At 44.5% G+C, this 72,089-nt stretch overlaps 1 protein-coding gene across 1 annotated transcript; it reads left to right on the forward strand.

The window, feature by feature from the left end:
• Positions 1–1,225: 1,225 nt before the first annotated feature.
• LOC127689841 (uncharacterized) lies at positions 1,226–44,899 on the forward strand (the record flags this gene model as incomplete). The annotated part of the gene is given in 4 exon segments (XM_052189409.1): positions 1,226–1,240; positions 17,392–18,366; positions 30,657–31,631; positions 43,925–44,899. Coding segments are annotated over 4 exon segments (2,940 nt in total), but the record flags the coding sequence as incomplete, so codon positions are not given.
• Positions 44,900–72,089: the final 27,190 nt, after the last annotated feature.

The raw sequence follows: 72,089 nt of genomic DNA on the forward strand, positions 1-72,089 counted from the left end.
TTTTTAAAGAATGATCAGTCTTTCTGAGGTCAACACCCAGCTCTTAGACAGGTGGGCTATCCTGTGACTAAAGGGTCCAACCATTTGAATACTTAGGGTTGATACCCCTTTCATAGCCTCAGTCCGGATTAGGAGCTTGGTACTTCCCAGCCCCACCTTGGACTTGTGTGTAGTGGGCTGGTTATTCTCCAAAACTCTGGCACCTAGAGGCGCCAACACTCAGCCACACCTGTCTCTAATCTATGAATCTGTGGTCTGAAGGATGACAGCAATCCTATTGTGAGACAGTCTCCCTTTTCCACGCCTCGAGTGGTAGCCAAGTCAGGTAACCTCTCATGTACATCTTAGATTGTTTAGCCACTATACTGTAACCCAAGTTCTGTCACTTTCTTAGCAGGCTATCAGTACCCTTTTATAATCTAGTGTTAGAGACTAGGAGGCAACCATTTAGATAGAGTAAGAACAGGTCCTGAGAAACCTCTGATGATTTCTGCCCACGTTCCCAGCATCTTTGCTCACTGGCCCAACTGTGCCTTTGGGTTGGGATAGGGCTTATAACTAGGAGATGTTCTGACAGATGGCAAGACACTAAAATTTTCCGGGGTCTATGTAAATACTCATCATCAGAGCAAGTGATATTGGCTTTCAGTTTATGCGAAGTGTCTTCTCCCAATCATTTTTCTGTTGTTAAAAACCTTTTCATAGTAACTGAGACCTACTTATAACTTTACATTTTCCTAAATTTTTTTAACATCTTTTAATCTAATATCTGAAGCCATGTAAGGGACAAGTTATTTTCAGCACCTTCTTTAATTCTTTTAAAAAAGACCTAGTAAAAATTATTTAAAGTCATCTTAGCCAGTGTTGTGCAGAAGGGTAAGCCCATCCTACCCAGGTTTCCTGTATCCCTTGTGTACCCTATCTTGAAGTTTTCCCACTTTTTTTCAGAGAATGTTGAATTTTGAGTTTTCTAGTTATACTCATCATTGGTAGAAAAGGAGAGCTAAATCATGAGAGGGAAAGAAGTGGACTTTTTTCCTTCAGGCTCAGCCCAGGGGCACTTTCACCTCCCCGAGGCTGCTTAGAGCAGGCAATGGGCAGAGGGAATGCTCACAGGGGTGGATGGGTTGGGGGGGCTGTTTTCCTTTCCTGCATGATTTCCACTTAGAAGACAAGGGTTGCTGTGCCTCACATATCTCCACACAGTGACCAAGGGACACCAACTATGAGTGGCAATCAAGTGAGTTCTCCAGGAGTTGGGTAGGACTTTGAACTTAAAATAAAGTTTGAAAATGTGAAATAGTGGTGGACATGTGGCCCAAACCTATAATGCCTGTAATGCCTTGAGGCATGAAGGATATAAAGAACTAGGAATTCAAGGTTCACTTTGCTTTACTGTGAGTTGGGGTCTGGCCTAAGACTCAGGAGACCTATTTCAAATCACACACACATTTGAATGTAGGAGTGGTAGCTCACTGAGCATGGGGTTACACATCTCAAAATCCTTGCAGTCTGGAGGCAAAGACAGATGTCTGAGTTTGAGCCTAGCTTGCTCTTCCTAGGGAGTTGCAGGTCAGTCAAAACTAGGTAGAGCGTCGCCAATCCAACCCTCCCCCCCAAAAGTAAATCACCCAAAGAAAGGAATTCTACACTACACCTCTGACCTGTAAATCATCTTTGTCTAGTCTCAATCAACAATAATGTTGGCTGTGACAGAGTAACAGGAGAGCAATCAATAAATTCAATACATGTTGTCTTTCCCACTCTCTGTACATTTGTTTGTTTATTGTATGCCATTGTGCTTTGAGCCTGCCACTATATGTGCTTGGGTCAGAGAACATCTCCAGAAGTCAAGTCTCTCCTTCCATCATGTGGGTCCTTGAGTTCTGAACCAGGTCCTCAGGCTGCAAAAGTCCCCACTGCCTAAGACATTCTCCCTGCCCACAAATCAAACATTAAACAATTAAAAACATTTTGAACTTCATTTAATTTAATATACAGCTTGAAATAGTTTGTGTGTGTGTGTGTGTGTGTGTGTGTATCTGTGGTGGCTATTCCTGGTTGCCAACTTGACTATATCTGGAATGAACTACAGTCTAGAATTGGAAAGCTCACCTATGATCCTAATTTGGAGGCTCAGAGATATAAGTTTCTGACCTGGATCTTGGTATGGAGATCTTGAAGCATAGTGGCTAAGACAAGGAGATCTCCGAGTTCATGGAGGCACATGCCTTTAATCTGGGCCACACCCTCTGCTGGAGAACTAGAGCCTTTAATCTGGCCCACACCCTCTGCTGGAGACCTACAGCCTTTAATCTGGGTTACACACTCTGCTGGAGATCTATATAAGGACATTGGAAGGAGGAAGATTTACTCACTCTTCCTTGCCTGCTTGCCTCATGGGACTGAACAACTTCTAGATCCTTGGACTTCCATCCACAGCTGCTGTTGATCATTGTTGGGGAGTTGGACTATAGACTGTAAGTCATCGACAAATTCCCTAACTATATAGAGACTGCCCATACGTTCTGTGACTCTAGAGAACCCAAACTAATACAGCATCTTATTCCTGGCAATTTAAGTTTTCTGTTTTGACTTTTTTTTTAAAATAAAGAAAATGAGCCAAATCCTCAAATGATTATTAAGATTATTAAGTGTGCACTAGAGCACATGACCTTAGTGAGTTTAGATTTAAATTATTTTTAATTAGGTATGTCTGAGAGAAGAGATAGTTATTGTTTTAGACTAAAAGTCATATGTATTTTAAGAATGTTCAATGCTTAGGTTTCAAAGACAATTTTTCTTATTGTGAACAGTTTCCTTAAATGATAATGACATGGACCCTGTCAGCAAGGGAGAAAGGACAATTTAGCACCAATGACTGAATTTGTGACACTGGGTTTATTTTGGAGAATATTGAATAAACTCACTTTTGCCTTGACTGGGTTTCCTATAATCCACATAAGCCTCAGTCTCTCCTTGGAACAGAGGCTGACCTTGAACTCCAGCTCCTCTGTGTGCACTTTCCAGGTACTGGGTGTTATAGGTGTATGTCACCATTCAGTCTGGAAACTCTTCCTTTAATCCTGACTCTGTTCTAAATATTTCCTGGGTAGCACCATTCTCTAAATGTACTCTCTTATGAGTGAAGAAACACAATACACCATTCCTGATTTTCATGAGCTGCAGAATCATCCTGGTCATGGCTGTGCATGCCCTGACCCCAGCACTCAGGGCAGAGGCAGGCAGAGCTGAGTTAGAGGTCAGCCTGGTCTACAAAGGGAGTTCCAGGACAGCCAGGGTTACACCATGAAAACCCTGTCTTGAAAAATGACTGAGGGGGCTGGAGGGTGGGGGAGAAAAAATATACAGAGACACAGAGAGACAGAGATCAAGAGAGTGTCCTTTATCCAAGATTGTCCTCCAACTGACTCTGTAGCTAAGAAAGACTTTGAATTTCTGATCACCTTGAATCATTCCAGGATAATTCAATCAAAGGGAATACTGAGATGTGAAATTAAGCTAAATACAATTAAGGTAATGTTGATACCAGAATTCAAAGTCAAATAACCAAATACATGTAAACAAACAAGCAAGCAAAACACTAAGACTTTGTGAGGTGTAGACAGTAAAGGCAGGTTTTAGTATAATTGCATCTCAGTGGGGGAAGAAAGACTTAGAAGGGAGTGGCTGGAAGATTTGGAGTTCAAAGTCATACTGGGCTGACTGATGAGTTCTGGGTCTGCTTTGTTATGTAGGAAATAAAAGTGTTTATTTATTCAAAGTGAAGAACTGAGTGAATTACTACCACAGTAAAGTTAGCAAAACACAAAGGACTTGAATGCAGCACACGGGGCATAACCTTCCCACCGTGAGGGGGAAGCAGCACACGGGGCATAACCTTCCCACCGTGAGAGAGGAACCTCCTTTAAAGGCTCTGGAAAGATGGTTAGAAGGGAAAAGCATAGGTGGAAATCAGGTGAATAATGTCCAGACAGCCATGACTTACTGGTCTACAGTTTCAGGCCCAGTTTGAATCTTAGGGACTACTGGTAATTTCCATTTGAACAAATACCCACAAGATCCAGTAGAGTACCATGTAGGATTACTTCACCTTTTTTGTTTATTCACTGTTTAAGATTTTGAGATGGGATTTTTCTGTGTAACAACCGTGACTGTCCTGGAAGTGACCTAGTAGATCAAGCTGACCTGGAACTCAAAGATACCTCTCTGCCTCTGCCTCCAGAATGCTGGGATTAAAGGTGTGTGCCTGCAAGCCCTGATGATATGCCCATTTTTAGTATTACTTTTCAGTTGGCTTCACTGAGGGCAAATCTGTCCTCAATACTGACTGTATGGAATGTAAACTTTTTGTATCTCAATACTGACACAAGTTTGAAATAATTTTAAATATATAAAGAGGCATTGCCCCCATCCCCTAGCCTTGTCTTATTGAGAAAGTGTTGATCCTTATAATTCTGATTTCCAGGATTTATATCTGTAGACCAGGCTGTTCTCAAATTCATAGATCCTCCTGGCTCTGCGTCCCAAGTGCTGAGATTAAAGGCGGGAAGCTTCTCTCTGTGGCTGGATTGTCTCCTCACAGGTCTCCATTCCACTGGTGTTGGGTAAGTCCTATCTCTATTCACAGCTTTTGGAAATTTGTTCTTGTGAGGAAATGAGTCGTGGTAATAGTTGATAAGATTCAATCATTCTACAAAGCATTAGAAAATGCTGGTCAATCTTTGGCCAGCATGTGTGAGTTTCATTTCAGAGTAATTTAGGTTCCTTTCTGACAAATATGGCATTCAGATGTGGTTACTATTGGGCATCAACCAGAGAAGAGAGCGGGGAATGGGCTTGAACCTGTAGAAAGACTTTATCAGCTTCCAGACATGGACCCTGGGTGTTGGGCATCCAAGGGCAGCTGTACTCAAGAGAACATTTTTGGGGGGTAAATCTCTCTACATTGGACACAGACAGCTCAAATCAAAGGCAGGAGGTTTACCCACTTTTTGTAATAGTTCCTTTCAATGTCTGATTATTTTTACCCAGGTGTAGAACTCTTTTTATTTCTTGGTTTTTGTTTTTTCAAGACAGGGATTCTCTGTGTAGCCATTACTGTCCTGAAATTTACTCTGTTGACCAGGCTGGCCTCAAACTCAGAAATCTTTTTGGCTCTGCCTTCCAAGTGCTGAGATTAAAGGCATGTGCCACCACCGCATGGCAGACTAGAACTCTAAAAGTCCATACTGGTAATGAATATTATTTTTTTTGTATTTCTTTGAAACAGGGTTGTGTGTAGCCCTGGCTGTCCTGGAACTCACTCTGTAGACCAGGCTGGCCTCAAACTCAGAAATTCACCTGCCTCTGCGTTGCAAGTGCTGGAATTAAAGGCGTGCACCCCCACTGCCCGGCTAAACAAAGTAAGATTTTTGTTTGGTTTTGTTTTTTGTTTTTTGTTTAGAGACAGCGTTTCTCTGTGAAGGCCTGGCTGTCCTGGAACTCACTTGGTAGACCAGGATGGCCTCCAAATCAGAAATCAAATGCCTCAGCATCCCAGGTGCTGGGAATAAAGGTTTGTGCCACCACATACCAGCCGAGAGATGGTACCACCCACAAGGAGCCCTCCCCTCTTAAACCCTATAGTGAGAAAATGACACACAGATGGATCTCTTGGAGGCACTTCCCAACTGAAACTCCTTTTTCTGTGATAACTCCAGCCTCTGTAAAGTAGACACATAAAACCTGCCAGTCCAATTGACCCCTTGATAACTTGACACAAAAACACATCACTATTAAGCCTCAATCCTTCCTTATCCCCTAGATCTACAAGTTTAAATGTCCCACAGTCTTTAAATATTAAAATTTCAATCCCTTTAAAATGTCCAATATCATTTAAAATTAAAAGTCTCTTGAAAATACAAAGTTCTCTTAACTGTGGGCTTCACTAAAATACTTTCTTCCATCAAGAGGGAAAAATGTCAGGGTACAGTCACAATCAAAAGCAAAACTCAAAGTCCAAAGGTTCATTGTCTGGGATCCAACTCAGGAACTTTTGGGCTTCTACAAGGGCTTGGGTCACATCTCCAGCTCTGCCTTTTCTAACACACACCTTGTCTTCTAGGCTCCAGCTGTCAGTACTCCACTGCTGCTGCTGTTCTTGGTGGTCATTGCATGGCACAGGCATCTACAAAACAGTGCTGTCTTCTGCTGTAACTAGGCTTCACCAATAGCGTGGCATAGGCTCTTTTTCATGGTGCCAAGCCTCAACTCTTTGCATGACGCCTTCAGTCTTGGGCCTTCAATTGCATCTGAGGTTGCACCTTCACCAATGGCCTTCCACAGCCTCAAACAGTGCAGAGCCTTAACTGTTCTTCATGACCACTTCATGCCTTCAAAACCAGGACCACCTGGGTGAATCTTCCAAAGTACCAAGTCTAGCCACAGCACAAAATACAACCGTGGCTCTCTCAGGAACCCAGCCTCTGTGCTCTCAGAAAACACTTCCCAAAGTTTTCACCTCAGTGATGCTGGTCTCTTCTTAATCACCACTAATTTCTTAGCCCCTGTTAACCAGCATCAATATTCCCAGTAACACAAAGGATTGCTTTAGTGGTTCTGTTATCTTGTTAGTCACAGCTGATTCTTCAGCCCCAGGTAATCAAAACCACAGAATCTTCACAATCAAAACCTGCACCTGATAAGAGACTTTAATCTTCCCTCTGAAATGTCACAAGCCAGGCCACCATATCCTGCACTGTTCTTAACATTATCTTCCAAGCCCCTACAGAACTTTCCACAGAGCTCTTAACATCCTATTGGCTCTTCTAGCTCAAACTTCCAAGCCTTTCCTCAATCCTCCCCAAAACATGGTAAAGTTGTCACAGGAATACCCCACTACACTGGTATCAATTTGTCTTAGGGTTTCTAGTCCTGTACAAACATCATGACCAAGAAGTAAATTGAGGAGGAAAGTGTTTATTGAGCTTACACTTCCACACTGCTGTTCACCACTAAAGGAAGTCAGGACTGGAACTCAAGCAGGTCAGGAAGCAGGAACTGATGCAGAGGCCGTGGAAAAATGTGTCTTACTAGCTTGATCCCCCTGGCTTGCTCAGCCTGCTCTTTTATAGAACCCAAGACTACCAGCCCAGAGATGGTACCACCCACAAGGGGCCCTCACCCTTTCATCACTAATTGAGAAAATGCCCCACAGATGGATCTCAATGAGGCCCTTCCCCCAACAGAAACTCCTTTCTCTGTGATAAGTCCAGTGTGTGTCTAGTTGACACACAAAACCAGCCAGTATACAAGCCAATAAATTTCTTGCAAAAATAATTTATAATGAATATATTATATCTCAAATACTGCAACTAAGGATTGACAAATTAAAGACACTTAATGATTTTTAAAAATATTTGGGAAATATTAATTGGACAAGACCTTATTTAAAAATTACCACAGGACAATTGCTTAATTTGTTTGAAATTCTTAAAGGAGATCCTGATCCTAAGTCTAAAATACAGCTTACAGAAGAAGCATTAAAACAATCAGAATGGATAAAGCAAATGATACAAGATGCTAAAGTAAATCAAACAAACTTTTTAAAAACTTGCTCGCTTATTATTCTTAAAACATCTTACACCCTACTGCATGTTTATGGCAAGAAGTTTTATGGGAATGTATATATCTCACTCAGAGTCAAGTGAAAATGATACCTTCTTATCCTGTTATGTGTAGTCAGTTAATTATTAAAGTGAGGTTAGGATCCAGGTAACTATTTGTCAAAGAAACTCATGAAGTTTGTATTCCATATAATAAGGAACAATTGGGGTATTTACGTCAAACTGCAGATGATTGGGGAAATGCATTAGCTCATTATATGGGACAAATCAAATGTCATGTGCCTCAGCACCCTATATTAAAGCTTGTAGAAGGAAGAGGAATAATCTTTCCTTCTATACTAGCATCAGAACCTACTTCTGAAGCCCTCTTACTATTTACAGATGTGTCATCCATGGAATTTAAGCCATCTATATGAAAGATAGACCTGTGATTATTCAAAAGGCAAAAGAAATGTCTGCACATCAGGAGAAAATTATTGCAGCTATTACTGCCCTTGAACATATACTTGAAGAGGTCAACCTTTATACAAGTTCAAATTATGTAGTTTGATTATTTTCTGATATAGAGACAGCTCTTATATCTGGAAATTCCAAAATTATATCACTCTTGCTTTTGTTGCAAAAGATAATTCAATGAAGAAAAAGGAAATTTTATAGAACATATCAGTACACATACTGGCCTGCCCTGTCCAGTGGCTTAAGGAAATTCTATGGCAGATTTATTAACAAAAGAACCCTTGGTTGCTAGTATGGTTGAACAAGCTTTAGAAAGTCATGCTTTTCATTATCAGATTGCACTGGCTTTGAGAAGGATGTTCAGCAGGGCAGTGGTGGCTCACGAGTTTAATCACAGTACTTGCTAGGCAGAGGTAGGTGGATTTCTGAGTTTGAGGCCAGCCTGATCTGCATAGTGAGTTCCAGGACAACAGGGCTATGTAGAGAAACCCTCTCTTGAAACAACCAGAGAGAGAGAGAGAGAGAGAGAGAGAGAGAGAGAGAGAGCGAGAGAGAGAGAGAAAGACAGAGAGAGAGACAGAGACAAAGACACAGAGAAACACACACACACACACAGAGTGAGAGAGAGACAGACAGAGAGAGAGAGAGAGAGAGAGAGAGAGAGAGAGAGAGAGAGTACAGGATGTTCAATTTGACATGAAAACAGCCTAGGCCAATTGTGAAGGACTGTGAACATTGTCCTGATGTATAGCAACCATTAAAAATGGGAGTTAATCCAAAGGGCATTAAGGCGCAAGTTTCATGACAAATGGACATAACAAGACAAATGGACGTAACTCAATTCCCAGAATATGGAAAGTTGGCCTACGTATGTGTTACTGTAGATACCTACTCTCATGTGGTTATGGCCACTGCAAGAACTGTGGAGGCTGAGAAACATGTCATACAACACCTTATTACATGCTCCTCCTCCTCAGGTATGCCAAAAAGAATTAAAACTGATAATGCTCCAACTTATACTTCTCAAGCTTTGGCAAAGTTTGCAGTCAACTGAGTATACAATATACAATGGGAATTCCATATAACCCCCAAGGACAGGCTATCATAGAAAGGACTCATCAAAATCTTAAGGCTCAACATCAAAGATTAAAATCTAGTAGTCTTTCTATTTGCCTCATCAATTTTTTGTTTGTTTTGTGGTTTTTTGGATTTTTTTTTGAGACAGGTTTTCCCTGTGTAGCCCTGTCTGTCCTGGAACTCACTCTTTCGACCCGGCTGGCTTCGAACTCAGAAATCCTCCTGTGTCTGCCTCCCAGAGTGCTGGGATTACAGGTGTGTGACACCAGTGCCCATCCTTTTTTTGTGTTTTGAGACAGGGTTTCTCTGTGTAGCCTTGGCTGTCCTGGAACTCACTCTGAAAATCAGGCTGGCCTCAAACTCAGAAATCGGCCTGCCTCTGCCTCCCAAGTGCTGGGATTAAAGGCGTGTGCCACTATCACCCTTCTTTACCTCATCAATTATTAAGCTATGCTTTATTTACCATTAATCACCTTAATACAGATGATAAAGGTTTTTCTCTTATACAAAATCATTGGACTCTCAGTACAGCAGACTGTTACAATTTTAATAATGAGGCTAGAGTTTTTCAGAGGCACCTGGATTTCAAGGACCCTCATTCCAGGGGCCCCATTCCTGGCTGGGCTAGTCTCGGCAGGGACCCTCATTTGCCAGTCTCCATGGAGTCCCTGAGAGATCCTGGCTTCTTCTCCCATCACTGGGGATGCTTCCCATTCCCAAGACTTTTGCATTTCTCCAGACTCCCAGCCACCTGAGGGGTTCCTGTGTTTGCCTGCAAAAGCGGTGCGTCTCCTGTCACGGAAGGTGAATCTTATGTGAAGACCCCTCCCAAAAGTATCCCCATTCTCACAGGAAACCACTTTGGGGCAGGTTGTTTCCCTGATCACTGAGTTAGCCATATCTAGTTGTGTAAATACCTGTTGCAGTCCCACCTGTGGCGGTTTGTTTACAGACTTTGTTGGGCTGTGGAAGGGTTGAGGAGCAGCACCTGGATGCCCTAGTTCACATCCCTGATTTCAAGAAGGGCTCTCAATGGACTGCAGTGCCCTGAAACATCCTGACAGTGTTTCTCTGGGAGCAATTAAGGTCACCGTGCCTCTGGAATGATCATCCAGGACAATTATTTGTTTGTTTGCTTGTTTGTTTGTTTTGTTTGAGTTAGACAATATTTTATTTTTTATTTGATATATTTTTTATTTGCATTTCACATGATTTCACCTTCCAGGCTCCCCACTCCCTGAAAGTCCCATAAGCTCTCTTCCCTCCCCCAGTTCCACCATCCACCCCTCCCCACATCCCTGTTATGGTATTGCCCTACACTGCTGCACTGAGCCTTTCCAGAATCAGGGGCCACTCCTCTGTTCTTTTTGGACATCATTTGATATGTGGATTATGTCTTGGGAAATGCAAGTTTCTAGGCTAATATCAGCTTATCAGCGAGTGCATAACGTGATTGATTTTTTTGAGACTGGGTTACCTCACTTAGGATGATGTTCTCCTGCTCCATCCATTTGTATAAGAATTTCATGAATTCATTGTTTCTAATGGTTGAATAGTACACAATTGTGTATATATACCACATATTTTTGTGTCCATTCTTCCGTGGAGGGACATCTGGGTTCTTTCCAGCTTTTGGCTATTATAAATAGGACTGCTATGAATATAGTGGAGCATGTATCCTCATTACATGCTGGGGAATCCTCTGGGTATATGCCCAGGTGTGATATAGTTGGGTCCTCCGGAAGTGACATGCCCAGTTTCCTGAGGAAAAGTGAGACTGATTTCCAGATTGGTTGTACCAACTTGCAACCCCACCAGTAGTGGAGGAGTGTTCCTCTTTCTCAACATCCTTGCCAACACATGCTGTCTCCTGAGATTTTAATTTTAGCCATTCTGACCGGTGTGAGGTGAAATCTCAGGGTTGTTTTGTTTTGCATTTCCCTAATGATTAATGATGTTCAACCCTTTTTAAGATGCTTCTTAGGCATCTGAAGTTCTTCAGGTGAAAATTCTTTGTTTAGATCTGTACCCCATTTCTTAATAGGGTTATTTGTTTCCTTGGGGTCTAACTTCTTGTGTTCTTTGTTTATATCGGATATTAGCCCTCTTTCAGATGTAGGGTTGTTAAAGATCTTTTCCCAATTTGTTGGCTGCTGATTTGCCCTTTTGATGGTGTTCTTTGCCTTACAGAAACTTTGTAATTTTTTGAGGTCCCATCTGTCAATTCTTGATCTTAGAGCATAAGCTATTGGTGTTCTGTTCAGGATGTTTCCTCCGCTGCCCATTTCCTCAAGGGTTTTCCCCAGTTTCTTTTCTAATAGTTTTAGTGTGCCTGGCTTTATGTGGAGGTCCTTGATCCACTTGAGTTGAGCTCTGTACAAGGAGGTAAGAATGGATCAATTCCCATTCTTCTGTATGCTGACCTCCAGTTGAGCCAGCACCATTTGTTGGAAAGGCTATCTTTTTTTCCACTGGATGTTTTCAGCTTCTTTGTCAAAGATCAAGTGGCCATAGGTGTGTGGGTTCATTTCTAGATCTTCAATCCTATTCCATTGATCCACCTGCCTGTCACTGTACAATTCCATGCAGTTTTTAACACCATTGCTCTCTAGTACTGCTTGAGGTCTGGGATGCTGATTCCCCCAGAATTTCTTTGAAATTTGAGAATAGTTTTAGCTACCCTGGGTTTTTTGTTATTCCTGATGAATTTGAAAATTGCTCTTTCTAACTCTATGAAGAACTGAGTTGAGATTTTGATGGGTATTCCATTGAATCTGTATATTGCTTTTGGCAAGATGGCTATTTTAACTATATTATTCGTGCCAATCCATGAGTATGGCAGATTTTTCCATTTTCTGAGGTCTTCTTCCATTTCCTTCTTCAGAGACTTGAAGTTCTTGTCATACAGATCTTTCACTTGTTTGGTCAGAGTCACCCCAAGATACTTTACACTGTTTGTGGCTATTGTGAAGTGTGTCGTTTCCCTAATTTCTTTCTCAGCCTGCTTATCCTTTGAGTGTAGGAAGGCTACTGATTTGCTTGAGATGATGTTATAACCTGCCACTTTGCTGAAGTTGTTTATCAGCTATAGGAGTTCTGTGGTGGAGTTTTTTTTGGATCACTTAAGTATACTATCATATCATCTGCAAATAGTGATAGTTTGACTTCTTCCTTTCCTATTTATGTCCCTTTGACCTCCTTATATTGTCTAATTGCTCTAGGTAGTAGCTCCAGTACAATTTGGAAAAGATAGACTCTCCTATTGTGACATTCAGTGTCCCTGTGTCCACTCCTGTAGACTTCCACACCCACTGGATGCCCCAGTATTCTCCTCTTGTGTCTGTGACTCCTAGCCAGGGCCTGTTGCTATGTTACCCCCCCTATTGGAGGACCCAGGATAATTTACCTCAGCTTTTGGTTGTTCACTCCCATTGTCAATTGGACCAACCTTGGGTGATGTTGATATCCTGGGCTGGCTTCATTGTTAATGTCCATGGGCCTTTGCATCTGTTACCCTGGATTCCCTAAGACTGTGTCACATTCCCAAGGCAACCAAAGATCTAATGTCACTAACCCATCTCACACACCCTGTGTATCCCTGCATGGCAGATTCTGCAAGTTTTCATTGTTTAGTCAACTGTGATCAAGAGAAACCACATAATCTATGATCTTTAATATTCTGTTTCCTTAAATGTATGTGTGAAAGGTCTGAGCCAAAATTTTGGAGCCTCATTTGAAATTAGAAATTTTGGTGTGTGGACTGCCCAATAGGCAAGAGTATTTAGCACGATTACAGAGAACATACATTCAAGTCTCATTAATCCCACAAACCATGATAGATGGCTTGTGATGAACGTGCTCTGAGGGCATGCCCATAAAACACACACAAACACACACACACACACACACACAGATAGAGACAGGGAGAGACAGAGAGAGACAGAGAGAATAAGAGAGAAACCAAGAGAGAGAGAGAGAGAGAGAGAGAGAGAGAGAGAGAGAGAGAGAGAGACAGAGAGGTACAGAGATAGACAGAGGCATACAAAACAAACCAACCAAAAGCATGGTGACATACAGATCTCAGACATCAGGCCAGCCTGGAGCCTGGTCTGTAAAATGAGGTCATGGACCAGGCGGTGTGGTGGCCAACACCTGTAATCCCAGCACTTGTGAGGCAGAGGCAGGCAGATTTCTGAGTTCGAGGCCAGCTTGGTCTACAGAGTGCGCGGACAGCCAGGACTACACAGAGAAACCCTGTCTCGAAAAACCAGAGAGAGAAAGAGAGAATTGATCCTTGTAATCCTGACTTTCCAGGAAGTGGATCTATAGACCAGTCTTTTCTCAAATTCATCGATCCTCCTGGCTCTGCCTCCAGAGTGGGATACAGTGCATGCAGCCCAATGGCCAGCAAAAATCTTTCTCATTCTTGTGTTTTGTGCTACTTTTTGGTTAAAATGTTTAGTTGTTCAGAAGTGGGGCCCCTGCTGTTCTCTTGTCTGTTTCAGGTTTAGAGGTTGTGGGAGAAAGACAAAGCCTGTCCAGCACGAGCACAGACACGTTCTGGATGTCTCAGTTCTCTGACACTCTGCCACATGCTCCCAGTTAGCCTTGGAAATTCTAAAACATTCTTACAGATAGATTCTATGCACAGTTGGTGTTGTAGCATTCTTTCTTCAATGTTTGCCATGTCTCCTAATGAGATTGTTTCCATTCTAGGGAAGCTGGGTGGGCCTAAGTCAGCTGAGAGCCAGTGATTGGTTGAGACCCCAGTGGGTAGGCAAGCTCTCATTGCCTCAAGTCTTCATGGCTATAAAAGAAGAAGCCATTAGGTTCCCTGCTCATAGGAAGAGCAAGTCCTAAGGGGGAAGCTTCTCTCTGTGGCTGGATTGTCTCCTCACAGTTCTCCATTCCAATGGTGTTGGGTAAGTCCTATCTCTATTCACAGCTTTTGGAAATTTGATCTTGTGAGGAAATGAGTCGTGATAATAGTTGATAAGATTCAATCATTCTACAAAGCATTAGAAAATGCTGGTCAATCTTTGGCGTTAATGTGTGAGTTTCATTTCAGATTAATTTCTGTTCCTTTCTGACAAATATGGCATTCAGATGTGGTTACTATTGGGCAGGAACCAGAGAAGAGAGCAGGGAATGGGTTTGAAACTGTAGAAAGACTTTATCAGCTTCCAGACATGACCATGGGTGTTGGGGATCCCAGGGTAGCACTGAGCTGTTCTCAATAGAACTTCTTTTGGGAGTAAATCTCTCTCTACATGGGGCACAGAGGACCCAAAGCAAAGGCAGAATGTCTATCCAGTGTGTAATAGTTTCTTTCAATGTCTGATAATTTATTTTTACCCTGGTGGAAAACCCTGGTTTTTGTTTATGTTTTTTGGTTTTTTTTTGGTTTTTTGTTTTTGTTTTTTGTTTTTGTTTTTTGAGACAGGGATTCTCTGTGTAGCCATACCTGTCCTGGAATTTACTCTGTTGACCAGGCTGGCCTCAAACTCAGAAATCCTCCTCCCTCTCCCTCCCAAGTGCTGGGATTAAAGGCATGTGCCACCACTGCCTGGCAGATTAGAACCCTAAAATTCCATACCAGCAATGTATTTTTTTTGTTGTTGTTGTTTGAGACAGTGTTTCTCTGTGTAGCCCTGGCTATCTTGGAACTCACTCTGTAGACCAGGCTGGCTTCTTACCGAGAAATCTGCCTCTCTCTGCTTCCCAAGTGCTGGGATTAAAGGCATGCGCCACCACTGCCCGGCTAAACACAGTAAGATGTAGAGCAGGCTGGCCTCAAACTCTGAAATCAATTGCCCAAGCATCCCAAGTGCTGGGATTAAAGGTGTGTGCCACCACTGCCTTGCAAATTAAAGGTGTGATGCCACCACTGCCTTGCAAGAAAAATCTCTCTCTCTCTCTCTCTTCTCTCTCTCTCTCTCTCTCTCTCTCTCTCTCTCTCTCTTTTTATTTTTGGATTTGGTTATTTTTTCCCAAGATTTGGTTACTCTGTATAGACTCTGGCTGTCCTGGAAATCACTCTGTAGACCAGGCTGGCTTGGAACTCAGAAATCTGCTTGCCTCTGCCTCCCAAGTGCTGAGATTAAAGGCGTGTTCCACCAATGCCCAGCTAAACAAAGTAAGATGTTTTTTGTTTGTTTTTTTTTTTGTTTTTTTGGGGGGGTGTTTTGTTGTTGTTGTTGTTTGTTTTTTGAGATAGGGTTTCTCTCTGTGTAACCCTGGCTGTCATGGAACTCACTGTGTAGACCTGGCTGGCCTCAACTCAAAAATCAACTGCCTCAGCACCACAAGTGCTGGGAATAAAGGTGTGTGCCACCACTGCCTGGCTTGGATAGACTCTTAAGGTCCATAGCAGTAATGGCATGCCTAAATTTTAGCTATTGATTGAGAGGTTTGTAGCTGTGATAGCCAGGCCATTGTTGTACCACACCCTTATGGGAGGGCAAATCAGCAGACAAGCTCCTGGGGATCTTTTCAGCTACTGAGCATGATCAGTGAGAGTGGAGATGGGGCAGAGGGCTGCCTAGTAGGATTTACTTGAGGACAGACCAACCTGGCTTCTGGCAGAGAAATCATCCCTTAGATCTTCTCTGGCCTAGGTGTGACTAGAAACAGAGAGCAGGTTTTGTATCCCGGATGAATATCCTTGTGAAGGTCAGGTAGTAGATCCTGCCAGTTCTTTTAGAATGATCAATCTTTCAGAGGTCCTCCCCCAGCCTGGATAAAATGGATCAGGTCTTCTCTCTGGGCTGAGAGTCTTGGCCTGGGCCCAAAATGTTCCAGTTACACTAAGGACTGCAGTACCCATGGACCTAATGTCATCTCCCTTCATGTGACATGCATAGATGAGCACGAGCAGATTGTCACCAGGCAAGAGAGTAGCAGGGTCCATGACAGTTGTCTAGGAGGTTGGCCAGGTCCTGGGTCCCACTGGCACTAGACAGTCAGAATTCTGTTGCTCTCAGGAGGAGGCCTCACCTGCATTGTGGGGTGTTGTGATCCAGATCAGCTGCTGTTTGTTTTTAGTTTTTCCATTAGACTAGGGAGAGCCAACCCTAGGAGAGCTAAGAACAAGAGCTAAGAGTAAAACCTCTTTATGTAGCATTGGTCTGGTTGGAGGCTCAGTGCTCCCCAGCCCCACCTCCTGTTTGTATATGGAAGGCATGTTACTCCCACAACACTGCTACACAGAGGCTGCCATACTCTGACACATATGTAAAGACTCACAGCTGTCTTTAGTCTAAGCAGCTGGGATGACAAGGCTGGCAGCAGTCCTCCTCTGAGACAGCCTCCTTATGCCCGCCCTCACCTGGAAGCCAAGACAGGTCACCTCTGCTGGACAAATACCCGCCAGCATAACCTGCCTGTTGGAACCCAAAGTCAGTAATTCCTGAGGAACTTTTAATTTGGTTTCAGAGACTAGGAGGCAATGATTTAAATAGTTTGAGAACAGGTCCTGAGAAACCTCTGATGATTTTTGCCCATGTGGATAAGAATCTTTGTCATATGAACCACCTATGATTGTTCCTTGGGTAAATGACTTTGTACTTAAAAGACAAAGGGCTCTGAGCCTCCCCAATCAACACACAGTGACCAATGGAGTCCAAGGATGAGTGGGAATCAAGGGAGTGCTCCAGGAGTGGGATGGTGCTGTGCTCCCAGTGCTCCTGTAGTGGCACAGGGATTCTGCTCCATAGAAACTCAGTTTTTCAAGGTGAAAAGCGCTGACCAGTAAGAGGATGCCCTGGGAAATCAAAACATCAACCAAGAAAGAAGGCTTCTTCTTTCTTACATTTTCTTGTCTTTTCTGTTGATTGTAGAGCTTAGAAGGGTCTTGCTATATATACAGTGTTCTACTCAGACAAGCCATTCTCCTGAATTCAAATTTATCTTAAAAATGTTATCTTGTCCACCAGGAAACCTAAACCATAGAACGAAGAGAAGAAGGCATAAAAGACTAGTTTAAGGACAGATCAGACAGTGAAGAAAATACAACAGGAAGTCAGGAAAACTCAGAGAGAGAGAGAGAGAGAGAGAGAGGAAGAGAGAGAGACAGAGAGAGAGAGAGAGAGAGAGAGAGACAGAGAGAGAGAGAGAGAGAGAGAAAGAGAAAGAAGTCTCAGAAAACATAAACACCCAGGGAAGCCAGGACCCCAGGCTGAGCTCCTGCATTGCTGTGGCCATGACAAACCCTGAGCAGGATATGTCCCAGAACCCAGGCTGTACCATCATGACCTTCCGCCCAAACATGGCAGAATTCTCAAACTTCAGCAAATACATCACCTACATGGAGTCCCAAGGCGCACACCGAGCTGGACTGGCCAAGGTCATCCCACCCAAGGAGTGGAAAGGCAGTGGAAAGTCCTGTGAGGATGTCATGGATATGTCAATTCCTGCTCCTCTGCAGCAAGTGGTCTCGGGGCAGGCAGGTGTGTTCACCCAATTCCATAAGAAGAGGAAAGGCATGAGTGTGGGTGAGTATCGTGAGCTGGCCAGCAGCAAAAAATACCAGACCCCGCCACACCTGGATTTTGATGATTTGGAGAGAAAATACTGGAAGAATCGTCTGTTTGGGTCACCAATTTATGGTGCTGATGTCAGCGGCTCCCTGTTTGATGAGAACACTCAACACTGGAACGTGGGCCACCTGGGGAGCCTTTTGGATGTGTTGAAGCAGGAGCATGGCATAGTGATTGAGGGCGTCAACACGCCCTACCTGTACTTTGGCATGTGGAAGACCACCTTTGCGTGGCACACGGAGGACGTGGACCTGTACAGTATCAACTACCTGCACTTTGGGCAGCCCAAGACTTGGTATGCTGTGCCCCCTGAGCATGGCAGGCGCCTGGAGCTCCTGGCCAGGCAACTCTTCCCTGGCAGCTCCAAGGGCTGCCAGGCCTTCCTGAGACACAAGGTGGCGCTCATCTCCCCCACCGTGCTCAAGGAGAATGGCATCCCCTTTGGCCGCATCACCCAGCAGGCTGGGGAGTTCATGGTCACCTTTCCCTATGGCTACCACTCGGGCTTCAACCATGGCTTCAACTGCGCAGAGGCCATCAATTTTGCCACCCCGAGGTGGATTGACTATGGCAAGGTGGCACGTCAGTGCAGCTGTGGGGAGGCCAGGGTGAGCTTCTCCATGGATGCCTTTGAGGGGCTCCTGCAGCCTGAGAGCTATGAGCTGTGAAAACAGCAAGGGGATCCTAGAGGAAAGGACCAGCTGGAGCTCACCTCCTGTCCCAGGCAGGAGCTGACACTTGGGATCTACACACTGGATCAGGGGAAGCCCACTTCCATCTGGAGGCATTCCCATTTGGGACCCCTCAGGAGTCGCCTGAGCAGGGGCCACAACAGCTGTCCTTATTACAAGGAGGTGCACCCAGAGTCCCTGCGCCTTTCCCCATCCAAGCTTTTGTATCCTGGATCTACTCCACAAGGGACAACATTCTCCAAACTCTCTTCTGGAGCCTCCGGGATCCCTTTTGATTCTGCTGATGCTATAGGTCCCAGGGAACCACTCACAGGTCTGGAGAATCTTGCAGAGGAGCCCCCAGGTCTCCCAGCCACTCCTGGTGGTGGAGTAGAAGTATCATCATGCAGGATCACCTCCAAGGTCTAAGGCCATCAGACTCTCCTTCGGATGATGCATCTGAGTGTCCTCTTGGATTGGGCAGGGTCTCCTTCAGAATTTATGGTGATCTGCAGGATCTTGTGCCATTATATGAAGAGAAAGCTTCCAGATTCTTTATCTTCTAACAGTATCCTGCTGTTCGCCAAACTGGGACTTCCCTACACTCAGAAGGAAATGCTTGGCCTGAGGATGCTGAGGATACTGATACTTCCTCCTGCACTGCCCCCTGACCCTCCATTGATTTCAGTGTCCCGCAATAGCATGCCAGAGTGAGAAACCAAGCAGGTCTCAGGCTCTCAGCATAGCCCTCGATGCACCTGCAAGTCTGACCAGATTCACCCGGAGATCATTGTCTTCAGAACATCAGTAAGGACCTACAAGACACCCAGATGGGTTCATTGACTTTGACTTCTCCCTCCTAGGAGGAGGGAGGGAGGAGGGACAGAGAGCCTGCAGGCTGCTCCCTTCTGTTCTGTCCTGGCATTTGGTTGTAATGCTGCTCTCATTTCTCATAAACTCACTGGGACTAGAGATTAGACAGGGTGGGAGGTTTACAGTAGGTTGTGGGTGGGGACATTCGACATGTGAGGACATGAGTAACCTGCTGTTCACACTAGGGTAACCGGGTTCTTAAGGACAGGCATTTACTCCACACTTATTTCAATCTCCGGCTCTGTAACTAGGCCCAAGAAATAAATATTTTAGTTTGCTAACTAAAGTGTGGTTAATACTTTACTATGTATTTGGGTTCTACGATGTTGGGTAGAGGGTATGTCTCCTAAGGCATGGGGCTTTTGTTTTGTTTTGTTTTGTTTTGTTTTTTTAGATTTGTTTTTTTGAGATACGGTTTCTCTGTATAGCCCTGTCTGTCTCCAAATGCATGTAGTCTCCAGCATGTCCCTGTATTAGTCTGAATGGGGCAGAGACTCCATGTGTCCCTGTTAGTCAGCTCTCCCCACACTCCATAGCTCTTCTGTAAGGCTTTCTCTTTATAGCCATGGCTCTCCTGGAATTCTATCTGTGGACCATGCTGGCCTCCAAGTCAGAAATCTGCCTGCCTCTGTCTCCCAAATGCTGGGAGTAAAGGCATGCACCACCACCACCCCGCCAGCCTGCTCTTTATAGAACCCAAGAATACCAGTCCAGAGATGGTACCACCCACAAGGAGCCCTCCCCTTTTGATCCCTATAGTGAGAAAATGACCCACAGACGGATCTCCTGGAGGCACTTCCCAACTGAAACTCCTTTCCCTGTGATAACTCCAGTCTCTGTCAAGTAGACACACAAAACCTGCCAGTACCATTGACCCCTTGACAACTTGACACAAAAACACATCACTTTTAAGCCTTCTTGACCACCAAATCCAAGAACACATCAAACAATCATCCACCATGATCAAGTAGGCTTCATCCAAGGGATGCAGGGATGGTTCAATATACGGAAATCCATATATGCTATCCACTACATAAACAAACTCAAAGAAAAAACCACATGATCATGTCATTAGATGCTGAAAAAGCATTTCATAAAATTCAGCATCCTTTCATGCTAAAAGTCTTGGAAAGGACAGGAATTCAAGGCCCATATCTAAACATAGTAAAAGCAATATACAGCAAACCGGTAGCCAACGTCAAACTAAATGGAGAGAAACTTGAAGCAATCCCACTAAAATCAGGGACTAGACAAGGCTGCCCCTCTCTCCATATCTTTTCAATATAGTTCTTGAAGTCCTAGCTAGAGCAATTAGACAACAGAAGGACGTCAAAGGGATACAAATTGGAAAGGGTGAAGTCAAATTATCACTATTTGCAGATGATATGATCGTATACTTAAGTGACCCTAAAACCTCTACTAGAGAACTCCTACAGCTGATAAACAACTTCAGCAAAGGGGCTGGCTACAAAATCAATGCAAGCAAATCAGTAGCCTTTATATATTCAAAGGATAAGCAGACTGAGAAAGAAATTAGGGAAATGACCCCCTTCACAATAGCTACAAACAACATAAAGTATCTTGGGGTGACTCTAACCAAACAAGTGAAAGACCTATATGACAAGAACTTCAGATCTCTGAAGAAGGAAATCGAGGAAGATCTCAGAAAATGGGCAAACCTTCCATGCTCGTGGATTGGCAGGATTAATATAGTTAAAATGGCCATCTTGCCAAAGGCAATCTACAGATTCAATGCTATCTCCATAAAAGTCCCATCCCAGTTCTTCATAGAGCTAGAAAGAGCAATTCTCAAATTCATCTGGAATAACAATCCTTCCTTATTTATCCCCCAGATCTACATATGTTTAAATGTCCCACAGTCTTTACATATTAAAATTTCAATGCCTTTAAAATGTCCAATATCATTTAAAATTAAAAGTCCCTTGAAAATAGAAAGTTCTCTTAACTGTGGGCTTCACTAAAACACTTTCTTCCATCAAGAGGGAAAATTGTCAGGGTACAGTCACAATCAAAAGCAAAACTCAAAGTCCAAAGGTTCATTGTCTGGGATCCAACCCAGGAACTTTTGGGCTTCTACGAGGGCTTGGGTCACTTCTCCAGCTCTGCCTTTTCTAACACACACCTTGTCTTCTAGGCTCCAGCTGTCAGTACTCCACTGCTGCTGCTGTTCTTGGTGGTCATTGCATGGCACAGGCATCTACAAAACACTGCTGTCTTCTGCTGTAACTAGGCTTCACCAATAGCGTGGCATAGGCTCTTTTTCATGGTGCCAAGCCTCAACTCTTTGCCTGACGCCTTCAGTCTTGGGCCTTCAATTGCATCTGAGGTTGCACCTTCACCAATGGCCTTCCACAGCCTCACACAATGCAGAGCCTTAACTGTTCTTCATGACCACTTCATGCCTTCAAAACCAGGACCAACTTGGTGAATCTTCCAAAGTACCAAGTCTAGCCACAGCACAAAATACAACCGTGGCTCTCTCAGGAACCCAGCCTCTGTGCTCTCAGAAAACACTTCCCAGAAGTTTTCACCTCAGTGATGCTGGTCTTTTCTTAATCACCACTAATTTCTTAGCCCTTGTTAACCAGCCTCAATATTCCCAGTAACACAAAGGATTGTTTTGTGGTTCTGTTATGTTGTTAGTCACAGCTGATTCTTCAGCCCCAGGTAATCAAAACCACAGAATCTTCACAATCAAAACCTGCACCTGATAAGAGACTTTAATCTTCCCTCTGAAATGTCACAAGCCAGGCCACCATATTCTGCACTGTTCTTAGCATTATCTTCCAAGCCCCTACAGAACTTTCCACAGAGCTCTTAACATCCTATTGGCTCTTCTAGCTCAAACTTCCAAGCCTTTCCTCAATCCTCCCCAAAACATGGTAAAGTTGTCACAGGAATACCCCACTACACTGGTACCAATTTGTCTTAGGGTCTCTAGTCCTGTACAAACATCATGACCAAGAAGCAAATTGAGGAGGAAAGAGTTTATTGAGCTTACACTTCCACACTGCTGTTCACCACTAAAGGAAGTCTGGACTGGAACTCAAGCAGGTCAGGAAGCAGGAACTGATGCAGAGGCGGTGGAAAAATGTGTCTTACTAGCTTGATCCCCCTGAATTGTTCAGCCTGCTCTCTTATAGAACCCAAGACTACCAGCCCAGAGATGGTACCGCCCACAAGGGGCCCTCATCCTTTCATCACTAATTGAGAAAATGCCCCACAGATGGATCTCAATGAGGCCCTTCCCCCAACAGAATCTCCTTTCTCTGTGATAAGTCCAGTGTGTGTCTAGTTGACACACAAAACCAGCCAGTATACAAGCCAATAAATTTCTTGCAAAAATAATTTATAATGAATATATTAACTCAAATACTGCAACTTAGGATTGACAAATTAAAGACACTTAATGATCTTTAAAAATAATTGGGAAATATTAATTGGACAAGACATTATTTAAAAATTACCACAGGACAATTGCTTAATTTGTTTGAAATTCTTAAAGGAGATCGTGATCCTAAGTCTAAAATACAGCTTACAAAAGAAGCATTAAAACAATCAGAATAGATAAAGCAAATGAAACAAGATGCTAAAGTAAATCAAACAAACTATTTAAAAACTTGCTCGCTTATTATTCTTAAAACACCTTACATCCTAGTGCATGTTTATGGCAAGAAGTTTTATGGGAATGTATATATCTCACTCAGAGTCAAGTGAAAATGATACCTTCTTATCCTGTTATGTATAGTCAGTTAATTATTAAAGTGAGGTTAGGATCCAGGTAACTATTTGTCAAAGAAACTCATGAAGTTTGTATTCCATATAATAAGGAACAATTGGAGTATTTACGTCAAACTGCAGATGATTAGGGAAATGCATTAGCTCATTATATGGGACAAATCAAATGTCATGTGCCTCAGCACCCTATATTAAATCTTGTAGAAGGAAGAGGAATAATCTTTCCTTCTATACTAGCATCGGAACCTACTTCTGAAGCCCTCTTACTATTTACAGATGTGTCATCCATGGAATTTAAGCCATCTATATGAAAGATAGACTTGTGATTATTCAAAAGGCAAAAGAAATGTCTGCACATCAGGAGAAAATTATTGCAGTTATTATTGCCCTTGAACATATACTTGAAGAGGTCAACCTGTATACAAGTTCAAATTATGTAGTTTGATTATTTTCTGATATCGAGACAGCTCTTATACCTGGAAATTCCAAAATTATATCAGTCTTGCTTCTGTTGCAAAAGATAATTCAATGAAGAAAAAGGAAAATTTATAGAACATATCAGAAGACATACTGGCCTGCCATGTCCAGTGGCTTAAGGAAATTCTATGGCAGATTTATTAACAAAAGAACCCTTGATTGCTAGTATGGTTGAACAAGCTTTAGAAAGTCATGCTTTTCATTATCAGATTGCACTGGCTTTGAGAAGGATGTTCAGCAGGGCGGTGGTGGCTCACGAGTTTAATCACAGTACTTGCTAGGCAGAGGTAGGTGGATTTCTGAGTTTGAGGCCAGCCTGGTCTGCATAGTGAGTTCCAGGACAACCAGGGCTATATAGAGAAACCCTCTCTTGAAACAAAAAAAGACAGAGAGAGAGAGAGCAAGACAGAGACAGAGACATAGACACACACACACACACACACACACACACACACACAGAGAGAGAGAGAGAGAGAGAGAGAAAGACAGAGAGAGATGGAGAGAGACAGAGAGATACAGAGAGAAAAAGAGAGAAACCGAGAGAGAGAGAGAGAGAGAGAGAGAGAGAGAGAGAGAGACTGAGAGACAGAGAGGGACAGAGATAGACAGAGGCATACAAAACAAACCAACGAAAAGCATGGTGACATACAGATCTCAGGCATCAGGCCAGCCTGGAGCCTAGTTTGTAAAATGAGTTCAAAGACCAGGTGGTGTGGTGGCAAACACCTATAATCCCAGCACTTGGGAGGCAGAGGCAGGCAGATTTCTGAGTTCGAGGCCAGCTTGGTCTACAGAGTGCCAAGACAGCCACGACTACACAGAGAAACCCTGTCTCGATAAACCAGACAGACAGACAGAGAGAGAGAGAGAGAGAGAGAGAGAGAGAGAGAGAGAGTGAAAGTTGATCCTTGTAATCCTGACTTTCCAGGAAGTGGATCTGTAGACCAGTCTTTTCTCAAATTCATCGATTCTCCTGGTTCTGCCTCCAGAGTGGGATACAGTGCATGCAGCCCAATGCCAAGCAAAAATCTTTCTCATTCTTGTGTTTTGTGCTACTTTTTGGTTAAAATGTTTAGTTGTTCAGAAGTGGGGCCCCTGCTGTTCTCTTGTCTATTTCAGGTTTAGAAGTGGTGGGAGATCCTGGGCACATACCCAGAGGATTCCCCACCATGTAATAAGGATACATGCTCTACTATGTTCAGAGCAGCCCTATTTATAATTGCCAGATGGTGGAAAGAACCCAGGTATCCCTCAACCGAAGAGTGGATGCAAAAAATGTGGTATATCTACACAATGGAGTACTATTCAGCCATTAGAAACAAAGAATTCATGAAATTCTTAGGGAAATGGATGGAGCTAGAGAACATCATACTAAGTGAGGTAACCCAGACTCAAAAGGTGAATCATGGTATGCACTCGCTAATAAGTGGTTATTAACCTAGAAAACTGGAATATCCAAAACATAATCCACACATCAAATGAGGTACAAGAAGAAAGGAGGAGTGGCCCCTGGCTCTGGAAAGACTCAGTGAAACAGTATTTGGCAAAACCAGAACGGGGAAGTGGGAAGGGGTGGGTGGGAGGACAGGGGAAGAGAAGGGGGCTTACGGGAGTTTCCGGGAGTGGGGGGGCTAGAAAAGGGGAAATCATTTGAAATGTAAATAAATTATATCGAATACAAATAATTAAAAAAAAAAAAGAAGTGGTGGGAGAAAGACAAAGTCTGTCCAGCAAGAGCACAGACATGTTCTGGATGTCTCAGTTCTCTGAGGCTCTGCCACATGCTCCCAGTTAGCCTTGGAAATTCTAAAACATTCTTACAGATTCAATGCACAGTTGGTGTTGTATCATTCTTTCTTCAATGTTTGCCATGTCTCCTAATGAGATTGTTTCCATTCTAGGGAAGCTGGGTGGGCCTAAGTCAGCTGAGAGCCAATGATTGGTTGAGACCCCAGTGGGTGGGCAAGCTCTCATTGCCTCAGGTCTTCATGGCTATAAAAGATGAAGCCATTAGGTTTCCTGCTCATAGGAAGAGCAAGTCCTAAGGGGGAAGCTTCTCTCTGTGGCTGGATTGTCTCCTCACAGGTCTCCATTCCACTGGTGTTGGGTAAGTCCTATCTCTATTCACAGCTTTTGGAAATTTGTTCCTTTGAGGAAATGAGTCGTGGTAATAGTTGATAAGATTCAATCATTCTACAAAGCATTAGAAAATGCTGGTCAATCCTTGGCGTTAATGTGTGAGTTTCATTTCAGATTAATTTCTGTTCCTTTCTGACAAATATGGCACTCAGATGTGGTTACTATTGGGCAGAAACCAGAGAAGAGAGCTGGGAATGGGTTTGAAACTGTAGAAAGACTTTATCTGCTTCCAGACATGGACTCTGGGTGTTGGGGATCCCAGGGTAGCACTGAGCTATTCTCAAGAGAAATTCATTTGGGGGTAAATCTCTCTCTACCTGGGGCACAGAGGACCCAAAGCAAAGACAGGATGTCTATCCAGTGTGTAATAGTTCCTTCAATGTCTGATAATTTATTTTTACCCCGGTGGAAAACCCTGGTTTTTGTTTTTGTTTTTCTTTTTGTTTTTTTGCTTTTGTTTTTGTTTTTTTGAGACAGGGATTCTCTGTGTAGCCATACCTGTCCTGGAATTTACTCTGTTGACCAGGCTGGCCTCAAACTCAGAAATCCTCCTCCCTCTGCCTCCCAAGTGCTGGGATTAAAGGCATGTGCCACCACTGCCTGGCAGATTAGAAGCCTAAAATTCCATACCACAATGTATTTTTTTGTTGTTGTTTTTTGAGACAGTGTTTCTCTGTGTAGCCCTGGCTATCTTGGACCTCACTGTGTAGACTAGGCTTGCCTCGTACTGAGAAATCTGCCTCCCTCTGTTTCCCAAGTGCTGGGATTAAAGGCATGTGCCACCACTGCCCGGCTAAACACAGTAAGGTGTAGAGCAGGCTGGCCTGGAACTTTGAAATCAACTGCCCCAGGATCCCAAGTGCTGGGATTAAATGTGTGTCCCACCACCGCCTTGCAAGAAAAATCTCTCTCTCTCTCTTTTTATTTTTGGATTTGGTTTTTTTTCCCAGAGATTTGGTTTCTCTATATAGCTCTGGCTATCCTGGAAATCACTCTGTAGGCCAGGCTGGCTTGGAACTCAGAAATCTGTCTGCCTCTGCCTCCCAAGTGCTGAGATTAAAGGCGTGTTCCACCAATGCCCAGCTAAACAAAGTAAGATGTTTTTTGTTTGTTTTTTTTTGTTGTTTTCGGGGGTGGTGTTTTGTTGTCATTGTTGTTTGTTTTTTGAGATAGGGTTTCTCTGTGTAACCCTGGTTGTCATGGAACTCACTCTGTAGACCTGGCTGGTCTCAACTCAAAAATCAACTGCCCCAGCACCACAAGTGCTGGGAATATAGGTGTGTGCCACCACTGCCTGGCTGGTTAGAACTCTTAAGGCCCATACCAGTAATGAATAATTTTAGGTTTCATTATTTTAGGTTTAGGTTTTTATTTTCAGGTTTAGAGGTGGTGGGAGAAAGACAAAGCCTGTCCAGGAAGAGCACAGACATGTTCTGGATGTCTCAATTCTCTGAGGCTCTGCCACATGCTCCCAGTTAGCCTTGGAAATTCTAAAACATTCTTACAGATTCTATGCACAGTTGGTGTTGTGTCATTCTTTCTTCAATGTTTCCATGTCTCCTAATGAGATTGTTACCATTCTAGGGAAGCTGGGTGGGCCTAAGTCAGCTGAGAGCCAGTGATTGGTTGAGACCCCAGTGGGTGGGCAAGCTCTCATTGCCTCAGGTCTTCATGGCTATAAAAGACGAAGCCATTAGGTTCCTTGCTCATAGGAAGAGCAAGTCCTAAGGGGGAAGCTTCTCTCTGTGGCTGGATTGTCTCCTCACAGGTCTCCATTCCACTGGTGTTGGGTAAGTCCTATCTCTATTCACAGCTTTTGGAAATTTGTTCCTGTGAGGAAATGAGTCGTGGTAATAGTTGATAAGATTCAATCATTCTACAAAGCATTAGAAAATGCTGGTCAATCTTTGGCGTTAATGTGTGAGTTTCATTTCAGATTAATTTCTGTTCCTTTCTGACAAATATGGCACTCAGATGTGGTTACTATTGGGCAGGAACCAGAGAAGAGAGCAGAGAATGGGTTTGAAACTGTAGAAAGACTTTATCAGCTTCCAGACATGGACTCTGGGTGTTGAGGATCCCAAGGTAGTACTGAGCTATTCTCAAGAGAACTTCTTTTGGGAGTAAATCTCTCTCTACATGGGGCACAGAGGACCCAAAGAAAGGCAGAATGTCTATCCAGTGTGTAATAGTTTCTTTCAATGTCTGATAATTTATTTTTACACCGGTGGAAAACCCTGGTTTTTGTTTTTGTTTTTGTTTTTTTGTTTTTTTGTTTTTGTTTTTTGTTTTTGTTTTTTGTTTTTGTTTTTGTTTTTGTTTTTGATTTTTGAGACAGGGATTCTCTGTGTAGCCATACCTGTCCTGGAATTTACTCTGTTGACCAGGCTGGCCTCAAACTCAGAAATCCTCCTCCCTCTCCCTCCCAAGTGCTGGGATTAAAGGCATGTGCCACCACTGCCTGGCAGATTAGAACCCTAAAATTCCATACCAGCAATGTATTTTTTTGTTGTTGTTTTTTGAGACAGTGTTTCTCTGTGTAGCCCTGGCTGTCTTGGAACTCACTCTGTAGACCAGGCTGGCTTCTTACCGAGAACTCTGCCTCTCTCTGCTTGCCAAGTGCGGGGATTATAGGCATGCACCACCATTGCCCAGCTAAACACACTAAGATGTAGAGCAGGCTGGCCTCAAACTCTGAAATCAATTGCCCAAGCATCCCAAGTGCTGAGATTAAAGGTGTGTGCCACCACTGCCTTGCAAGAAAAATCTCTCTCTCTCTCTCTCTCTCTCTCTCTCTCTCTCTCTCTCTCTCTCTCTCTCTTTTATTTTTTGATTTGGTTAATTTCCCCCGAGGTTTGGTTTCTCTGTATAGCTCTGGCTGTCCTGGAAATCACTCTGTAGACCAGGCTGGCTTGGAACTCAGAAATCTGCCTGCCTCTTCCTCCCAAGTGCTGAGATTAAAGGCATGTTCCACCAATGCCCAGCTAAACAAAGTAAGATGTTTTTTGGCCTTTTTTTTTGTTTTTTTTTGGGGGGGGTGTTTTGTTGTTGTTGTTTGTTTGTTTTTTGAGATAGGGTTTCTCTGTGTAACCCTGGCTGTTATGGAACTCACTCTGTAGACCTGGCTGGCCTCAACTCAAAAATCAACTGCCTCAGCACCACAAGTGGTGGGAATAAAGGAGTGTGCCACCACTGCCTGGCTGGATAGAACTCTTAAGGTCCATACCAGTAATGAATATTTTTAATGCATGCCTAAACTTTAGCTATTGATTGAGAGGTTTGTAGCTGTGATAGCCAGGCCATTGTTGGACCCCACCCTTATGGGAGGGCAAATCAGCAGACAAGGTCCTGGGGATCTTTTCAGCTACTGAGCATGATCAGTGAGAGTGGAGATGGGGCAGAGGGCTGCCTAGTAGGATTTATTTGAGGACAGACCAACCTGGCTTCTGGCAGAGAAATCATCCCTTAGATCTTCTCTGGCCTAGGTGTGACTAGAAACAGAGAGCAGGTTTTGTATCCCGGATGAATATCCTTGTGAAGGTCAGGTAGTAGATCCTGCCAGTTCTTTTAGAATGATCAATCTTTCTGAGGTCCTCCCCCAGCCTGGATAAAATGGATCAGGTCTTCTCTCTGGGCTGAGAGTCTTGGCCTGCGCCCAAAATGTTCCAGTTACACTAAGGACTGCAGTACCCATGGACCTAATGTCATCTCCCCTCGTGTGACAGGCATAGATGAGCACGAGCAGATTGTCACCCGGCAAGAGAGTAGCAGGGTCCATGACAGTTATCTAGGAGGTTGGCCAGGTCCTGGGTCCCACTGGCACTAGACAGTCAGAATTCTGTTGCTCTCAGGAGGAGGCCTCACCTGCATTGTGGGGTGTTGTGATCCAGACCAGCTGCTGTTTGTTTTTAGTTTTTCCATTAGACTAGGGAGAGCCAACCCTAGGAGAGCTAAGAACATAAATAGGTAAAACCTCTTTATGTAGCATTGGTCTGGTTGGAGGCTCAGTGCTCCCCAGCCCCACCTCCTGTTTGTATATGGAAGGCATGTTACTCCCACAACACTGCTACACAGAGGCTGCCATACTCTGACACATATGTAAAGACTCACAGCTGTCTTTAGTCTAAGCAGCTGGGATGACAAGGCTGGCAGCAGTCCTCCTCTGAGACAGTCTCCTTATGCCCGCCCTCACCTGGAAACCAAGACAGGTCACCTCTGCTGGACAAATACCCGCCAGCATAACCTGCCTGTTGGAACCCAAAGTCAGTAATTCCTGAGGAACTTTTAATTTGGTTTCAGAGACTAGGAGGCAATGATTTAAATAGTTTGAGAACAGGTCCTGAGAAACCTCTGATGATTTTTGCCCATGTGGATAAGAATCTTTGTCATATGAACCACCTATGATTGTTCCTTGGGTAAATGACTTTGTACTTAAAAGACAAAGGGCTCTGAGCCTCCCCAATCAACACACAGTGACCAATGGAGTCCAAGGATGAGTGGGAATCAAGGGAGTGCTCCAGGAGTGGGATGGTGCTGTGCTCCCAGTGCTCCTGTAGTGGCACAGGGATTCTGCTCCATAGAAACTCAGTTTTTCAAGGTGAAAAGCGCTGACCAGTAAGAGGATGCCCTGGGAAATCAAAACATCAACCAAGAAAGAAGGCTTCTTCTTTCTTACATTTTCTTGTCTTTTCTGTTGATTGTAGAGCTTAGAAGGGTCTTGCTATATATACAGTGTTCTACTCAGACAAGCCATTCTCCTGAATTCAAATTTATCTTAAAAATGTTATCTTGTCCACCAGGAAACCTAAACCATAGAACGAAGAGAAGAAGGCATAAAAGACGAGTTTAAGGACAGATCAGACAGTGAAGAAAATACAACAGGAAGTCAGGAAAACTCAGAGAGAGAGAGAGAGAGAGAGAGAGAGAGAGAGAAAGAGAAAGAAGTCTCAGAAAACATAAACACCCAGGGCAGCCAGGACCCCAGGCTGAGCTCCTGCATTGCTGTGGCCATGACAAACCCTGAGCAGGATATGTCCCAGAACCCAGGCTGTACCATCATGACCTTCCGCCCAAACATGGCAGAATTCTCAAACTTCAGCAAATACATCACCTACATGGAGTCCCAAGGCACACACCGAGCTGGACTGGCCAAGGTCATCCCACCCAAGGAGTGGAAAGGCAGTGGAAAGTCCTGTGAGGATGTCATGGATATGTCAATTCCTGCTCCTCTGCAGCAAGTGGTCTCGGGGCAGGCAGGTGTGTTCACCCAATTCCATAAGAAGAGGAAAGGCATGAGTGTGGGTGAGTATCGTGAGCTGGCCAGCAGCAAAAAATACCAGACCCCGCCACACCTGGATTTTGATGATTTGGAGAGAAAATACTGGAAGAATCGTCTGTTTGGGTCACCAATTTATGGTGCTGATGTCAGCGGCTCCCTGTTTGATGAGAACACTCAACACTGGAACGTGGGCCACCTGGGGAGCCTTTTGGATGTGTTGAAGCAGGAGCATGGCATAGTGATTGAGGGCGTCAACACGCCCTACCTGTACTTTGGCATGTGGAAGACCACCTTTGCGTGGCACACGGAGGACGTGGACCTGTACAGTATCAACTACCTGCACTTTGGGCAGCCCAAGACTTGGTATGCTGTGCCCCCTGAGCATGGCAGGCGCCTGGAGCTCCTGGCCAGGCAACTCTTCCCTGGCAGCTCCAAGGGCTGCCAGGCCTTCCTGAGACACAAGGTGGCGCTCATCTCCCCCACCGTGCTCAAGGAGAATGGCATCCCCTTTGGCCGCATCACCCAGCAGGCTGGGGAGTTCATGGTCACCTTTCCCTATGGCTACCACTCGGGTTTCAACCATGGCTTCAACTGCGCAGAGGCCATCAATTTTGCCACCCCGAGGTGGATTGACTATGGCAAGGTGGCACGTCAGTGCAGCTGTGGTGAGGCCAGGGTGAGCTTCTCCATGGATGCCTTTGAGGGGCTCCTGCAGCCTGAGAGCTATGAGCTGTGGAAACAGCAAGGGGATCCTAGAGGAAAGGACCAGCTGGAGCTCACCTCCTGTCCTAGGCAGGAGCTGACACTTGGGATCTACACACTGGATCAGGGGAAGCCCACTTCCATCTGGAGGCATTCCCATTTGGGACCCCTCAGGAGTCGCCTGAGCAGGGGCCACAACAGCTGTCCTTATTACAAGGAGGTGCACCCAGAGTCCCTGCGCCTTTCCCCATCCAAGCTTTTGTATCCTGGATCTACTCCACAAGGGACAACATTCTCCAAACTCTCTTCTGGAGCCTCCGGGATCCCTTTTGATTCTGCTGATGCTATAGGTCCCAGGGAACCACTCACAGGTCTGGAGAATCATGCAGAGGAGCCCCCAGGTCTCCCAGCCACTCCTGGTGGTGGAGTAGAAGTATCATCATGCAGGATCACCTCCAAGGTCTAAGGCCATCAGACTCTCCTTCGGATGATGCATCTGAGTGTCCTCTTGGATTGGGCAGGGTCTCCTTCAGAATTTATGGTGATCTGCAGGATCTTGTGCCATTATATGAAGAGAAAGCTTCCAGATTCTTTATCTTCTAACAGTATCCTGCTGTTCGCCAAACTGGGACTTCCCTACACTCAGAAGGAAATGCTTGGCCTGAGGATGCTGAGGATACTGATACTTCCTCCTGCACTGCCCCCTGACCCTCCATTGATTTCAGTGTCCCGCAATAGCATGCCAGAGTGAGAAACCAAGCAGGTCTCAGGCTCTCAGCATAGCCCTCGATGCACCTGCAAGTCTGACCAGATTCACCCGGAGATCATTGTCTTCAGAACATCAGTAAGGACCTACAAGACACCCAGATGGGTTCATTGACTTTGACTTCTCCCTCCTAGGAGGAGGGAGGGAGGAGGGACAGAGAGCCTGCAGGCTGCTCCCTTCTGTTCTGTCCTGGCATTTGGTTGTAATGCTGCTCTCATTTCTCATAAGCTCACTGGGACTAGAGATTAGACAGGGTGGGAGGTTTACAGTAGGTTGTGGGTGGGGACATTCGACATGTGAGGACATGAGTAACCTGCTGTTCACACTAGGGTAACCGGGTTCTTAAGGACAGGCATTTACTCCACACTTATTTCAATCTCCGGCTCTGTAACTAGGCCCAAGAAATAAATATTTTAGTTTGCTAACTAAAGTGTGGTTAATACTTTACTATGTATTTGGGTTCTACGATGTTGGGTAGAGGGTATGTCTCCTAAGGCATGGGGCTTTTGTTTTGTTTTGTTTTTTTAGATTTGTTTTTTTGAGATACGGTTTCTCTGTATAGCCCTGTCTATCTCCTAATGCATGTAGTCTCCAGCATGTCCCTGTATTAGTCTGAATGGGGCAGAGACTCCATGTGTCCCTGTTAGTCAGCTCTCCCCACACTCCATAGCTCTTCTGTAAGGCTTTCTCTTTATAGCCATGGCTCTCCTGGAATTCTATCTGTGGACCATGCTGGCCTCCAAGTCAGAAATCTGCCTGCCTCTGTCTCCCAAATGTTGGGAGTAAAGGCATGCACCACCACCACCCGGCCAGCCTGCTCTTTATAGAACCCAAGAATACCAGTCCAGAGATGGTACCACCCACAAGGAGCCCTCCCCTTTTGATCCCTATAGTGAGAAAATGACCCACAGACGGATCTCCTGGAGGCACTTCCCAACTGAAACTCCTTTCCCTGTGATAACTCCAGTCTCTGTCAAGTAGACACACAAAACCTGCCAGTACCATTGACCCCTTGACAACTTGACACAAAAACACATCACTATTAAGCCTTCTTGCCCACCAAATCCAAGAACACATCAAACAATCATCCACCATGATCAAGTAGGCTTCATCCAAGGGATGCAGGGATGGTTCAATATACGGAAATCCATATATGCTATCCACTACATAAACAAACTCAAAGAAAAAACCACATGATCATTTCATTAGATGCTGAAAAAGCATTTCATAAAATTCAGCATCCTTTCATGCTAAAAGTCTTGGAAAGGACAGGAATTCAAGGCCCATATCTAAACATAGTAAAAGCAATATACAGCAAACAGGTAGTCAACGTCAAACTAAATGGAGAGAAACTTGAAGCAATCCCACTAAAATCAGGGACTAGACAAGGCTGCCCCTCTCTCCATATCTTTTCAATATAGTTCTTGAAGTCCTAGCTAGAGCAATTAGACAACAGAAGGACGTCAAAGGGATACAAATTGGAAAGGGTGAAGTCAAATTATCACTATTTGCAGATGATATGATCGTATACTTAAGTGACCCTAAAACCTCTACTAGAGAACTCCTACAGCTGATAAACAACTTCAGCAAAGTGGCTGGCTACAAAATCAACGCAAGCAAATCAGTAGCCTTTATATATTCAAAGGATAAGCAGACTGAGAAAGAAATAAGGGAAATGACCCCCTTCACAATAGCTACAAACAACATAAAGTATCTTGGGGTGACTCTAACCAAACAAGTGAAAGACCTATATGACAAGAACTTCAGATCTCTGAAGAAGGAAATCGAGGAAGATCTCAGAAAATGGGCAAACCTTCCATGCTCGTGGATTGGCAGGATTAATATAGTTAAAATGGCCATCTTGCCAAAGGCAATCTACAGATTCAATGCTATCTCCATAAAAGTCCCATCCCAGTTCTTCATAGAGCTAGAAAGAGCAATTCTCAAATTCATCTGGAATAACAATCCTTCCTTATTTATCCCCCAGATCTACATATGTTTAAATGTCCCACAGTCTTTACATATTAAAATTTCAATGCCTTTAAAATGTCCAATATCATTTAAAATTAAAAGTCCCTTGAAAATAGAAAGTTCTCTTAACTGTGGGCTTCACTAAAACACTTTCTTCCATCAAGAGGGAAAACTGTCAGGGTACAGTCACAATCAAAAGCACAACTCAAAGTCCAAAGGTTCATTGTCTGGGATCCAACCCAGGAACTTTTGGGCTTCTACGAGGGCTTGGGTCACTTCTCCAGCTCTGCCTTTTCTAACACACACCTTGTCTTCTAGGCTCCAGCTGTCAGTACTCCACTGCTGCTGCTGTTCTTGGTGGTCATTGCATGGCACAGGCATCTACAAAACACTGCTGTCTTCTGCTGTAACTAGGCTTCACCAATAGCGTGGCATAGGCTCTTTTTCATGGTGCCAAGCTTCAACTCTTTGCCTGACGCCTTCAGTCTTGGGCCTTCAATTGCATCTGAGGTTGCACCTTCACCAATGGCCTTCCACAGCCTCACACAATTCAGAGCCTTAACTGTTCTTCATGACCACTTCATGCCTTCAAAACCAGGACCAACTTGGTGAATCTTCCAAAGTACCAAGTCTAGCCACAGCACAAAATACAACCGTGGTTCTCTCAGGAACCCAGCCTCTGTGCTCTCAGAAAACACTTCCCAGAAGTTTTCACCTCAGTGATGCTGGTCTTTTCTTAATCACCACTAATTTCTTAGCCCTTGTTAACCAGCCTCAATATTCCCAGTAACACAAAGGATTGTTTTGTGGTTCTGTTATGTTGTTAGTCACAGCTGATTCTTCAGCCCCAGGTAATCAAAACCACAGAATCTTCACAATCAAAACCTGCACCTGATAAGAGACTTTAATCTTCCCTCTGAAATGTCAGAAGCCAGGCCACCATATTCTGCACTGTTCTTAGCATTATCTTCCAAGCCCCTACAGAACTTTCCACAGAGCTCTTAACATCCTATTGGCTCTTCTAGCTCAAACTTCCAAGCCTTTCCTCAATCCTCCCCAAAACATGGTAAAGTTGTCACAGGAATACCCCACTACACTGGTACCAATTTGTCTTAGGGTTTCTAGTCCTGTACAAACATCATGACCAAGAAGCAAATTGAGGAGGAAAGAGTTTATTGAGCTTACACTTCCACACTGCTGTTCACCACTAAAGGAAGTCTGGACTGGAACTCAAGCAGGTCAGGAAGCAGGAACTGATGCAGAGGCGGTGGAAAAATGTGTCTTACTAGCTTGATCCCCCTGAATTGTTCAGCCTGCTCTCTTATAGAACCCAAGACTACCTGCCCAGAGATGGTACCGCCCACAAGGGGCCCTCATCCTTTCATCACTAATTGAGAAAATGCCCCACAGATGGATCTCAATGAGGCCCTTCCCCCAACAGAATCTCCTTTGTCTGTGATAAGTCCAGTGTGTGTCTAGTTGACACACAAAACCAGCCAGTATACAAGCCAATAAATTTCTTGCAAAAATAATTTATAATGAATATATTAACTCTCAAATACTGCAACTTAGGATTGACAAATTAAAGACACTTAATGATCTTTAAAAATAATTGGGAAATATTAATTGGACAAGACATTATTTAAAAATTACCACAGGACAATTGCTTAATTTGTTTGAAATTCTTAAAGGAGATCGTGATCCTAAGTCTAAAATACAGCTTACAAAAGAAGCATTAAAACAATCAGAATAGATAAAGCAAATGATACAAGATGCTAAAGTAAATCAAACAAACTATTTAAAAACTTGCTCGCTTATTATTCTTAAAACACCTTAAACCCTACTGCATGTTTATGGCAAGAAGTTTTATGGGAATGTATATATCTCACTCAGAGTCAAGTGAAAATGATACCTTCTTATCCTGTTATGTATAGTCAGTTAATTATTAAAGTGAGGTTAGGATCCAGGTAACTATTTGTCAAAGAAACTCATGAAGTTTGTATTCCATATAATAAGGAACAATTGGGGTATTTACGTCAAACTGCAGATGATTAGGGAAATGCATTAGCTCATTATATGGGACAAATCAAATGTCATGTGCCTCAGCACCCTATATTAAAGCTTGTAGAAGGAAGAGGAATAATCTTTCCTTCTATACTAGCATCAGAACCTACTTCTGAAGCCCTCTTACTATTTACAGATGTGTCATCCATGGAATTTAAGCCATCTATATGAAAGATAGACCTATGATTACTCAAAAGGCAAAAGAAATGTCTGCACATCAGGAGAAAATTATTGCAGTTATTATTGCCCTTGAACATATACTTGAAGAGGTCAACCTTTATACAAGTTCAAATTATGTAGTTTGATTATTTTCTGATTTCGAGACAGCTCTTATATCTGGAAATTCCAAAATTATATCAGTCTTGCTTCTGTTGCAAAAGATAATTCAATCAAGAAAAAGGAAAATTTATAGAACATTTCAGAAGACATACTGGCCTGCCATGTCCAGTGGCTTAAGGAAATTCTATGGCAGATTTATTAACAAAAGAACCCTTGATTGCTAGTATGGTTGAACAAGCTTTAGAAAGTCATGCTTTTCATTATCAGATTGCACTGGCTTTGAGAAGGATGTTCAGCAGGGCAGTGGTGGCTCACGAGTTTAATCACAGTACTTGCTAGGCAGAGGTAGGTGGATTTCTGAGTTTGAGGCCAGCCTGGTCTGCATAGTGAGTTCCAGGACAACCAGGGCTATATAGAGAAACCCTCTCTTGAAACAAAAAAAGACAGAGAGAGAGAGAGCAAGACAGAGACAGAGACATAGACACACACACACACACACACACACAGAGAGAGAGAGAGAGAGAGAGAGAGAGAGAGAGAAAGACAGAGAGAGATGGAGAGAGACAGAGAGATACAGAGAGAAAAAGAGAGAAACCAAGAGAGAGAGAGAGAGAGAGAGAGAGAGAGAGAGAGAGAGAGAGAGAGAGACTGAGAGACAGAGAGGGACAGAGATAGACAGAGGCATACAAAACAAACCAATGAAAAGCATGGTGACATACAGATCTCAGACATCAGGCCAGCCTGGAGCCTAGTTTGTAAAATGAGTTCAAAGACCAGGTGGTGTGGTGGCAAACACCTATAATCCCAGCACTTGGGAGGCAGAGGCAGGCAGATTTCTGAGTTCGAGGCCAGCTTGGTCTACAGAGTGCCAAGACAGCCACGACTACACAGAGAAACCCTGTCTCGAAAAACCAGAAAGAGAGAGAGAGAGAGAGAGAGAGAGAGAGAGAGAGAGAGAGAGAGAGAGAGTGTGAAAGTTGATCCTTGTAATCCTGACTTTCCAGGAAGTGGATCTGTAGACCAGTCTTTTCTCAAATTCATCGATTCTCCTGGTTCTGCCTCCAGAGTGGGATACAGTGCATGCAGCCCAATGCCAAGCAAAAATCTTTCTCATTCTTGTGTTTTGTGCTACTTTTTGGTTAAAATGTTTAGTTGTTCAGAAGTGGGGCCCCTGCTGTTCTCTTGTCTATTTCAGGTTTAGAAGTGGTGGGAGATCCTGGGCACATACGCAGAGGATTCCCCACCATGTAATAAGGATACATGCTCTACTATGTTCAGAGCAGCCCTATTTATAATTGCCAGATGCTGGAAAGAACCCAGGTATCCCTCAACAGAAGAGTGGATGCAAAAAATGTGGTATATCTACACAATGGAGTACTATTCAGCCATTAGAAACAAAGAATTCATGAAATTCTTAGGGAAATGGATGGAGCTAGAGAACATCATACTAAGTGAGGTAACCCAGACTCAAAAGGTGAATCATGGTATGCACTCGCTAATAAGTGGTTATTAACCTAGAAAACTGGAATATCCAAAACATAATCCACACATCAAATGAGGTACAAGAAGAAAGGAGGAGTGGCCCCTGGCTCTGGAAAGACTCAGTGAAACAGTATTTGGCAAAACCAGAACGGGGAAGTGGGAAGGGGTGGGTGGGAGGACAGGGGAAGAGAAGGGGGCTTACGGGACTTTCCGAGAGTGGGGGGGCTACAAAAGGGGAAATCATTAGAAATGTAAATAAATTATATCGAATACAAATAATTAAAAAAAAAAGAAGTGGTGGGAGAAAGACAAAGTCTGTCCAGCAAGAGCACAGACATGTTCTGGATGTCTCAGTTCTCTGAGGCTCTGCCACATGCTCCCAGTTAGCCTTGGAAATTCTAAAACATTCTTACAGATTCAATGCACAGTTGGTGTTGTATCATTCTTTCTTCAATGTTTGCCATGTCTCCTAATGAGATTGTTTCCATTCTAGGGAAGCTGGGTGGGCCTAAGTCAGCTGAGAGCCAATGATTGGTTGAGACCCCAGTGGGTGGGCAAGCTCTCATTGCCTCAGGTCTTCATGGCTATAAAAGATGAAGCCATTAGGTTTCCTGCTCATAGGAAGAGCAAGTCCTAAGGGGGAAGCTTCTCTCTGTGGCTGGATTGTCTCCTCACAGGTCTCCATTCCACTGGTGTTGGGTAAGTCCTATCTCTATTCACAGCTTTTGGAAATTTGTTCCTGTGAGGAAATGAGTCGTGGTAATAGTTGTTAAGATTCAATCATTCTACAAAGCATTAGAAAATGCTGGTCAATCTTTGCCGTTAATGTGTGAGTTTCATTTCAGATTAATTTCTGTTCCTTTCTGACAAATATGGCACTCAGATGTGGTTACTATTGGGCAGAAACCAGAGAAGAGAGCAGGGAATGGGTTTGAAACTGTAGAAAGACTTTATCCGCTTCCAGACATGGACTCTGGGTGTTGGGGATCCCAGGGTAGCACTGAGCTATTCTCAAGAGAACTTCATTTGGGGGTAAATCTCTCTCTACCTGGGGCACAGAGGACCCAAAGCAAAGACAGGATGTCTATCCAGTGTGTAATAGTTTCTTTCAATGTCTGATAATTTATTTTTACCCCGATGGAAAACCCTGGTTTTTGTTTTTGTTTTTCTTTTTGTTTTTTTGCTTTTGTTTTTGTTTTTTTGAGACAGGGATTCTCTGTGTAGCCATACCTGTCCTGGAATTTACTCTGTTGACCAGGCTGGCCTCAAACTCAGAAATCCTCCTGCCTCTGCCTCCCAAGTGCTGGGATTAAAGGCATGTGCCACCACTGCCTGGCAGATTAGAAGCCTAAAATTCCATACCACAATGTATTTTTTTGTTGTTGTTTTTTGAGACAGTGTTTCTCTGTGTAGCCCTGGCTATCTTGGACTTCACTGTGTAGACTAGGCTTGCCTCGTACTGAGAAATCTGCCTCCCTCTGTTTCCCAAGTGCTGGGATTAAAGGCATGTGCCACCACTGCCCGGCTAAACACAGTAAGGTGTAGAGCAGGCTGGCCTGGAACTTTGAAATCAACTGCCCCAGGATCCCAAGTGCTGGGATTAAATGTGTGTCCCACCACCGCCTTGCAAGAAAAATCTCTCTCTCTCTCTTTTTATTTTTGGATTTGGTTTTTTTTCCCAGAGATTTGGTTTCTCTATATAGCTCTGGCTGTCCTGGAAATCACTCTGTAGGCCAGGCTGGCTTGGAACTCAGAAATCTGCCTGCCTCTGCCTCCCAAGTGCTGAGATTAAAGGCGTGTTCCACCAATGCCCAGCTAAACAAAGTAAGATGTTTTTTGTTTGTTTTTTTGTTGTTTTGGGGGGTGGTGTTTTGTTGTCATTGTTGTTTGTTTTTTGAGATAGGGTTTCTCTGTGTAACCCTGGTTGTCATGGAACTCACTCTGTAGACCTGGCTGGTCTCAACTCAAAAATCAACTGCCCCAGCACCACAAGTGCTGGGAATATAGGTGTGTGCCACCACTGCCTGGCTGGTTAGAACTCTTAAGGTCCATACCAGTAATGAATAATTTTAGGTTTCATTATTTTAGGTTTAGGTTTTTATTTTCAGGTTTAGAGGTGGTGGGAGAAAGACAAAGCCTGTCCAGGAAGAGCACAGACATGTTCTGGATGTCTCAATTCTCTGAGGCTCTGCCACATGCTCCCAGTTAGCCTTGGAAATTCTAAAACATTCTTACAGATTCTATGCACAGTTGGTGTTGTGTCATTCTTTCTTCAATGTTTCCATGTCTCCTAATGAGATTGTTACCATTCTAGGGAAGCTGGGTGGGCCTAAGTCAGCTGAGAGCCAGTGATTGGTTGAGACCCCAGTGGGTGGGCAAGCTCTCATTGCCTCAGGTCTTCATGGCTATAAAAGACGAAGCCATTAGGTTCCTTGCTCATAGGAAGAGCAAGTCCTAAGGGGGAAGCTTCTCTCTGTGGCTGGATTGTCTCCTTACAGGTCTCCATTCCACTGGTTTTGGGTAAGTCCTATCTCTATTCACAGCTTTTGGAAATTTGTTCCTGTGAGGAAATGAGTCGTGGTAATAGTTGATAAGATTCAATCATTCTACATAGCATTAGAAAATGCTGGTCAATCTTTGGCGTTAATGTGTGAGTTTCATTTCAGATTAATTTCTGTTCCTTTCTGACAAATATGGCACTCAGATGTGGTTACTATTGGGCAGGAACCAGAGAAGAGAGCAGGGAATGGGTTTGAAACTGTAGAAAGACTTTATCAGCTTCCAGACATGGACTCTGGGTGTTGAGGATCCCAAGGTAGTACTGAGCTATTCTCAAGAGAACTTCTTTTGGGAGTAAATCTCTCTCTACATGGGGCACAGAGGACCCAAAGCAAAGGCAGAATGTCTATCCAGTGTGTAATAGTTTCTTTCAATGTCTGATAATTTATTTTTACCCCGGTGGAAAACCCTGGTTTTTGTTTTTGTTTTTGTTTTTTTGTTTTTTTGTTTTTGTTTTTTGTTTTTGTTTTTTGTTTTTGTTTTTGTTTTTGTTTTTGTTTTTGTTTTTTGAGACAGGGATTCTCTGTGTAGCCATACCTGTCCTGGAATTTACTCTGTTGACCAGGCTGGCCTCAAACTCAGAAATCCTCCTCCCTCTCCCTCCCAAGTGCTGGGATTAAAGGCATGTGCCACCACTGCCTGGCAGATTAGAACCCTAAAATTCCATACCAGCAATGTATTTTTTTGTTGTTGTTTTTTGAGACAGTGTTTCTCTGTGTAGCCCTGGCTGTCTTGGAACTCACTCTGTAGACCAGGCTGGCTTCTTACCGAGAACTCTGCCTCTCTCTGCTTCCCAAGTGCGGGGATTAAAGGCATGCGCCACCATTGCCCAGCTAAACACACTAAGATGTAGAGCAGGCTGGCCTCAAACTCTGAAATCAATTGCCCAAGCATCCCAAGTGCTGAGATTAAAGGTGTGTGCCACCACTGCCTTGCAAGAAAAATCTCTCTCTCTCTCTCTCTCTCTCTCTCTCTCTCTCTCTCTCTCTCTCTCTCTTTATTTTTTGATTTGGTTAATTTCCCCCCGAGCTTTGGTTTCTCTGTATAGCTCTGGCTGTCCTGGAAATCACTCTGTAGACCAGGCTGGCTTGGAACTCAGAAATCTGCCTGCCTCTGCCTCCCAAGTGCTGAGATTAAAGGCGTGTTCCACCAATGCCCAGCTAAACAAAGTAAGATGTTTTTTGGCCTTTTTTTTTTGTTTTTTTTGGGGGGGGGTTGTTGTTGTTGTTTGTTTGTTTTTTGAGATAGGGTTTCTCTGTGTAACCCTGGCTGTCATGGAACTCACTCTGTAGACCTGGCTGGCCTCAACTCAAAAATCAACTGCCTCAGCACCACAAGTGCTGGGAATAAAGGAGTGTGCCACCACTGCCTGGCTGGATAGAACTCTTAAGGTCCATACCAGTAATGAATATTTTTAATGCATGCCTAAACTTTAGCTATTGATTGAGAGGTTTGTAGCTGTGATAGCCAGGCCATTGTTGGACCCCACCCTTATGGGAGGGCAAATCAGCAGACAAGGTCCTGGGGATCTTTTCAGCTACTGAGCATGATCAGTGAGAGTGGAGATGGGGCAGAGGGCTGCCTAGTAGGATTTACTTGAGGACAGACCAACCTGGCTTCTGGCAGAGAAATCATCCCTTAGATCTTCTCTGGCCTAGGTGTGACTAGAAACAGAGAGCAGGTTTTGTATCCCGGATGAATATCCTTGTGAAGGTCAGGTAGTAGATCCTGCCAGTTCTTTTAGAATGATCAATCTTTCTGAGGTCCTCCCCCAGCCTGGATAAAATGGATCAGGTCTTCTCTCTGGGCTGAGAGTCTTGGCCTGCGCCCAAAATGTTCCAGTTACACTAAGGACTGCAGTACCCATGGACCTAATGTCATCTCCCCTCGTGTGACAGGCATAGATGAGCACGAGCAGATTGTCACCCGGTAAGAGAGTAGCAGGGTCCATGACAGTTATCTAGGAGGTTGGCCAGGTCCTGGGTCCCACTGGCACTAGACAGTCAGAATTCTGTTGCTCTCAGGAGGAGGCCTCACCTGCATTGTGGGGTGTTGTGATCCAGACCAGCTGCTGTTTGTTTTTAGTTTTTCCATTAGACTAGGGAGAGCCAACCCTAGGAGAGCTAAGAACATAAATAGGTAAAACCTCTTTATGTAGCATTGGTCTGGTTGGAGGCTCAGTGCTCCCCAGCTCCACCTCCTGTTTGTATATGGAAGGCATGTTACTCCCACAACACTGCGACACAGAGGCTGCCATACTCTGACACATATGTAAAGACTCACAGCTGTCTTTAGTCTAAGCAGCTGGGATGACAAGGCTGGCAGCAGTCCTCCTCTGAGACAGCCTCCTTATGCCCGCCCTCACCTGGAAGCCAAGACAGGTCACCTCTGCTGGACAAATACCCGCCAGCATAACCTGCCTGTTGGAACCCAAAGTCAGTAATTCCTGAGGAACTTTTAATTTGGTTTCAGAGACTAGGAGGCAATGATTTAAATAGTTTGAGAACAGGTCCTGAGAAACCTCTGATGATTTTTGCCCATGTGGATAAGAATCTTTGTCATATGAACCACCTATGATTGTTCCTTGGGTAAATGACTTTGTACTTAAAAGACAAAGGGCTCTGAGCCTCCCCAATCAACACACAGTGACCAATGGAGTCCAAGGATGAGTGGGAATCAAGGGAGTGCTCCAGGAGTGGGATGGTGCTGTGCTCCCAGTGCTCCTGTAGTGGCACAGGGATTCTGCTCCATAGAAACTCAGTTTTTCAAGGTGAAAAGCACTGACCAGTAAGAGGATGCCCTGGGAAATCAAAACATCAACCAAGAAAGAAGGCTTCTTCTTTCTTACATTTTCTTGTCTTTTCTGTTGATTGTAGAGCTTAGAAGGGTCTTGCTATATATACAGTGTTCTACTCAGACAAGCCATTCTCCTGAATTCAAATTTATCTTAAAAATGTTATCTTGTCCACCAGGAAACCTAAACCATAGAACGAAGAGAAGAAGGCATAAAAGACGAGTTTAAGGACAGATCAGACAGTGAAGAAAATACAACAGGAAGTCAGGAAAACTCAGAGAGAGAGAGAGAGAGAGAGAGAGAGAAAGAGAAAGAAGTCTCAGAAAACATAAACACCCAGGGCAGCCAGGACCCCAGGCTGAGCTCCTGCATTGCTGTGGCCATGACAAACCCTGAGCAGGATATGTCCCAGAACCCAGGCTGTACCATCATGACCTTCCGCCCAAACATGGCAGAATTCTCAAACTTCAGCAAATACATCACCTACATGGAGTCCCAAGGCGCACACCGAGCTGGACTGGCCAAGGTCATCCCACCCAAGGAGTGGAAAGGCAGTGGAAAGTCCTGTGAGGATGTCATGGATATGTCAATTCCTGCTCCTCTGCAGCAAGTGGTCTCGGGGCAGGCAGGTGTGTTCACCCAATTCCATAAGAAGAGGAAAGGCATGAGTGTGGGTGAGTATCGTGAGCTGGCCAGCAGCAAAAAATACCAGACCCCGCCACACCTGGATTTTGATGATTTGGAGAGAAAATACTGGAAGAATCGTCTGTTTGGGTCACCAATTTATGGTGCTGATGTCAGCGGCTCCCTGTTTGATGAGAACACTCAACACTGGAACGTGGGCCACCTGGGGAGCCTTTTGGATGTGTTGAAGCAGGAGCATGGCATAGTGATTGAGGGCGTCAACACGCCCTACCTGTACTTTGGCATGTGGAAGACCACCTTTGCGTGGCACACGGAGGACATGGACCTGTACAGTATCAACTACCTGCACTTTGGGCAGCCCAAGACTTGGTATGCTGTGCCCCCTGAGCATGGCAGGCGCCTGGAGCTCCTGGCCAGGCAACTCTTCCCTGGCAGCTCCAAGGGCTGCCAGGCCTTCCTGAGACACAAGGTGGCGCTCATCTCCCCCACCGTGCTCAAGGAGAATGGCATCCCCTTTGGCCGCATCACCCAGCAGGCTGGGGAGTTCATGGTCACCTTTCCCTATGGCTACCACGCGGGCTTCAACCATGGCTTCAACTGCGCAGAGGCCATCAATTTTGCCACCCCGAGGTGGATTGACTATGGTAAGGTGGCACGTCAGTGCAGCTGTGGGGAGGCCAGGGTGAGCTTCTCCATGGATGCCTTTGAGGGGCTCCTGCAGCCTGAGAGCTATGAGCTGTGGAAACAGCAAGGGGATCCTAGAGGAAAGGACCAGCTGGAGCTCACCTCCTGTCCCAGGCAGGAGCTGACACTTGGGATCTACACACTGGATCAGGGGAAGCCCACTTCCATCTGGAGGCATTCCCATTTGGGACCCCTCAGGAGTCGCCTGAGCAGGGGCCACAACAGCTGTCCTTATTACAAGGAGGTGCACCCAGAGTCCCTGCGCCTTTCCCCATCCAAGCTTTTGTATCCTGGATCTACTCCACAAGGGACAACATTCTCCAAACTCTCTTCTGGAGCCTCCGGGATCCCTTTTGATTCTGCTGATGCTATAGGTCCCAGGGAACCACTCACAGGTCTGGAGAATCTTGCAGAGGAGCCCCCAGGTCTCCCAGCCACTCCTGGTGGTGGAGTAGAAGTATCATCATGCAGGATCACCTCCAAGGTCTAAGGCCATCAGACTCTCCTTCGGATGATGCATCTGAGTGTCCTCTTGGATTGGGCAGGGTCTCCTTCAGAATTTATGGTGATCTGCAGGATCTTGTGCCATTATATGAAGAGAAAGCTTCCAGATTCTTTATCTTCTAACAGTATCCTGCTGTTCGCCAAACTGGGACTTCCCTACACTCAGAAGGAAATGCTTGGCCTGAGGATGCTGAGGATACTGATACTTCCTCCTGCACTGCCCCCTGACCCTCCATTGATTTCAGTGTCCCGCAATAGCATGCCAGAGTGAGAAACCAAGCAGGTCTCAGGCTCTCAGCATAGCCCTCGATGCACCTGCAAGTCTGACCAGATTCACCCGGAGATCATTGTCTTCAGAACATCAGTAAGGATCTACAAGACACCCAGATGGGTTCATTGACTTTGACTTCTCCCTCCTAGGAGGAGGGAGGGAGGAGGGACAGAGAGCCTGCAGGCTGCTTCCTTCTGTTCTGTCCTGGCATTTGGTTGTAATGCTGCTCTCATTTCTCATAAACTCACTGGGACTAGAGATTAGACAGGGTGGGAGGTTTACAGTAGGTTGTGGGTGGGGACATTCGACAAGTGAGGACATGAGTAACCTGCTGTTCACACTAGGGTAACCGGGTTCTTAAGGACAGGCATTTACTCCACACTTATTTCAATCTCCGGCTCTGTAACTAGGCCCAAGAAATAAATATTTTAGTTTGCTAACTAAAGTGTGGTTAATACTTTACTATGTATTTGGGTTCTACGATGTTGGGTAGAGGGTATGTCTCCTAAGGCATGGGGCTTTTGTTTTGTTTTGTTTTGTTTTGTTTTTTTAGATTTGTTTTTTTGAGATACGGTTTCTCTGTATAGCCCTGTCTGTCTCCTAATGCATGTAGTCTCCAGCATGTCCCTGTATTAGTCTGAATGGGGCAGAGACTCCATGTGTCCCTGTTAGTCAGCTCTCCCCACACTCCATAGCTCTTCTGTAAGGCTTTCTCTTTATAGCCATGGCTCTCCTGGAATTCTATCTGTGGACCATGCTGGCCTCCAAGTCAGAAATCTGCCTGCCTCTGTCTCCCAAATGCTGGGAGTAAAGGCATGCACCACCACCACCCGGCCAGCCTGCTCTTTATAGAACCCAAGAATACCAGTCCAGAGATGGTACCACCCACAAGGAGCCCTCCCCTTTTGATCCCTATAGTGAGAAAATGACCCACAGACGGATCTCCTGGAGGCACTTCCCAACTGAAACTCCTTTCCCTGTGATAACTCCAGTCTCTGTCAAGTAGACACACAAAACCTGCCAGTACAATTGACCCCTTGACAACTTGACACAAAAACACATCACTATTAAGCCTTCTTGCCCACCAGATCCAAGAACACATCAAACAATCATCCACCATGATCAAGTAGGCTTCATCCAAGGGATGCAGGGATGGTTCAATATACGGAAATCCATATATGCTATCCACTACATAAACAAACTCAAAGAAAAAACCACATGATCATTTCATTAGATGCTGAAAAAGCATTTCACAAAATTCAGCATCCTTTCATGCTAAAAGTCTTGGAAAGGACAGGAATTCAAGGCCCATATCTAAACATAGTAAAAGCAATATACAGCAAACCGGTAGCCAACGTCAAACTAAATGGAGAGAAACTTGAAGCAATCCCACTAAAATCAGGGACTAGACAAGGCTGCCCCTCTCTCCATATCTTTTCAATATAGTTCTTGAAGTCCTAGCTAGAGCAATTAGACAACAGAAGGACGTCAAAGGGATACAAATTGGAAAGGGTGAAGTCAAATTATCACTATTTGCAGATGATATGATCGTATACTTAAGTGACCCTAAAACCTCTACTAGAGAACTCCTACAGCTGATAAACAACTTCAGCAAAGTGGCTGGCTACAAAATCAACGCAAGCAAATCAGTAGCCTTTATATATTCAAAGGATAAGCAGACTGAGAAAGAAATTAGGGAAATGACCCCCTTCACAATAGCTACAAACAACATAAAGTATCTTGGGGTGACTCTAACCAAACAAGTGAAAGACCTATATGACAAGAACTTCAGATCTCTGAAGAAGGAAATCGAGGAAGATCTCAGAAAATGGGCAAACCTTCCATGCTCGTGGATTGGCAGGATTAATATAGTTAAAATGGCCATCTTGCCAAAGGCAATCTACAGATTCAATGCTATCTCCATAAAAGTCCCATCCCAGTTCTTCATAGAGCTAGAAAGAGCAATTCTCAAATTCATCTGGAATAACAATCCTTCCTTATTTATCCCCCAGATCTACATATGTTTAAATGTCCCACAGTCTTTACATATTAAAATTTCAATGCCTTTAAAATGTCCAATATCATTTAAAATTAAAAGTCCCTTGAAAATAGAAAGTTTTCTTAACTGTGGGCTTCACTAAAATACTTTCTTCCATCAAGAGGGAAAACTGTCAGGGTACAGTCACAATCAAAAGCAAAACTCAAAGTCCAAAGGTTCATTGTCTGGGATCCAACCCAGGAACTTTTGGGCTTCTACGAGGGCTTGGGTCACTTCTCCAGCTCTGCCTTTTCTAACACACACCTTGTCTTCTAGGCTCCAGCTGTCAGTACTCCACTGCTGCTGCTGTTCTTGGTGGTCATTGCATGGCACAGGCATCTACAAAACACTGCTGTCTTCTGCTGTAACTAGGCTTCACCAATAGCGTGGCATAGGCTCTTTTTCATGGTGCCAAGCCTCAACTCTTTGCATGACACCTTCAGTCTTGGGCCTTCAATTGCATCTGAGGTTGCACCTTCACCAATGGCCTTCCACAGCCTCACACAATTCAGAGCCTTAACTGTTCTTCATGACCACTTCATGCCTTCAAAACCAGGACCAACTTGGTGAATCTTCCAAAGTACCAAGTCTAGCCACAGCACAAAATACAACCGTGGCTCTCTCAGGAACCCAGCCTCTGTGCTCTCAGAAAACACTTCCCAGAAGTTTTCACCTCAGTGATGCTGGTCTTTTCTTAATCACCACTAATTTCTTAGCCCTTGTTAACCAGCCTCAATATTCCCAGTAACACAAAGGATTGTTTTGTGGTTCTGTTATGTTGTTAGTCACAGCTGATTCTTCAGCCCCAGGTAATCAAAACCACAGAATCTTCACAATCAAAACCTGCACCTGATAAGAGACTTTAATCTTCCCTCTGAAATGTCACAAGCCAGGCCACCATATTCTGCACTGTTCTTAGCATTATCTTCCAAGCCCCTACAGAACTTTCCACAGAGCTCTTAACATCCTATTGGCTCTTCTAGCTCAAACTTCCAAGCCTTTCCTCAATCCTCCCCAAAACATGGTAAAGTTGTCACAGGAATACCCCACTACACTGGTACCAATTTGTCTTAGGGTTTCTAGTCCCGTACAAACATCATGACCAAGAAGCAAATTGAGGAGGAAAGAGTTTATTGAGCTTACACTTCCACACTGCTGTTCACCACTAAAGGAAGTCTGGACTGGAACTCAAGCAGGTCAGGAAGCAGGAACTGATGCAGAGGCGGTGGAAAAATGTGTCTTACTAGCTTGATCCCCCTGAATTGTTCAGCCTGCTGTCTTATAGAACCCAAGACTACCAGCCCAGAGATGGTACCGCCCACAAGGGGCCCTCATCCTTTCATCACTAATTGAGAAAATGCCCCACAGATGGATCTCAATGAGGCCCTTCCACCAACAGAATCTCCTTTCTCTTTGGTAAGTCCAGTGTGTGTCTAGTTGACACACAAAACCAGCCAGTATACAAGCCAATAAATTTCTTGCAAAAATAATTTATAATGAATATATTAACTCTCAAATACTGCAACTTAGGATTGACAAATTAAAGACACTTAATGATCTTTAAAAATAATTGGGAAATATTAATTGGACAAGACATTATTTAAAAATTACCACAGGACAATTGCTTAATTTGTTTGAAATTCTTAAAGGAGATCGTGATCCTAAGTCTAAAATACAGCTTACAAAAGAAGCATTAAAACAATCAGGATAGATAAAGCAAATGATACAAGATGCTAAAGTAAATCAAACAAACTATTTAAAAACTTGCTCGCTTATTATTCTTAAAACACCTTACACCCTACTGCATGTTTATGGCAAGAAGTTTTATGGGAATGTATATATCTCACTCAGAGTCAAGTGAAAATGATACCTTCTTATCCTGTTATGTATAGTCAGTTAATTATTAAAGTGAGGTTAGGATCCAGGTAACTATTTGTCAAAGAAACTCATGAAGTTTGTATTCCATATAATAAGGAACAATTGGGGTATTTACGTCAAACTGCAGATGATTAGGGAAATGCATTAGCTCATTATATGGGACAAATTAAATGTCATGTGTCTCAGCACCCTATATTAAAGCTTGTAGAAGGAACAGGAATAATCTTTCCTTCTATACTAGCATCAGAACCTACTTCTGAAGCCCCCTTTCTATTTACAGATGTGTCATCCATGGAATTTAAGCCATCTATATGAAAGATAGACCTGTGATTATTCAAAAAGCAAAAGAAATTTCTGCACATCAGGAGAAAATTATTGCAGTTGTTATTGACCTAGAACATATAATTGAAGAGGTCAACCTTTATACAAGTTCAAATTATGTAGTTTGATTATTTTCTGATATCGAGACAGCTCTTATATCTGGAAATTCCAAATTATATCAGTCTTGCTTCTGTTGCAAAAGATAATTCAATCAAGAAAAAGGAAAATTTATAGAACATATCAGAAGACATACTGGCCTGCCATGTCCAGTGGCTTAAGGAAATTCTATGGCAGATTTATTAACAAAAGAACCCTTGATTGCTAGTATGGTTGAACAAGCTTTAGAAAGTCATGCTTTTCATTATCAGATTGCACTGGCTTTGAGAAGGATGTTCAGCAGGGCAGTGGTGGCTCACGAGTTTAATCACAGTACTTGCTAGGCAGAGGTAGGTGGATTTCTGAGTTTGAGGCCAGCCTGGTCTGCATAGTGAGTTCCAGGACAACCAGGGCTATATAGAGAAACCCTCTCTTGAAACAAAAAAAGACAGAGAGAGAGAGAGAGCAAGACAGAGACAGAGACAGAGACATAGACACACACACACACACACACACACACACACACAGAGAGAGAGAGAGAGAGAGAGAGACAGAGAGACAGAGAGAGATGGAGAGAGACAGAGAGATACAGAGAGAAAAAGAGAGAAACCAAGAGAGAGAGAGAGAGAGAGAGAGAGAGAGAGAGAGAGAGAGAGAGAGAGAGAGAGACTGAGAGACAGAGAGGGACAGAGATAGACAGAGGCATACAAAACAAACCAACGAAAAGCATGGTGACATACAGATCTCAGACATCAGGCCAGCCTGGAGCCTAGTTTGTAAAATGAGTTCAAAGACCAGGTGGTGTGGTGGCAAACACCTATAATCCCAGCACTTGGGAGGCAGAGGCAGGCAGATTTCTGAGTTCGAGGCCAGCTTGGTCTACAGAGTGCCAAGACAGCCACGACTACACAGAGAAACCCTGTCTCGAAAAACCAGACAGAGAGAGAGAGAGAGAGAGAGAGAGAGAGAGAGAGAGAGAGAGAGTGAAAGTTGATTTTTGTAATCCTGACTTTCCAGGAAGTGGATCTGTAGACCAGTCTTTTCTCAAATTCATCGATTCTCCTGGTGCTGCCTCCAGAGTGGGATACAGTGCATGCAGCCCAATGCCAAGCAAAAATCTTTCTCATTCTTGTGTTTTGTGCTACTTTTTGGTTAAAATGTTTAGTTGTTCAGAAGTGGGGCCCCTGCTGTTCTCTTGTCTATTTCAGGTTTAGAAGTGGTGGGAGATCCTGGGCACATACCCAGAGGATTCCCCACCATGTAATAAGGATACATGCTCTACTATGTTCAGAGCAGCTCTATTTATAATTGCCAGATGCTGGAAAGAACCCAGGTATCCCTCAACAGAAGAGTGGATGCAAAAAATGTGGTATATCTACACAATGGAGTACTATTCAGCCATTAGAAACAAAGAATTCATGAAATTCTTAGGGAAATGGATGGAGCTAGAGAACATCATACTAAGTGAGGTAACCCAGACTCAAAAGGTGAATCATGGTATGCACTCGCTAATAAGTGGTTATTAACCTAGAAAACTGGAATATCCAAAACATAATCCACACATCAAATGAGGTACAAGAAGAAAGGAGGAGTGGCCCCTGGCTCTGGAAAGACTCAGTGAAACAGTATTTGGCAAAACCAGAACGGGGAAGTGGGAAGGGATGGGTGGGAGGACAGGGGAAGAGAAGGGGGCTTACGGGACTTTCCGGGAGTGGGGGGGCTAGAAAAGGGGAAATCATTTGAAATGTAAATAAATTATATCGAATACAAATAATTAAAAAAAAAAAAGAAGTGGTGGGAGAAAGACAAAGTCTGTCCAGCAAGAGCACAGACATGTTCTGGATGTCTCAGTTCTCTGAGGCTCTGCCACATGCTCCCAGTTAGCCTTCGAAATTCTAAAACATTCTTACAGATTCAATGCACAGTTGGTGTTGTATCATTCTTTCTTCAATGTTTGCCATGTCTCCTAATGAGATTGTTTCCATTCTAGGGAAGCTGGGTGGGCCTAAGTCAGCTGAGAGCCAATGATTGGTTGAGACCCCAGTGGGTGGGCAAGCTCTCATTGCCTCAGGTCTTCATGGCTATAAAAGATGAAGCCATTAGGTTTCCTGCTCATAGGAAGAGCAAGTCCTAAGGGGGAAGCTTCTCTCTGTGGCTGGATTGTCTCCTCACAGGTCTCCATTCCACTGGTGTTGGGTAAGTCCTATCTCTATTCACAGCTTTTGGAAATTTGTTCCTGTGAGGAAATGAGTCGTGGTAATAGTTGATAAGATTCAATCATTCTACAAAGCATTAGAAAATGCTGGTCAATCCTTGGCGTTAATGTGTGAGTTTCATTTCAGATTAATTTCTGTTCCTTTCTGACAAATATGGCACTCAGATGTGGTTACTATTGGGCAGAAACCAGAGAAGAGAGCAGGGAATGGGTTTGAAACTGTAGAAAGACTTTATCCGCTTCCAGACATGGACTCTGGGTGTTGGGGATCCCAGGGTAGCACTGAGCTATTCTCAAGAGAACTTCATTTGGGGGTAAATCTCTCTCTACCTGGGGCACAGAGGACCCAAAGCAAAGACAGGATGTCTATCCAGTGTGTAATAGTTTCTTTCAATGTCTGATAATTTATTTTTACCCCGGTGGAAAACCCTGGTTTTTGTTTTTGTTTTTCTTTTTGTTTTTTTGCTTTTGTTTTTGTTTTTTTGAGACAGGGATTCTCTGTGTAGCCATACCTGTCCTGGAATTTACTCTGTTGACCAGGCTGGCCTCAAACTCAGAAATCCTCCTCCCTCTGCCTCCCAAGTGCTGGGATTAAAGGCATGTGCCACCACTGCCTGGCAGATTAGAAGCCTAAAATTCCATACCACAATGTATTTTTTTGTTGTTGTTTTTTGAGACAGTGTTTCTCTGTGTAGCCCTGGCTATCTTGGACCTCACTGTGTAGACTAGGCTTGCCTCGTACTGAGAAATCTGCCTCCCTCTGTTTCCCAAGTGCTGGGATTAAAGGCATGTGCCACCACTGCCCGGCTAAACACAGTAAGGTGTAGAGCAGGCTGGCCTGGAACTTTGAAATCAACTGCCCCAGGATCCCAAGTGCTGGGATTAAATGTGTGTCCCACCACCGCCTTGCAAGAAAAATCTCTCTCTCTCTCTTTTTATTTTTGGATTTGGTTTTTTTTCCCAGAGATTTGGTTTCTCTATATAGCTCTGGCTGTCCTGGAAATCACTCTGTAGGCCAGGCTGGCTTGGAACTCAGAAATCTGCCTGCCTCTGCCTCCCAAGTGCTGAGATTAAAGGCGTGTTCCACCAATGCCCAGCTAAACAAAGTAAGATGTTTTTTGTTTGTTTTTTTGTTGTTTTGGGGGGTGGTGTTTTGTTGTCATTGTTGTTTGTTTTTTGAGATAGGGTTTCTCTGTGTAACCCTGGTTGTCATGGAACTCACTCTGTAGACCTGGCTGGTCTCAACTCAAAAATCAACTGCCCCAGCACCACAAGTGCTGGGAATATAGGTGTGTGCCACCACTGCCTGGCTGGTTAGAACTCTTAAGGTCCATACCAGTAATGAATAATTTTAGGTTTCATTAATTTAGGTTTAGGTTTTTATTTTCAGGTTTAGAGGTGGTGGGAGAAAGACAAAGCCTGTCCAGGAAGAGCACAGACATGTTCTGGATGTCTCAATTCTCTGAGTCTCTGCCACATGCTCCCAGTTAGCCTTGGAAATTCTAAAACATTCTTACAGATTCTATGCACAGTTGGTGTTGTGTCATTCTTTCTTCAATGTTTCCATGTCTCCTAATGAGATTGTTACCATTCTAGGGAAGCTGGGTGGGCCTAAGTCAGCTAAGAGCCAGTGATTGGTTGAGACCCCAGTGGGTGGGCAAGCTCTCATTGCCTCAGGTCTTCATGGCTATAAAAGACGAAGCCATTAGGTTCCTTGCTCATAGGAAGAGCAAGTCCTAAGGGGGAAGCTTCTCTCTGTGGCTGGATTGTCTCCTCACAGGTCTCCATTCCACTGGTGTTGGGTAAGTCCTATCTCTATTCACAGCTTTTGGAAATTTGTTCCTGTGAGGAAATGAGTCGTGGTAATAGTTGATAAGATTCAATCATTCTACAAAGCATTAGAAAATGCTGGTCAATCTTTGGCGTTAATGTGTGAGTTTCATTTCAGATTAATTTCTGTTCCTTTCTGACAAATATGGCACTCAGATGTGGTTACTATTGGGCAGGAACCAGAGAAGAGAGCAGGGAATGGGTTTGAAACTGTAGAAAGACTTTATCAGCTTCCAGACATGCACTCTGGGTGTTGAGGATCCCAAGGTAGTACTGAGCTATTCTCAAGAGAACTTCTTTTGGGAGTAAATCTCTCTCTACATGGGGCACAGAGGACCCAAAGCAAAGGCAGAATGTCTATCCAGCGTGTAATAGTTTCTTTCAATGTCTGATAATTTATTTTTACCCCGGTGGAAAACCCTGCTTTTGGTTTTGTTTTTGTTTTTTTGTTTTTTTGTTTTTGTTTTTTGTTTTTGTTTTTGTTTTTGTTTTTGTTTTTGTTTTTTGAGACAGGGATTCTCTGTGTAGCCATACCTGTCCTGGAATTTACTCTGTTGACCAGGCTGGCCTCAAACTCAGAAATCCTCCTCCCTCTCCCTCCCAAGTGCTGGGATTAAAGGCATGTGCCACCACTGCCTGGCAGATTAGAACCCTAAAATTCCATACCAGCAATGTATTTTTTTGTTGTTGGTTTTTGAGACAGTGTTTCTCTGTGTAGCCCTGGCTGTCTTGGAACTCACTCTGTAGACCAGGCTGGCTTCTTACCGAGAACTCTGCCTCTCTCTGCTTCCCAAGTGCGGGGATTAAAGGCATGCGCCACCATTGCCCAGCTAAACACACTAAGATGTAGAGCAGGCTGGCCTCAAACTCTGAAATCAATTGCCCAAGCATCCCAAGTGCTGAGATTAAAGGTGTGTGCCACCACTGCCTTGCATGAAAAATCTCTCTCTCTCTCTCTCTCTCTCTCTCTCTCTCTCTCTCTCTCTCTCTTTTTATTTTTTGATTTGGTTAATTTCCCCCGAGATTTGGTTTCTCTGTATAGCTCTGGCTGTCCTGGAAATCACTCTGTAGACCAGGCTGGCTTGGAACTCAGAAATCTGCCTGCCTCTGCCTCCCAAGTGCTGAGATTAAAGGCGTGTTCCACCAATGCCCAGCTAAACAAAGTAAGATGTTTTTTGTTTTATTTTTTTTGTTTTTTTTTTTGGGGGGGGTGTTTTGTTGTTGTTGTTTGTTTGTTTTTTGAGATAGGGTTTCTCTGTGTAACCCTGGCTGTCATGGAACTCACTCTGTAGACCTGGCTGGCCTCAACTCAAAAATCAACTGCCTCAGCACCACAAGTGCTGGGAATAAAGGAGTGTGCCACCACTGCCTGGCTGGATAGAACTCTTAAGGTCCATACCAGTAATGAATATTTTTAATGCATGCCTAAACTTTAGCTATTGATTGAGAGGTTTGTAGCTGTGATAGCCAGGCCATTGTTGGACCCCACCCTTATGGGAGGGCAAATCAGCAGACAAGGTCCTGGGGATCTTTTCAGCTACTGAGTATGATCAGTGAGAGTGGAGATGGGGCAGAGGGCTGCCTAGTAGGATTTACTTGAGGACAGACCAACCTGGCTTCTGGCAGAGAAATCATCCCTTAGATCTTCTCTGGCCTAGGTGTGACTAGAAACAGAGAGCAGGTTTTGTATCCCGGATGAATATCCTTGTGAAGGTCAGGTAGTAGATCCTGCCAGTTCTTTTAGAATGATCAATCTTTCTGAGGTCCTCCCCCAGCCTGGATAAAATGGATCAGGTCTTCTCTCTGGGCTGAGAGTCTTGGCCTGCGCCCAAAATGTTCCAGTTACACTAAGGACTGCAGTACCCATGGACCTAATGTCATCTCCCCTCGTGTGACAGGCATAGATGAGCACGAGCAGATTGTCACCCGGCAAGAGAGTAGCAGGGTCCATGACAGTTATCTAGGAGGTTGGCCAGGTCCTGGGTCCCACTGGCACTAGACAGTCAGAATTCTGTTGCTCTCAGGAGGAGGCCTCACCTGCATTGTGGGGTGTTGTGATCCAGACCAGCTGCTGTTTGTTTTTAGTTTTTCCATTAGACTAGGGAGAGCCAACCCTAGGAGAGCTAAGAACATAAATAGGTAAAACCTCTTTATGTAGCATTGGTCTGGTTGGAGGCTCAGTGCTCGCCAGCCCCACCTCCTGTTTGTATATGGAAGGCATGTTACTCCCACAACACTGCTACACAGAGGCTGCCATACTCTGACACATATGTAAAGACTCACAGCTGTCTTTAGTCTAAGCAGCTGGGATGACAAGGCTGGCAGCAGTCCTCCTCTGAGACAGCCTCCTTATGCCCGCCCTCACCTGGAAGCCAAGAGAGGTCACCTCTGCTGGACAAATACCTGTCAGCATAACCTGCCTGTTGGAACCCAAAGTCAGTAATTCCTGAGGAACTTTTAATTTGGTTTCAGAGACTAGGAGGCCATGATTTAAATAGTTTGAGAACAGGTCCTGAGAAACCTCTGATGATTTTTGCCCATGTGGATAAGAATCTTTGTCATATGAACCACCTATGATTGTTCCTTGGGTAAATGACTTTGTACTTAAAAGACAAAGGGCTCTGAGCCTCCCCAATCAACACACAGTGACCAATGGAGTCCAAGGATGAGTGGGAATCAAGGGAGTGCTCCAGGAGTGGGATGGTGCTGTGCTCCCAGTGCTCCTGTAGTGGCACAGGGATTCTGCTCCATAGAAACTCAGTTTTTCAAGGTGAAAAGCGCTGACCAGTAAGAGGATGCCCTGGGAAATCAAAACATCAACCAAGAAAGAAGGCTTCTTCTTTCTTACATTTTCTTGTCTTTTCTGTTGATTGTAGAGCTTAGATGGGTCTTGATATATATACAGTGTTCTACTCAGACAAGCCATTCTCCTGAATTCAAATTTATCTTAAAAATGTTATCTTGTCCACCAGGAAACCTAAACCATAGAACGAAGAGAAGAAGGCATAAAAGACGAGTTTAAGGACAGATCAGACAGTGAAGAAAATACAACAGGAAGTCAGGAAAACTCAGAGAGAGAGAGAGAGAGAGAGAGAGAGAGAGAGAGAGAGAGAAAGAGAAAGAAGTCTCAGAAAACATAAACACCCAGGGCAGCCAGGACCCCAGGCTGAGCTCCTGCATTGCTGTGGCCATGACAAACCCTGAGCAGGATATGTCCCAGAACCCAGGCTGTACCATCATGACCTTCCGCCCAAACATGGCAGAATTCTCAAACTTCAGCAAATACATCACCTACATGGAGTCCCAAGGCGCACACCGAGCTGGACTGGCCAAGGTCATCCCACCCAAGGAGTGGAAAGGCAGTGGAAAGTCCTGTGAGGATGTCATGGATATGTCAATTCCTGCTCCTCTGCAGCAAGTGGTCTCGGGGCAGGCAGGTGTGTTCACCCAATTCCATAAGAAGAGGAAAGGCATGAGTGTGGGTGAGTATCGTGAGCTGGCCAGCAGCAAAAAATACCAGACCCCGCCACACCTGGATTTTGATGATTTGGAGAGAAAATACTGGAAGAATCGTCTGTTTGGGTCACCAATTTATGGTGCTGATGTCAGCGGCTCCCTGTTTGATGAGAACACTCAACACTGGAACGTGGGCCACCTGGGGAGCCTTTTGGATGTGTTGAAGCAGGAGCATGGCATAGTGATTGAGGGCGTCAACACGCCCTACCTGTACTTTGGCATGTGGAAGACCACCTTTGCGTGGCACACGGAGGACATGGACCTGTACAGTATCAACTACCTGCACTTTGGGCAGCCCAAGACTTGGTATGCTGTGCCCCCTGAGCATGGCAGGCGCCTGGAGCTCCTGGCCAGGCAACTCTTCCCTGGCAGCTCCAAGGGCTGCCAGGCCTTCCTGAGACACAAGGTGGCGCTCATCTCCCCCACCGTGCTCAAGGAGAATGGCATCCCCTTTGGCCGCATCACCCAGCAGGCTGGGGAGTTCATGGTCACCTTTCCCTATGGCTACCACGCGGGCTTCAACCATGGCTTCAACTGCGCAGAGGCCATCAATTTTGCCACCCCGAGGCGGATTGACTATGGCAAGGTGGCACGTCAGTGCAGCTGTGGGGAGGCCAGGGTGAGCTTCTCCATGGATGCCTTTGAGGGGCTCCTGCAGCCTGAGAGCTATGAGCTGTGGAAACAGCAAGGGGATCCTAGAGGAAAGGACCAGCTGGAGCTCACCTCCTGTCCCAGGCAGGAGCTGACACTTGGGATCTACACACTGGATCAGGGGAAGCCCACTTCCATCTGGAGGCATTCCCATTTGGGACCCCTCAGGAGTCGCCTGAGCAGGGGCCACAACAGCTGTCCTTATTACAAGGAGGTGCACCCAGAGTCCCTGCGCCTTTCCCCATCCAAGCTTTTGTATCCTGGATCTACTCCACAAGGGACAACATTCTCCAAACTCTCTTCTGGAGCCTCCGGGATCCCTTTTGATTCTGCTGATGCTATAGGTCCCAGGGAACCACTCACAGGTCTGGAGAATCTTGCAGAGGAGCCCCCAGGTCTCCCAGCCACTCCTGGTGGTGGAGTAGAAGTATCATCATGCAGGATCACCTCCAAGGTCTAAGGCCATCAGACTCTCCTTCGGATGATGCATCTGAGTGTCCTCTTGGATTGGGCAGGGTCTCCTTCAGAATTTATGGTGATCTGCAGGATCTTGTGCCATTATATGAAGAGAAAGCTTCCAGATTCTTTATCTTCTAACAGTATCCTGCTGTTCGCCAAACTGGGACTTCCCTACACTCAGAAGGAAATGCTTGGCCTGAGGATGCTGAGGATACTGATACTTCCTCCTGCACTGCCCCCTGACCCTCCATTGATTTCAGTGTCCCGCAATAGCATGCCAGAGTGAGAAACCAAGCAGGTCTCAGGCTCTCAGCATAGCCCTCGATGCACCTGCAAGTCTGACCAGATTCACCCGGAGATCATTGTCTTCAGAACATCAGTAAGGACCTACAAGACACCCAGATGGGTTCATTGACTTTGACTTCTCCCTCCTAGGAGGAGGGAGGGAGGAGGGACAGAGAGCCTGCAGGCTGCTCCCTTCTGTTCTGTCCTGGCATTTGGTTGTAATGCTGCTCTCATTTCTCATAAACTCACTGGGACTAGAGATTAGACAGGGTGGGAGGTTTACAGTAGGTTGTGGGTGGGGACATTCGACATGTGAGGACATGAGTAACCTGCTGTTCACACTAGGGTAACCGGGTTCTTAAGGACAGGCATTTACTCCACACTTATTTCAATCTCCGGCTCTGTAACTAGGCCCAAGAAATAAATATTTTAGTTTGCTAACTAAAGTGTGGTTAATACTTTACTATGTATTTGGGTTCTACGATGTTGGGTAGAGGGTATGTCTCCTAAGGCATGGGGCTTTTGTTTTGTTTTGTTTTGTTTTGTTTTTTTAGATTTGTTTTTTTGAGATACGGTTTCTCTGTATAGCCCTGTCTGTCTCCTAATGCATGTAGTCTCCAGCATGTCCCTGTATTAGTCTGAATGGGGCAGAGACTCCATGTGTCTCTGTTAGTCAGCTCTCCCCACACTCCATAGCTCTTCTGTATAAGCTTTCTCTTTATAGCCATGGCTCTCCTGGAATTCTATCTGTGGACCATGCTGGCCTCCAAGTCAGAAATCTGCCTGCCTCTGTCTCCCAAATGCTGGGAGTAAAGGCATGCACCACCACCACCCGGCCAGCCTGCTCTTTATAGAACCCAAGAATACCAGTCCAGAGATGGTACCACCCACACGGAGCTCTCCCCTTTTGATCCCTATAGCGAGAAAATGACCCACAGACGGATCTCCTGGAGGCACTTCCCAACTGAAACTCCTTTCCCTGTGATAACTCCAGTCTCTGTCAAGTAGACACACAAAACCTGCCAGTACCATTGACCGCTTGACAACTTGACACAAAAACACATCACTATTAAGCCTTCTTGCCCACCAAATCCAAGAACACATCAAACAATCATCCACCATGATCAAGTAGGCTTCATCCAAGGGATGCAGGGATGGTTCAATATACGGAAATCCATATATGCTATCCACTACATAAACAAACTCAAAGAAAAAACCTCATGATCATTTCATTAGATGCTGAAAAAGCATTTCATAAAATTCAGCATCCTTTCATGCTAAAAGTCTTGGAAAGGACAGGAATTCAAGGCCCATATCTAAACATAGTAAAAGCAATATACAGCAAACCGGTAGCCAACGTCAAACTAAATGGAGAGAAACTTGAAGCAATCCCACTAAAATCAGGGACTAGACAAGGCTGCCCCTCTCTCCATATCTTTTCAATATAGTTCTTGAAGTCCTAGCTAGAGCAATTAGACAACAGAAGGACGTCAAAGGGATACAAATTGGAAAGGGTGAAGTCAAATTATCACTATTTGCAGATGATATGATCGTATACTTAAGTGACCCTAAAACCTCTACTAGAGAACTCCTACAGCTGATAAACAACTTCAGCAAAGTGGCTGGCTACAAAATCAACGCAAGCAAATCAGTAGCCTTTATATATTCAAAGGATAAGCAGATTGAGAAAGAAATTAGGGAAATGACCCCCTTCACAATAGCTACAAACAACATAAAGTATCTTGGGGTGACTCTAACCAAACAAGTGAAAGACCTATATGACAAGAACTTCAGATCTCTGAAGAAGGAAATCGAGGAAGATCTCAGAAAATGGGCAAACCTTCCATGCTCGTGGATTGGCAGGATTAATATAGTTAAAATGGCCATCTTGCCAAAGGCAATCTACAGATTCAATGCTATCTCCATAAAAGTCCCATCCCAGTTCTTCATAGAGCTAGAAAGAGCAATTCTCAAATTCATCTGGAATAACAGTCCTTCCTTATTTATCCCCCAGATCTACATATGTTTAAATGTCCCACAGTCTTTACATATTAAAATTTCAATGCCTTTAAAATGTCCAATATCATTTAAAATTAAAAGTCCCTTGAAAATAGAAAGTTCTCTTAACTGTGGGCTTCACTAAAACACTTTCTTCCATCAAGAGGGAAAACTGTCAGGGTAGAGTCACAATCAAAAGCAAAACTCAAAGTCCAAAGGTTCATTGTCTGGGATCCAACCCAGGAACTTTTGGGCTTCTACGAGGGCTTGGGTCACTTCTCCAGCTCTGCCTTTTCTAACACACACCTTGTCTTCTAGGCTCCAGCTGTCAGTACTCCACTGCTGCTGCTGTTCTTGGTGGTCATTGCATGGCACAGGCATCTACAAAACACTGCTGTCTTCTGCTGTAACTAGGCTTCACCAATAGCGTGGCATAGGCTCTTTTTCATGGTGCCAAGCCTCAACTCTTTGCATGACACCTTCAGTCTTGGGCCTTCAATTGCATCTGAGGTTGCACCTTCACCAATGGCCTTCCACAGCCTCACACAATTCAGAGCCTTAACTGTTCTTCATGACCACTTCATGCCTTCAAAACCAGGACCAACTTGGTGAATCTTCCAAAGTACCAAGTCTAGCCACAGCACAAAATACAACCGTGGCTCTCTCAGGAACCCAGCCTCTGTGCTCTCAGAAAACACTTCCCAGAAGTTTTCACCTCAGTGATGCTGGTCTTTTCTTAATCACCACTAATTTCTTAGCCCTTGTTAACCAGCCTCAATATTCCCAGTAACACAAAGGATTGTTTTGTGGTTCTGTTATGTTGTTAGTCACAGCTGATTCTTCAGCCCCAGGTAATCAAAACCACAGAATGTTCACAATCAAAACCTGCACCTGATAAGAGACTTTAATCTTCCCTCTGAAATGTCAGAAGCCAGGCCACCATATTCTGCACTGTTCTTAGCATTATCTTCCAAGCCCCTACAGAACTTTCCACAGAGCTCTTAACATCCTATTGGCTCTTCTAGCTCAAACTTCCAAGCCTTTCCTCAATCCTCCCCAAAACATGGTAAAGTTGTCACAGGAATACCCCACTACACTGGTACCAATTTGTCTTAGGGTTTCTAGTCCTGTACAAACATCATGACCAAGAAGCAAATTGAGGAGGAAAGAGTTTATTGAGCTTACACTTCCACACTGCTGTTCACCACTAAAGGAAGTCTGGACTGGAACTCAAGCAGGTCAGGAAGCAGGAACTGATGCAGAGGCGGTGGAAAAATGTGTCTTACTAGCTTGATCCCCCTGAATTGTTCAGCCTGCTCTCTTATAGAACCCAAGACTACCAGCCCAGAGATGGTACCGCCCACAAGGGGCCCTCATCCTTTCATCACTAATTGAGAAAATGCCCCACAGATGGATCTCAATGAGGCCCTTCCCACAACAGAATCTCCTTTCTCTTTGGTAAGTCCAGTGTGTGTCTAGTTGACACACAAAACCAGCCAGTATACAAGCCAATAAATTTCTTGCAAAAATAATTTATAATGAATATATTAACTCTCAAATACTGCAACTTAGGATTGACAAATTAAAGACACTTAATGATCTTTAAAAATAATTGGGAAATATTAATTGGACAAGACATTATTTAAAAATTACCACAGGACAATTGCTTAATTTGTTTGAAATTCTTAAAGGAGATCGTGATCCTAAGTCTAAAATACAGCTTACAAAAGAAGCATTAAAACAATCAGGATAGATAAAGCAAATGATACAAGATGCTAAAGTAAATCAAACAAACTATTTAAAAACTTGCTCGCTTATTATTCTTAAAACACCTTACACCCTACTGCATGTTTATGGCAAGAAGTTTTATGGGAATGTATATATCTCACTCAGAGTCAAGTGAAAATGATACCTTCTTATCCTGTTATGTATAGTCAGTTAATTATTAAAGTGAGGTTAGGATCCAGGTAACTATTTGTCAAAGAAACTCATGAAGTTTGTATTCCATATAATAAGGAACAATTGGGGTATTTACATCAAACTGCAGATGATTAGGGAAATGCATTAGCTCATTATATGGGACAAATCAAATGTCATGTGCCTCAGCACCCTATATTAAAGCTTGTAGAAGGAACAGGAATAATCTTTCCTTCTATACTAGCATCGGAACCTACTTCTGAAGCCCCCTTTCTATTTACAGATCTGTCATCCATGGAATTTAAGCCATCTATATGAAAGATAGACCTGTGATTATTCAAAAGGCAAAAGAAATTTCTGCACATCAGGAGAAAATTATTGCAGTTATTATTGCCCTAGAACATATACTTGAAGAGGTCAAACTTTATACAAGTTCAAATTATGTAGTTTGATTATTTTCTGATATAGAGACAGCTCTTATATCTGGAAATTCCAAAATTATATCAGTCTTGCTTCTGTTGCAAAAGATAATTCAATCAAGAAAAAGGAAAATTTATAGAACATATCAGAAGACATACTGGCCTGCCATGTCCAGTGGCTTAAGGAAATTCTATGGCAGATTTAATAACAAAAGAACCCTTGATTGCTAGTATGGTTGAACAAGCTTTAGAAAGTCATGCTTTTCATTATCAGATTGCACTGGCTTTGAGAAGGATGTTCAGCAGGGCAGTGGTGGCTCACGAGTTTAATCACAGTACTTGCTAGGCAGAGGTAGGTGGATTTCTGAGTTTGAGGCCAGCCTGGTCTGCATAGTGAGTTCCAGGACAACCAGGGCTATATAGAGAAACCCTCTCTTGAAACAAAAAAAGACAGAGAGAGAGAGAGCAAGACAGAGACAGAGACATAGACACACACACACACACACACACACACACACAGAGAGAGAGAGAGAGAGAGAGAGAGAGAGATGGAGAGAGACAGAGAGATACAGAGAGAAAAAGAGAGAAACCAAGAGAGAGAGAGAGAGAGAGAGAGAGAGAGAGAGAGAGAGAGAGAGAGAGAGAGAGAGAGAGACTGAGAGACAGAGAGGGACAGAGATAGACAGAGGCATACAAAACAAACCAACGAAAAGCATGGTGACATACAGATCTCAGACATCAGGCCAGCCTGGAGTCTAGTTTGTAAAATGAGTTCAAAGACCAGGTGGTGTGGTGGCAAACACCTATAATCCCAGCACTTGGGAGGCAGAGGCAGGCAGATTTCTGAGTTCGAGGCCAGCTTGGTCTACAGAATGCCAAGACAGCCACGACTACACAGAGAAACCCTGTCTCGAAAAACCAGACAGACAGATAGACAGACAGACAGAGAGAGAGAGAGAGAGAGAGAGAGAGAGAGAGAGACTGAAAGTTGATCCTTGTAATCCTGACTTTCCAGGAAGTGGATCTGTAGACCAGTCTTTTCTCAAATTCATCGATTCTCCTGGTTCTGCCTCCAGAGTGGGATACAGTGCATGCAGCCCAATGCCAAGCAAAAATCTTTCTCATTCTTGTGTTTTGTGCTACTTTTTGGTTAAAATGTTTAGTTGTTCAGAAGTGGGGCCCCTGCTGTTCTCTTGTCTATTTCAGGTTTAGAAGTGGTGGGAGACCCTGGGCACATACCCAGAGGATTCCCCACCATGTAATAAGGATACATGCTCTACTATGTTCAGAGCAGCCCTATTTATAATTGCCAGATGCTGGAAAGAACCCAGGTATCCCTCAACAGAAGAGTGGATGCAAAAAATGTGGTATATCTACACAATGGAGTACTATTCAGCCATTAGAAACAAAGAATTCATGAAATTCTTAGGGAAATGGATGGAGCTAGAGAACATCATACTAAGTGAGGTAACCCAGACTCAAAAGGTGAATCATGGTATGCACTCGCTAATAAGTGGTTATTAACCTAGAAAACTGGAATATCCAAAACATAATCCACACATCAAATGAGGTACAAGAAGAAAGGAGGAGTGGCCCCTGGCTCTGGAAAGACTCAGTGAAACAGTATTTGGCAAAACCAGAACGGGGAAGTGGGAAGGGGTGGGTGGGAGGACAGGGGAAGAGAAGGGGGCTTACGGGACTTTCCGGGAGTGGGGGGGCTAGAAAAGGGGAAATCATTTGAAATGTAAATAAATTATATCGAATACAAATAATTAAAAAAAAAAGAAGTGATGGGAGAAAGACAAAGTCTGTCCAGCAAGAGCACAGACATGTTCTGGATGTCTCAGTTCTCTGAGGCTCTGCCACATGCTTCCAGTTAGCCTTGGAAATTCTAAAACATTCTTACAGATTCAATGCACAGTTGGTGTTGTATCATTCTTTCTTCAATGTTTGCCATGTCTCCTAATGAGATTGTTTCCATTCTAGGGAATCTGGGTGGGCCTAAGTCAGCTGAGAGCCAATGATTGGTTGAGACCCCAGTGGGTGGGCAAGCTCTCATTGCCTCAGGTCTTCATGGCTATAAAAGATGAAGCCATTAGGTTTCCTGCTCATAGGAAGAGCAAGTCCTAAGGGGGAAGCTTCTCTCTGTGGCTGGATTGTCTCCTCACAGGTCTCCATTCCACTGGTGTTGGGTAAGTCCTATCTCTATTCACAGCTTTTGGAAATTTGTTCCTGTGAGGAAATGAGTCGTGGTAATAGTTGATAAGATTCAATCATTCTACAAAGCATTAGAAAATGCTGGTCAATCCTTGGCGTTAATGTGTGAGTTTCATTTCAGATTAATTTCTGTTCCTTTCTGACAAATATGGCACTCAGATGTGGTTACTATTGGGCAGGAACCAGAGAAGAGAGCAGGGAATGGGTTTGAAACTGTAGAAAGACTTTATCAGCTTCCAGACATGGACTCTGGGTGTTGAGGATCCCAAGGTAGTACTGAGCTATTCTCAAGAGAACTTCTTTTGGGAGTAAATCTCTCTCTACATGGGGCACAGAGGACCCAAAGCAAAGGCAGAATGTCTATCCAGTGTGTAATAGTTTCTTTCAATGTTTGATAATTTATTTTTACTCCGGTGGAAAACCCTGGTTTTTGTTTTTGTTTTTTTTTTTTGTTTTTTTGTTTTTGTTTTTTGTTTTTGTTTTTGTTTTTGTTTTTTGTTTTTGTTTTTGTTTTTGTTTTTGTTTTTGTTTTTTGAGACAGGGATTCTCTGTGTAGCCATACCTGTCCTGGAATTTACTCTGTTGACCAGGCTGGCCTCAAACTCAGAAATCCTCCTCCCTCTCCCTCCCAAGTGCTGGGATTAAAGGCATGTGCCACCACTGCCTGGCAGATTAGAACCCTAAAATTCCATACCAGCAATGTATTTTTTTGTTGTTGTTTTTTGAGACAGTGTTTCTCTGTGTAGCCCTGGCTGTCTTGGAACTCACTCTGTAGACCAGGCTGGCTTCTTACCGAGAACTCTGCCTCTCTCTGCTTCCCAAGTGCGGGGATTAAAGGCATGCGCCACCATTGCCCAGCTAAACACACTAAGATGTAGAGCAGGCTGGCCTCAAACTCTGAAATCAATTGCCCAAGCATCCCAAGTGCTGAGATTAAAGGTGTGTGCCACCACCGCCTTGCAAGAAAAATCTCTCTCTCTCTCTCTCTCTCTCTCTCTCTTTATTTTTTGATTTGGTTAATTTCCCCCGAGATTTGGTTTCTCTGTATAGCTCTGGCTGTCCTGGAAATCACTCTGCAGACCAGGCTGGCTTGGAACTCAGAAATCTGCCTGCCTCTGCCTCCCAAGTGCTGAGATTAAAGGCGTGTTCCACCAATGCCCAGCTAAACAAAGTAAGATGATTTTTGGTTTTTTTTTTGTTTTTTTTTTTGGGGGGGGTGTTTTGTTGTTGTTTGTTTGTTTTTTGAGATAGGGTTTCTCTGTGTAACCCTGGCTGTCATGGAACTCACTCTGTAGACCTGGCTGGCCTCAACTCAAAAATCAACTGCCTCAGCACCACAAGTGCTGGGAATAAAGGAGTGTGCCACCACTGCCTGGCTGGATAGAACTCTTAAGGTCCATACCAGTAATGAATATTTTTAATGCATGCCTAAACTTTAGCTATTGATTGAGAGGTTTGTAGCTGTGATAGCCAGGCCATTGTTGGACCCCACCCTTATGGGAGGGCAAATCAGCAGACAAGGTCCTGGGGATCTTTTCAGCTACTGAGCATGATCAGTGAGAGTGGAGATGGGTCAGAGGGCTGCCTAGTAGGATTTACTTGAGGACAGACCAACCTGGCTTCTGGCAGAGAAATCATCCCTTAGATCTTCTCTGGCCTAGGTGTGACTAGAAACAGAGAGCAGGTTTTGTATCCCAGATGAATATCCTTGTGAAGGTCAGGTAGTAGATCCTGCCAGTTCTTTTAGAATGATCAATCTTTCTGAGGTCCTCCCCCAGCCTGGATAAAATGGATCAGGTCTTCTCTCTGGGCTGAGAGTCTTGGCCTGCGCCCAAAATGTTCCAGTTACACTAAGGACTGCAGTACCCATGGACCTAATGTCATCTCCCCTCGTGTGACAGGCATAGATGAGCACGAGCAGATTGTCACCCGGCAAGAGAGTAGCAGGGTCCATGACAGTTATCTAGGAGGTTGGCCAGGTCCTGGGTCCCACTGGCACTAGACAGTCAGAATTCTGTTGCTCTCAGGAGGAGGCCTCACCTGCATTGTGGGGTGTTGTGATCCAGACCAGCTGCTGTTTGTTTTTAGTTTTTCCATTAGACTAGGGAGAGCCAACCCTAGGAGAGCTAAGAACATAAATAGGTAAAACCTCTTTATGTAGCATTGGTCTGGTTGGAGGCTCAGTGCTCCCCAGCCCCACCTCCTGTTTGTATATGGAAGGCATGTTACTCCCACAACACTGCTACACAGAGGCTGCTATACTCTGACACATATGTAAAGACTCACAGCTGTCTTTAGTCTAAGCAGCTGGGATGACAAGGCTGGCAGCAGTCCTCCTCTGAGACAGCCTCCTTATGCCCGCCCCGACCTGGAAGGCAAGACAGGTCACCTCTGCTGGACAAATACCCGCCAGCATAACCTGCCTGTTGGAACCCAAAGTCAGTAATTCCTGAGGAACTTTTAATTTGGTTTCAGAGACTAGGAGGCAATGATTTAAATAGTTTGAGAACAGGTCCTGAGAAACCTCTGATGATTTTTGCCCATGTGGATAAGAATCTTTGTCATATGAACCACCTATGATTGTTCCTTGGGTAAATGACTTTGTACTTAAAAGACAAAGGGCTCTGAGCCTCCCCAATCAACACACAGTGACCAATGGAGTCCAAGGATGAGTGGGAATCAAGGGAGTGCTCCAGGAGTGGGATGGTGCTGTGCTCCCAGTGCTCCTGTAGTGGCACAGGGATTCTGCTCCATAGAAACTCAGTTTTTCAAGGTGAAAAGGGCTGACCAGTAAGAGGATGCCCTGGGAAATCAAAACATCAACCAAGAAAGAAGGCTTCTTCTTTCTTACATTTTCTTGTCTTTTCTGTTGATTGTAGAGCTTAGAAGGGTCTTGCTATATATACAGTGTTCTACTCAGACAAGCCATTCTCCTGAATTCAAATTTATCTTAAAAATGTTATCTTGTCCACCAGGAAACCTAAACCATAGAACGAAGAGAAGAAGGCATAAAAGACGAGTTTAAGGACAGATCAGACAGTGAAGAAAATACAACAGGAAGTCAGGAAAACTCAGAGAGAGAGAGAGAGAGAGAGAGAAAGAGAGAGAGAGAGAGAGAGAGAGAGAGAGAGAGAAGTCTCAGAAAACATAAACACCCAGGGCAGCCAGGACCCCAGGCTGAGCTCCTGCATTGCTGTGGCCATGACAAACCCTGAGCAGGATATGTCCCAGAACCCAGGCTGTACCATCATGACCTTCCGCCCAAACATGGCAGAATTCTCAAACTTCAGCAAATACATCACCTACATGGAGTCCCAAGGCGCACACCGAGCTGGACTGGCCAAGGTCATCCCACCCAAGGAGTGGAAAGGCAGTGGAAAGTCCTGTGAGGATGTCATGGATATGTCAATTCCTGCTCCTCTGCAGCAAGTGGTCTCGGGGCAGGCAGGTGTGTTCACCCAATTCCATAAGAAGAGGAAAGGCATGAGTGTGGGTGAGTATCGTGAGCTGGCCAGCAGCAAAAAATACCAGACCCCGCCACACCTGGATTTTGATGATTTGGAGAGAAAATACTGGAAGAATCGTCTGTTTGGGTCACCAATTTATGGTGCTGATGTCAGCGGCTCCCTGTTTGATGAGAACACTCAACACTGGAACGTGGGCCACCTGGGGAGCCTTTTGGATGTGTTGAAGCAGGAGCATGGCATAGTGATTGAGGGCGTCAACACGCCCTACCTGTACTTTGGCATGTGGAAGACCACCTTTGCGTGGCACACGGAGGACATGGACCTGTACAGTATCAACTACCTGCACTTTGGGCAGCCCAAGACTTGGTATGCTGTGCCCCCTGAGCATGGCAGGCGCCTGGAGCTCCTGGCCAGGCAACTCTTCCCTGGCAGCTCCAAGGGCTGCCAGGCCTTCCTGAGACACAAGGTGGCGCTCATCTCCCCCACCGTGCTCAAGGAGAATGGCATCCCCTTTGGCCGCATCACCCAGCAGGCTGGGGAGTTCATGGTCACCTTTCCCTATGGCTACCACGCGGGCTTCAACCATGGCTTCAACTGCGCAGAGGCCATCAATTTTGCCACCCCGAGGTGGATTGACTATGGCAAGGTGGCACGTCAGTGCAGCTGTGGGGAGGCCAGGGTGAGCTTCTCCATGGATGCCTTTGAGGGGCTCCTGCAGCCTGAGAGCTATGAGCTGTGGAAACAGCAAGGGGATCCTAGAGGAAAGGACCAGCTGGAGCTCACCTCCTGTCCCAGGCAGGAGCTGACACTTGGGATCTACACACTGGATCAGGGGAAGCCCACTTCCATCTGGAGGCATTCCCATTTGGGACCCCTCAGGAGTCGCCTGAGCAGGGGCCACAACAGCTGTCCTTATTACAAGGAGGTGCACCCAGAGTCCCTGCGCCTTTCCCCATCCAAGCTTTTGTATCCTGGATCTACTCCACAAGGGACAACATTCTCCAAACTCTCTTCTGGAGCCTCCGGGATCCCTTTTGATTCTGCTGATGCTATAGGTCCCAGGGAACCACTCACAGGTCTGGAGAATCTTGCAGAGGAGCCCCCAGGTCTCCCAGCCACTCCTGGTGGTGGAGTAGAAGTATCATCATGCAGGATCACCTCCAAGGTCTAAGGCCATCAGACTCTCCTTCGGATGATGCATCTGAGTGTCCTCTTGGATTGGGCAGGGTCTCCTTCAGAATTTATGGTGATCTGCAGGATCTTGTGCCATTATATGAAGAGAAAGCTTCCAGATTCTTTATCTTCTAACAGTATCCTGCTGTTCGCCAAACTGGGACTTCCCTACACTCAGAAGGAAATGCTTGGCCTGAGGATGCTGAGGATACTGATACTTCCTCCTGCACTGCCCCCTGACCCTCCATTGATTTCAGTGTCCCGCAATAGCATGCCAGAGTGAGAAACCAAGCAGGTCTCAGGCTCTCAGCATAGCCCTCGATGCACCTGCAAGTCTGACCAGATTCACCCGGAGATCATTGTCTTCAGAACATCAGTAAGGACCTACAAGACACCCAGATGGGTTCATTGACTTTGACTTCTCCCTCCTAGGAGGAGGGAGGGAGGAGGGACAGAGAGCCTGCAGGCTGCTCCCTTCTGTTCTGTCCTGGCATTTGGTTGTAATGCTGCTCTCATTTCTCATAAACTCACTGGGACTAGAGATTAGACAGGGTGGGAGGTTTACAGTAGGTTGTGGGTGGGGACATTCGACATGTGAGGACATGAGTAACCTGCTGTTCACACTAGGGTAACCGGGTTCTTAAGGACAGGCATTTACTCCACACTTATTTCAATCTCCGGCTCTGTAACTAGGCCCAAGAAATAAATATTTTACTTTGCTAACTAAAGTGTGGTTAATACTTTACTATGTATTTGGGTTCTACGATGTTGGGTAGAGGGTATGTCTCCTAAGGCATGGGGCTTTTGTTTTGTTTTGTTTTGTTTTGTTTTTTTAGATTTGTTTTTTTGAGATACGGTTTCTCTGTATAGCCCTGTCTGTCTCCTAATGCATGTAGTCTCCAGCATGTCCCTGTATTAGTCTGAATGGGGCAGAGACTCCATGTGTCTCTGTTAGTCAGCTCTCCCCACACTCCATAGCTCTTCTGTATAAGCTTTCTCTTTATAGCCATGGCTCTCCTGGAATTCTATCTGTGGACCATGCTGGCCTCCAAGTCAGAAATCTGCCTGCCTCTGTCTCCCAAATGCTGGGAGTAAAGGCATGCACCACCACCACCCGGCCAGCCTGCTCTTTATAGAACCCAAGAATACCAGTCCAGAGATGGTACCACCCACAAGGAGCCCTCCCCTTTTGATCCCTATAGCGAGAAAATGACCCACAGACGGATCTCCTGGAGGCACTTCCCAACTGAAACTCCTTTCCCTGTGATAACTCCAGTCTCTGTCAAGTAGACACACAAAACCTGCCAGTACCATTGACCGCTTGACAACTTGACACAAAAACACATCACTATTAAGCCTTCTTGCCCACCAAATCCAAGAACACATCAAACAATCATCCACCATGATCAAGTAGGCTTCATCCAAGGGATGCAGGGATGGTTCAATATACGGAAATCCATATATGCTATCCACTACATAAACAAACTCAAAGAAAAAACCACATGATCATTTCATTAGATGCTGAAAAAGCATTTCATAAAATTCAGCATCCTTTCATGCTAAAAGTCTTGGAAAGGACAGGAATTCAAGGCCCATATCTAAACATAGTAAAAGCAATATACAGCAAACCGGTAGCCAACGTCAAACTAAATGGAGAGAAACTTGAAGCAATCCCACTAAAATCAGGGACTAGACAAGGCTGCCCCTCTCTCCATATCTTTTCAATATAGTTCTTGAAGTCCTAGCTAGAGCAATTAGACAACAGAAGGACGTCAAAGGGATACAAATTGGAAAGGGTGAAGTCAAATTATCACTATTTGCAGATGATATGATCGTATACTTAAGTGACCCTAAAACCTCTACTAGAGAACTCCTACAGCTGATAAACAACTTCAGCAAAGTGGCTGGCTACAAAATCAACGCAAGCAAATCAGTAGCCTTTATATATTCAAAGGATAAGCAGACTGAGAAAGAAATTAGGGAAATGACCCCC

Source organism: Apodemus sylvaticus, chromosome 7 (genome assembly GCF_947179515.1).
Source record: "Apodemus sylvaticus chromosome 7, mApoSyl1.1, whole genome shotgun sequence".
NCBI classification, from domain to species: Eukaryota; Metazoa; Chordata; class Mammalia; order Rodentia; family Muridae; genus Apodemus; species Apodemus sylvaticus.